The following is a 72,089-nucleotide window of genomic DNA, read 5'->3' on the forward strand; positions in this document are numbered from 1 at the left end:
CCACACACACCCCTCCAGCAATGGAAAAGCCAAAGGAAGGTTTTTTCCTTTGTTGGACAAGAACAAGCACTTTCAGCAAGCATACCTATTTGCACATATGTCAAATTCAGTTTCTCCCACACATCTTTGAAATTCAGTTTCCACCAGCATTCATGTCAGTAAAACTTAAGTGCTCTGAATGCTTGTAAATTAAACCAAAATAAAGATGTGGGAAATGTAAATGACTGAAGTGAAATATGAACAAATATTTGAGAGAGACAAGTGAAATAATATCTTTTATTGGACCGACTTCTATAGGTGAGTGACCAAGTTTCGAGCTACACAGAGCTTTCCCAGACCTGAAGAAGAGCTCTATGTGGCTCAAAATTTTGTCTCTCTCACCAGTAGAAGTTGGTCCAATAAAAGATATAACCTCACCCACCTTGTTTCTCTAATAGCCTGGGACCAACATGGTTAAAAGTACTATGCGTAAAATATTTGTGGACAGTTTTTTTTCATTATTCTTCCAGCAATCTCTTTCATTCACAAAGATCCTGAAGATCTTTACAAGTATTATGTAGTGTCACCTGCTGCTGAAAAGCAGCTATCCCTGGGGTGAAATATGACAACTGTTTGGCAGACATTTCATAATGAATCCATTAAATCCTGATCCAAGTGTGAGAACATTGTCTTTATGAAAAAGCACAACAATGAATATTTGTGATCTCTATTCACTTAATTACACTAGGATCTTTAACTTGTATAAAATATGAATTATGATGAATCTCCTGAGCAACAAAATTGCTACTTTTCCTCCCACCACTACCAGTGTGATGGTCAGCAGAAGGTGGAGTGCAGACCCTGTCCTTTCTCCTGTCTAATAAGCAGGAAACGGAAAGCTCTCTGAGGATCCAACAGAAGAAAGCAGCTTTAGTGCTGGTGATCAGCAGAGAGCCCAGCATGGAAGAAGGTTGATGCTGGCAGGAGCTGTATCACCTATTGAATACAGGCCTGTACAAACTCTCACACACAGATGGAGCCAACTGCTAGCAAAAGACATTGGACAGCCACTCATCTGGGGGCACTCAATGATACAACTAACTGGATCTGAATCCTGGGCAGTGGGACGTTCAGGATAAAAACAAAGGAAGGAGTGGACTAGAAAGAGGACTGTGATCCCCTCTAACGTACTGCCCCCTAGAGACCAAGTTAGCAGGTACAACAAAAGGTAATCACTAATAAAGTAGCTGACTAAGCTGCTGAGCCTAAGATATTTACAAATTTTCTGTCAACTCCAGATAATCTGCCAATAATCATTAGAACATGTGTGAGAACGTTCAACCTCCTCCCTCATCCCGCATAAAACTTTGAAGTTTTTGCAAACATCAAAACCAAAATAATTTGGATAAAAAAACAAAATGTTTTGATTTAGAAATCTTGCTGCAATGCCTCACAGGAGTTGTCGTCCAAGTACCACATACTGCCATTCTCCTCTATGGGATGGGCTCCCTGGTCAGACTACATTTCTCACAATGCCCCATGATTGAGCCACCGCAATGCATCTTGGGAGTTCCACAGCTCTGATGCATCAGGGGAGATGTCGTGTACCCATGTAGCCTGGCCCATAGAGGAGAATGGGAGGATGAGATAGTGAGTTTTTTTATGATAACTTGACAATTTCTGCAGAAAGCAGGCACTTTTCAAGACAAGTTTCATTTAGTCAAAACCCCAATTTTCCATCAAAAACAGTTCCAAAGGAAAACTTTGATCAGCCATAATAAATCTTTTTCTGTGAGTGCTCATTGGAAACTCTATACGGCCTAGAAGGTGAAACACCGTCAATGCTTGCCTCCAAGTCTTGGCACATGAGTTGGTATGCTTCCAAGTATCTGAAAAAGTTTGTGTAATACAGTGCTCCAGCAATTTCATTGGGTTGGGTCAGTTACATATTACAAAATATAATCAACATGTAAGTATGGTAAATATCAGGTTCAAATATTATAAGTACTAAAGTAATAAAAAAATACAAGTATTATATTTAAATCTTATTTATGGTACCTCAACAAGCCTTTTTTGTAAAATGATTTCTGTCTGTATTCTTAACTATTCCTACATCCAGTCAGAAAGATTTCCAGTTAGTTTAGATAAGAGTGTTCTAGAACTTCATCCACAGATGAAAGCTCAGTAACTAATCTGTTCAACTTTTTCATGCCACGTTACCTCTTTGCAGTCAAACAAATAACTCTCATGTGCAGACAAATTTCATAGTAGAACCTTACACGATGAATAGTCTATTAATCTTACATTTGATTTCTTTCCTAAGAAATGTTTACAATTTTTATGCCTACAAAGATGGCTAAATTCTTTGTAATTGGCATTTAAACACCTAGAATAATATGTAGAGCATTAAATCAGTATTTATGACTCTACACACAACTAACTAACAGTACTGCAATTAAGTTCTGTCAGAATTCCACATTTCAAAAAGCCAAAAATGTAGTGTTTATAAAGTTACTAGTAGAGATGGGCCTTTTATCATTCTGTTTTCCCTTGGAGAGCTACAACCTAAGAAAATTATCACAAGCACTTGGTCTGTGCAGAGCCTTTGAAATATTCAGTGATGAGTTACCTCATCACAGTACCAGTGGGAATGTGCCTATTTTAACTTTAGACCTTATTAAGCAAGAAAATAGCAACACTCATCACATTATCTGAAAATACCACACACACACACTCGATGGAAACAACCACGATTAGCTCTGTAACAAACTGGTTAATGTTATAGTTTTATTTTTAGACCAACATGTAAAGATATTTTCACCATTGGAAAATCAAGGGTTTACTATCAGTGCCATGTATGAAATTCCAATTCAGATACCAAAATATCCCACTATGCACACACTCAAAGTTAAGCAGTATTCAAGTCTGTTGTCACACCCATTTCTATTTCATTCCCACCCAAAAAACCAATAGTCTTTCATATACCTTATTTTTCCAAGGTACAGTCTGAAATGTTTCCATATACTAATAGATAAAAGTATTACTAATTAATTAGCACAGATAACCTTAGATAATCATCTTAATTCTATTCCTCCCTCTGCCATTCACTCACTACATGAACTTGTACTAATTCCTTAACTGTTCTGTTTCAGCTTTCCTATCTGCAAAATGATATAAAATAAAATAATAATTGCCTGCTTCACGGAGGTGATGAAAGATTTAGTCAGTCAGTCAGTTTGTGAATTACTTGGAGCTCCTTGGAGGAAACATAGTATTTAAAGGTAAGCCCACATTACTCTCCAAGTCACTGTAGAAACACGGGAATGCACTAAACATCCTGAATCCCACAATTTGAATCCAATTACACTGATTCCCAAGTAACAGTGTACATTGATGGTGTGCAGAGCACAATCTGGTCATGTTCTGCATATACTCCTCAAGTAAAGCACCTCAAAACAAAGAGGAATAAAGGCTGGTGCAATTGGAGGTGTCAGCCATCAACAAGAGACAAGCATATAAAGTAGAAGGGATGATGCAACAAGGAAGCACGGACAGGGGAAGAAGAGGAGGAGAAGGGGACCAGAGTGGAGGGAGTACATGCAGATGGGAGAGTGAAATTAAACAAAGAATGAAGTAAATAATGATTAATAGAGCTAGTCAGAAAAAAATGGAGATATTTTACCCCACAGAAAATGTTGACTTTTCAGCCAAAAACAAAAAATGTTGATTTGGAAATGCAGCCACAGTGCCTCATGGAAGTTACAGTTTGGGTGCCTCATTCTCCCAATACGGTCCTGGCTCCCTGGCTGAACTATATCTCCGTTGATGCACCATAGTCTTGCTGAGCTGCTGCGAAGCATCCTGGAAGACACAGGATAGCTGTGGGGCCTAGCTCAGAGAGAAGAATGGAGGTATAAGGCAATCTAAAATTCTCATGAGTAGGCTTGGCAGAATTTGCTTTTTATTTTTTGATAATTTTGATTAATTATATTGATATTTATTTTTAAGCATTTTTAATTTTTATCAATTTAAATGTTCACAGTTGCAAGAAATCATGGGGGGCTCAGTCAATGGGGGAGTCAGACAATAATTATTTAATGACAGTAGATGTTGAGATTCAAAACGTTAAAGCTTTATAATAGTTAAATTACAAATTGTCAGCATCACATATCAAAATAAACTAAGTGCATATCCTTAAATCAAATGGTAATAAATTTCCCAAGCAGCATTTTTATTACTTTGCCTATCTGTAAATTTCAGTTATTATTGTTTGAAATATTTTTCCGTTGGTTGGTATGTGTATGATGAAATTGATGTTTATCAACATTTACCAATAACAACCTAATCCTTCAAAGCCTACTCATGAGTTATCGTGGTAGAATGTCCTAACTGAATTTTTCAGTTTTCACATGTTCAGGGGTGCTTTTTTAATAAAGAGTCTAAGTTTTCTACAAAAAGCAAAACACTTTTTTGCAAAACATTAATTTAGTCAAAAACCCAATTTTCTTTCAAAGGCTGCCCATTTAACTGTTTTTAAAATGGAGGGGAAAAAACTATACCACTGAGAACAGCAAAAATACCCAAGTATTTTCTTAATATTACTTTTCTATGCAACCAATTTCAAAAGTTGCAGCTACAGGGCTGTTACGAAATTGTGAATGGAAAGGATAGCCCACATAGTTGTGAACCGCAGATATAGGGAGAAGTGGTCCCTATGATCGTGCATGAAGCAGAAGTGGCTTCATAACAGTCTATCTGCATAGCTACGGTACATCCACTAAGGATATTAAGTTATGCAGACACAAGCTGTAGTGTAGTCATTGCCTCTGTCACTCAGTGACATAAATTACGCCAACATAAGCACTTGTGTGCACAGCACTGTTGGCAGGAGAGCTTCTCTCACCAACATAGCTCGTCATTTGCGGAGGAGGTTTTATTATGCTGACGGTAGAGCTCCCTCCCACAGCACAGAGAATCTTCACCAAACTATAGCTGCAGTGCTACACATGTAGACCTAACCCGAGTCACTGACGGGTTTTGTTTGGTTGTTTTTTGTTGTTAAGAAAAGGGGATCAGTAAACTTTTTACCCCATCAAATTCAACAACGAGCCAGGAAAAATCATGGATTTCTTTTTCCTCAGGAATTTCACTCTGTCTCATTGCGTTTATAGCCTTATTTTTCTCACACAAAACAAAGAGCCAGCAAAATGTTTGCATCTATACATCACGCCCAGCAGTTATTTTCTTGAGTTATGTGCTTCAGATACTAGACATGACAACAATAAGCAAAGAGTAAAAACCGCTGCGTTTCTTCAGTGCACAGGATCTTAAATAATGTTCACAAGATAATTTAAGGCACACACAAACTCCCTCCATAGCAATACATATTATTTATAGGTTCGTTTGAGACCATTCTTGATTTGTCAAATCTGTTGGTTTACTCTGATTAAGACATTTCACTAGAGGATGGTTTAAAGCCATGCAATTCTTATCACCCTTTTGAGCTGTCATGAGCTGCATTGTAATACAAACATGTTTCAATAATGGGAATTATCATGAACACTGTTGCTGCTGACTGAGGGATTTGAAAATGCAAAGATTCTCAAACATTTTCATGTAGAATTATCTTAGTTGATATATGTCTCATGGACCACCTTTTTTTCAATTAGCAACCATGCCAACCACTCCTATCCCATTACATACACACAACATCCCTATGGTAACTAGATCTTTTGCTTACATGGTAAAATAACGTTAAGACAATATTTAAGTATTTTATCTGTTTTAATGGAATTCTTTTTAAAAAGAATAATTATTGTCTCTTTTTGCTCCTTCAATTCTACTCTCCTCTTTTCTCCTTCTCAACTGGAAACAAGGAGAACCAGCATCACGTGACTAGCCCGTTCTCTGTAGGCCACTGTTTGGGAACCACTGAGACAGAGTTTCGGATCTTCTGTTTGCTTTTTGTTATGAATCTATAATTTAATATTCTTTCTTTTGAGAAAGATATATTATAGAAACAGATGAGACTTCCCACGCCCCATTATTTAAATTGGAAACCCATCAACACATTTAAACCCCCAGTTTACCTTCCTTAAATGAATCAACTGAAGTTTTAAAATCCTGAATAAAGACTGCAAAAAATGGTCAATTTTTTGGGTTGCTCATGACACAAATAATTGTTATCCTTAAAAAACAAAATTCACTCAAGGGCTTATATATTAATTAATTAGCACTGGAATGTTTATTTATTTTCACATTTTAACAAGCAAAAATGCCATTAATTCATTACCTCTAAGAAACAGAAAAAATTCTAATCTTTAATATTTATTTATATATATATATATATATATATATATATATATATATATATATATATATATATATATATATATATATACACACACACACACACACACACACACACATATATATTTAGTTTCCCACTTCCTGCATCAAATCTCCTGCTCCTTACGTCGGGTCCATTTTAGCTGATGACAAGTATGATATCCAGTCACTGGCTACACTGCACATAGGAACAGCCATACCCAATTAGACCCAAGGTCCATCTAGTCCACTATCCTGTCTGCAACAATGGACAGCATCAAATGCTTCAAAGGAAGATTACTTTCTCTGTGCTTTTGAGATAGTCAGGGCCTTGTTGAGATGAGAGAGGTGAACCTTCATCTTATAGGTCTCTCTAAAATAATAGCAATTTTTTAAAATAAGTTAAAACAAGATTATTGGTGTATTTTTTTTTAAAAAAAAAAAAAAGAGAAAAACTTGAGGATTTCTTTCATTTTTTGGCAGAGATGCTTGAATGCTAATGAGACAAAACCTGCCCCAATCCCAAATCATCATATTCAGGTAATTAATATGTGTTTCAAACATCCAAAACACAGTGTGTATATAGGAAATTTTGGGCTTGTGCAACCTGTTAGAAGCTGGTAATTTTTTCATCTCCATTGGCATATTTTGTCTCCAGTAGATTTGTTCATTGAACAGATAAAGGTCAGTGTTTAAATTAAGAGATAATGTCAGTGAAATTGTAAAGTTGATTCAGGATAATAAGATCACTTTCTGCTTCATAAGGCGAAACAGAGACCTTTATTTTCAAAGCAGGTGTCCTTGATCCTGTGGCACAATTATTTCTAAATGACTGTAGTTCTTTTATACTAAATGAGTAATACACATTTAATCAGTGTGGCTATAGGATCTTCAGAGTGACAGATTACTGATTTACTGCATTCTCACTGGTGTGGAGAAAGATCTATTGTGCATTTCAGCCACGTAGAGAGAATTGGGCCTGAACCTAAAAGCCTTTACTCATACAAGCGCTCAGCTCCCATTGAAGCCATGTAAACTTCTAGGGGTGGGAACCTTTCCGCCTTACATACTGATGCATAGTGCTTTATACCATGATCCTATATAAATAATTATAGCCTTTTTATCTGTATACGTATTCTAAAAAAAAATAAAAATCTTGCTCTCAAATCTACACAAGTTCATTGTCTGCAATGAATGAAAGAATGTCATAAATGAGCACAGGAACTGGCCCATTCTCATTAGTTGCCATGCCTTTCTGTTGCACACAAAAAAAAATCTATTAGAACGGAGACAGCAATGATAATGACTCATATGTATAAAACCCTTTTCATGAGTAATTTAGGGTTTGTGAAATCGGTTACAAATGTAAGCAGACAGTTTGCGTTTTTTTCAAAATCAATAGCATTTCTCATGTGGACAGTAGCTTCCAGGATTGGGTCAAATTTTACTCATGAGTGTTATTTCATACTTTGAATAAGACAGTGTATATTTGTCTGAAATTTTCATTTTAAAAACTTTAATTGTAAAGCGTTGCTCAGCTTTATTGACTGTTACAAACTCCATTAGTATAATCTGAAATATAGACGAATTCATTCACCAATTTGCTGACCATCAGCTAGCTTAAGCAGCAGCTACTAATCAATATTGAATTTCTTGAAATCGTATGAGTTGTAAATTATCTAGTTAAGAACAGAAACAATTATTAAACCACTCTTATCTACTACAGATTCTGTTTATTTTAGACTTGCCTGTGAATCAGAAGTCTACTTCTACATACATCCAATACACCCAGGCCTGATTCATCAGTTAAGAAGCTGCTACATGAAACAGAGAAACAAATACTTCAAAATCATCTAAATGAATCCAACATCTGAGATTTGATTTCTGCTATGCTGATTTACTGCAAGCTCCTAAAATCTGTCTTCTAATAATAGGCTACTAAAGTGGAAGACTGTTGTTGCTGTTCTCTGAAGAATGGAGTTGAATGCAGATTAATGAATGAAAATCACTTATAGGTTAAATTCACTGTGAATTTAACACTAGCAATGATTTAACATAAATTTCCAGTACAGGTCAGATGGTTTATTCAGAGACATAATTGGTGGATGATTATTTTTGCAACATGCCAAGGCTGAAGACACTCTCTCTCTCTCTCTCTCTCTCTCTCACACACACACACAGTGTTTGGGGTTTTTTCTCCCCCTCCACCCCCCCATATATAGAATGAGAAAAAGAAAGCAGAATAAACCTCCTGTATTAGGGTTCCGCTATCCTCAGTGATATATTTGCAATACTACGTTGCTCAAGGCCCCAGTTTCCAGTACAACAGTGATCTTGCATCCAGACTCACAGACACTCTCAGAATACAGAAAGTGACTCATTCTGTTATGCAGAGTAGAGCTTGAGGATATTTCCAACCTACAATTATAGTTGCAGCATTTTTATCCCAACTCCCCCACTGGATTCTAACACTCCCTTTAATAGCATTCTGACCATATTTGAAATGGATATTGCAGCATCTGGCAGAAGGCAAATTCTGGGGCTTGAGGCATAGAACATTTCATAAATCGCCCCTTATCAAACTATAAAAACTAGCCATAAATTCTGCAAACCAGCCTTCCCACACTATCTTTTCAACAAAGCTCATTAAAAATACCATACACAGCTTCTGTAATCACATGTCTTGGTCCCTCAGAAGAGAAGATAATCTTCTAAATGGACACATAATAAGGCCTAGTTCATGATTAATGCAAAACTGAAATTCATTTTGGAGGCTGTGGCCCTGAATTTAAGAAAAATACTTGTCTATTTGCCATGTCAATATGGTTTAATTTTAAAAACCAAAACTAAGTAAAGCTGCTTTTAAAATTCCCTTTGGAGATTAATGTTTTAGAAAGTTTTTGGAGCTGTGGGGATTTTTTTAAACCTAAGTAATCCAGTGCCATATATTTATGCTTTTGCGTTTGAATTTCTAGGAGTAGTGAACTTACTGTGTAGATTATGATCAGAGAAGACCTGTTTGCATGAGCTAAATATATGAATTTAGAAATCAAATCCTCTTTTTTCATTTTATTTGATCTGATCAACATGAGTAATGTTGGATTCTTCCTGGGGGCAACTGGTGAGTTTAACCTGACCAAAATAAATATATACACACAGACACATACTGCTCTAATGTTGTCATAAATAGTCATTACATTCTTCTGTTCCCACTGATTTAAACAGTTCATGAACCTATTTTATTCTTAATAAGATATGTGTACGAGATATACACAGCATTTTCCTTCAATTAGACACAACATATTGCTTTGCTAATTTTCTGAGGTCTTCATAGTTGTGTGTCCCTCACTGCTAAAATAAGATGGGTTGTTTTCTGGGGATTATGGTGATGAAGGAGAAAGGAATGCATGTCTGGGTGAAAAAGCACTCTTCAACCCATCATAAACTTCAAAGAAGTAGAGAGTTAAAACAGCCCTTTGCTATAACCAGTTTGCACTATATCTGACTAAAATCAAATATTAAAATGAAAGAAATCAATTATTGATCTGCATTCTTTATTTTCTGACACATTGTCAATTAAAATTTGGGCTTCAAATGGGCTTCAAGTTTGTTTGGCCTTCTAAAGTATATTTTATCATAGTAACAAATTTCTTTTCCACTTCCCCAGCCCCCCCAGGAAATTTTTCATCTTCCTCTAACTCCTTGAATACCAGAGTACATGGCTCTGCCCAGGGTCCATTATGCAGCGTTACAGTAATATACTGTGAAAATCCTTAACAAGAAGGGGCTTCCTCTAAATGCCTTCTTCATCAGTAAAACACGCCATTTTCCCTAGGTGAAGCACTCTCCTTTCCCCTCCCTTTAGGAACAAAAATCCACTCTCTTCTCCCTGCCATCTAAGGAAAGTCTATTAATTCCATATTCCCCTCTCCCAAATCCATCAGTCCCCTCACGCTACACGTTCCTGTCTGGTATCTGTTGGCCTACCATGCTTCCCCCTCCTCAGTATCTCAGTGAGACCCTCTAGGTGGTGTTTGTACCAAGCAGTTGTTCCTCATATCAGTACTAGTCATGGTGGCAAGTGGTTGTTCTACAGCCTCTACTGGGATCAGTGGTGGCAAGCAAGTCATCCTACAGTCTCAGGTTATAGGTTTCAGAGTAGCAGCCGTGTTAGTCTGTATTCGCAAAAAGAAAAGGAGTACTTGTGGCACCTTAGAGACTAACAAATTTATTAGAGCATAAGCATTCGTGAGCTACAGCTCACTTCATCGGATGCATTTGGTGGAAAAAACAGAGGAGAGATTTATATACACACACACAGAGAACATGAAACAATGGGTTTATCATACACACTGTAAGGAGAGTGATCACTTAAGATAAGCCATCACCAGCAGCAGGGGGGGAAAAGGAGGAAAACCTTTCATGGTGACAAGCAAGGTAGGCTAATTCCAGCAGTTAACAAGAATATCAGAGGAACAGTGGGGGGTGGGGTGGGAGGGAGAAATACCATGGGGAAATAGTTTTACTTTGTGTAATGACTCATCCATTCCCAGTCTCTATTCAAGCCTAAATTAATTGTATCCAGTTTGCAAATTAATTCCAATTCAGCAGTCTCTCGTTGGAGTCTGTTTTTGAAGCTTTTTTGTTGAAGTATAGCCACTCTTAGGTCTGTGATCGAGTGACCAGAGAGATTGAAGTGTTCTCCAACTGGTTTTTGAATGCTATAATTCTATAGTTTTTGAATGTTATAAATCCGCACAGACACACCCCTGGAGCCCCGACCTGGGGTATTCTATCTGCTACCCAAGATCCATAAACCTGGAAATCCTGGACGCCCCATCATCTCAGGCATTGGCACCCTGACAGCAGGATTGTCTGGCTATGTAGACTCCCTCCTCAGGCCCTTCGTTACCAGCACTCCCAGCTATCTTCGAGACACCACTGACTTCCTGAGGAAACTACAGTCCATTGGTGATCTTCCTAAAAACACCATCCTAGCCACTATGGATGTAGAAGCCCTCTACACCAACATTCCACACAAAGATGGACTACAAGCCGTCAGGAACAGTATCCCCGATACTGTCACGGCTAACCTGGTGGCTGAACTTTGTGACTTTGTCCTGACCCATAACTATTTCACATTTGGTGACAATGTATACCTTCAAATCAGTGGCACTGCGATGTGTACCCGCATGGCCCCACAGTATGCCAACATTTTTATGGCTGACTTAGAACAACGCTTCCTGAGCTCTCGTCTCCTAATGCCCCTACTCTACTTGCGCTACATTGATGACATCTTCATCATCTGCACCCATGGAAAAGAAGCCCTTGAGGAATTCCACCAGGATTTCAACAATTTCCATCCCACCATCAACCTCAGCCTGGACCAGTCCACACAAGAGATCCACTTACTGGACACTACGGTGCTAATAAGCGATGGTCACATAAACACCACCCTATATCGGAAACCTACTGACCGCTATTCCTACCTACATGCCTCTAGCTTTCATCCAGATCATACCACTCAATCCATTGTCTACAGCCAAGCGCTACGATATAACCGCATTTGCTCCAACCCCTCAGACAGAGACAAACACCTACAAGATCTCTATCATGCATTCCTACAACTACAAAACCCACCTGCTGAAGTGAAGAAACAGATTGACAGAGCCAGAAGAGTACCAGAAGTCACCTACTACAGGACAGGCCCAACAAAGAAAATAACAGAACGCCACTAGCCATCACCTTCAGCCCCCAACTAAAACCTCTCCAACGCATCATCAAGGATCTACAACCTATCCTGAAGGACGACCCATCACTCTCACAGATCTTGGGAGACAGACCAGTCCTTGCTTACAGACAGCCCCCCAATCTGAAGCAAATACTCACCAGCAACCACACACCACACAACAGAACCACTAACCCAGGAACCTATCCTTGCAACAAAGCCCGTTGCCAACTCTGTCTACATATCTATTCAGGGGATACCATCATAGGGCCTAATCACATCAGCCACACTATCAGAGGCTCGTTCACCTGCGCATCTACCAATGTGATATATGCCATCATGTGCCAGCAATGCCCCTCTGCCATGTACATTGGCCAAACTGGACAGTCTCTACGTAAAAGAATGAATGGACACAAATCAGACGCCAAGAATCATAACATTCAAAAACCAGTTGGAGAACACTTCAATCTCTCTGGTCACTCGATCACAGACCTAAGAGTGGCTATACTTCAACAAAAAAGCTTCAAAAACAGACTCCAACGAGAGACTGCTGAATTGGAATTAATTTGCAAACTGGATACAATTAACTTAGGCTTGAATAGAGACTGGGAATGGATGAGTCATTACACAAAGTAAAACTATTTCCCATGGTATTTCTCCCTCCCACCCCACCCCCCACTGTTCCTCTGATATTCTTGTTAACTGCTGGAATTAGCCTACCTTGCTTGTCACCATGAAAGGTTTTCCTCCTTCCCCCCCCCCCCCCCGCTGCTGGTGATGGCTTATCTTAAGTGATCACTCTCCTTACAGTGTGTATGATAAACCCATTGTTTCATGTTCTCTGTGTGTGTGTATATAAATCTCTCCTCTGTTTTTTCCACCAAATGCATCCGATGAAGTGAGCTGTAGCTCACGAAAGCTTATGCTCTAATAAATTTGTTAGTCTCTAAGGTGCCACAAGGACTCCTTTTCTCAGGTTATAGTGTCTGGTGAGGTGGGGAGCAGGTCCACCTTCTGGTGGTCATTTGGGAAGTAGGCAGGTATTCCTCACTGCTGGAGGCCTATAGAGCTGATCTAGGAGAAGAGATGAGCTGGTCTCCCCCACAAAAAGGCTTTTCCCCTAGCTGAAGACTATCAGTATCAGATCTTTGGACATCAGTTGCAGATACTGCAGAGAAATAGGTGACCTATAATGATTACAGGACTCCTGCTCAGTGCAGCAGTAGTTTAGACCTGTTTCCTTATCTGCTGCTGGAGCTGTGGTGGGTGTTTACACACTTAGAGGCATTGATGGGAGCTACAGAAAGTGAGTTCCAATTGCAGAAGCTGCTGCAGTCACAGCAACAGTGGGTGCACTCAGAGAGGGTTGACAAATCATAAGGTAACAAGGAAAATACAATCAGCATTCAACAGGGTAGTCTGTCTCCTACACAAAACAAACTGAGGAGGGAGTATTACACCAGTGCTCCACAAAGGACATTCACTCACCATTCACTACCACATCCTATTCCAGGAAAGAACTGCTTCTAGTATCAATCTGCAAAGCCCTTAACAGGTGCCTACTGACACTTCCAGGATGATCTTTCCTTCCAGGACCTGCCACAGCTGATCTGATAATCAGCTGTGCTCTAACTAACAAGAATAAATGTAAGAACAATCTCCTCAGTAGCATGCACAAAGCTCTGAAGATCAGAAAGACTCATCCTCTTCAGGTCATAATGATTTACCAAAGAGCCCTAACAAGAAAACCCAACAATGTGCTCAAAGATAATGTGCTCAATTAACTCAAAGAAAATTAGTAGTCCCCACCACACACAGTTATTATTGTCTATAATCCATTTACAGCACTTACAATACCAGGGATATGCACTTCAGTATGTGATGTTACAATTGGAGCTGGCTGAAAAAGGAATCCTTTTCCATGAAAAATTTTGCCTTTTTAAAAAAATATATATATTAGGACAAAATGCCAAAGTCATGAAAAATTTTGGAGAGTTTAAAGAAAAATTGCATTTCAGGAGACTTAAAATGTAATTTTTCAGCTTCCTGTCTACCTGGGAAGTTGTGAACTTGACAAGACCCTTCCAGCCCAGCTTCTGGAGAAGCCAAGAACCTGGCACACTCTGCCTCCCCATCCCCAGGAGCTAGCAAGGAGGCTGAAAGGTCTGTTTCCCTCTCCGTGAAGCTAGCCCTCCAGGAAAACTCTTGTCAATTTCACTGCCAGCTAGGAAAACATTTCTGTTTTCATTCTGGAAATTTTCAGTTTTCAAAAGGGGTATATTTTGTTGGGGGGAAAAATCGTTCTGGCAAAAAATGTTCAACAAGCTCTCATTACAGTAGATGTATTTCTTGACTGAACTAATTGCATAAGCTGCTGCACAAAGGGGAAGTTCAACAAAATAAAATGTGCACAGGTGCACTTTTATCTAGGTACTTATATGGCCTTCATTCCTGTAGCATCTTCATATCTCGCAGATATACCTCTGTGAGGTAAGGAAACATCATCCACGTTACAGCTGGAGAACTAAGGCCAGGAACGGAACCTGTCTAAGATCACCCTTCCTACTCCTGTAAGCATGTCAACAAAATTTTCAAAAAAATTAAGGTGCTTTCTTATACTCTGAAAATAGGATCATTTTTATACTTCAAAATTGCCATGGAGTTAAGGTTCAGTAGGGAAAAGTGCACTTGGTATGACTGAAGAAATTTGAATTTACTAATGAAAATGTCATAAGTGATTTAAAAGGACACAAATGAAATATTGTGCTTGAACACAGCATCATATTTGATTACTTAGAACTTTTGCATTTGTGAATCAGATTTCTTCAAACAAGTCAAAGCCACAAACACATCTCTGTTTTAAAGGTTCCTCTCAAGACTAACCAGGGAACTGACCATCAGAATAACTTTAATCTTTGTAATTTATATCAACTCTACTGCTAGGTGGTGTTCTTTTTTTACATCCTCTTCTGATCCCTGTCTAACTTGAGCTGTGATCCAGGAAAAGTATCTGCCCTGTTTTTTGATTTATTTTACTTATGGCCTGCAAACCAGACTCTGAAGCTGTATTGCATTTGATGCAGTACAGGATCATGGGTGCAACTGCAACCATAGAGAAACCTTGGAATAGCAATTCCTGACCCCTGGGACTGGGCTCAGCTCCCTGCTCTGGTAGTTGCAACCTGGTGCATGGGTTGTATCCCCACTCAAATTTGGCCTGGCCCCCACTCCATCACGCCCGAAGGACAGCTGGGGCAAACCTGAGTAGCACTGCGATCCAATATGCTAGGTCACACTGTGCAGAGCAGGGAGCTGGGTCCAGCCCCGTGGGACAAAAGCTGCTGCAGGGTGAGTGAAGGAGACCTCAGCCTCCACTCTGCACTGGGCTGGGATAGAGTTGTGGTGCTGGTGCAGGTGCAAAAGGCGCTGCTGTGCATGGTAGGGAGCGAGGAGAAGGGTGTGATGCTGAAGGAGGAGTGCACCCACTGAAATGGAAGACTACATCTGGCACTGACTATGGGTCTGAAGAGCTACAAAATCTCAGAGGATAATGTATTCTCCTTTGACATCACAAAAGCAGGGGACATATGGAATAAGAAGCTGAGTGTGAGCAAGAGACTCTCAGATCAGTGGCAAACTGTTTTCACAACTATATTTGCAGCAGTTTTATCTTGTTTGTTAATGAACAAGCACTTTTAAGTGCTATTTGGTGGCTCTTATCCTGATACAGATTCTACCATAGCTTGCTCCGCCATGTAACAATTACAATAAGGAGTGGCAAGTTAAAGGCAGACAAGTTGTCAGGAGGAAATTGTTAATAGAATCAGCAGTTACTCAACACACACTAAGGAAGAGTGTCAGGAGAAGGCACTAGTAAGGCAATGTAATGAACAGAAATTCAAGAACATTCTACACAGAATTTCACTTAGACCTTTTTGCAGCCTTTTATATATGCTTTGCAGCAGTGTTCACGTTGGTGAAATTTTGTTTGTATTAATGTTCATGGAAAGTGAGTTGTGGGCTTGCGACAGAAATTCATTTGAAATATTTGTTTTGGGTAGGAATGGATGTAATCACCCAGCCAAGGAACAAAAATAATATCTTGTGACTTTGACCAATCATACAGTATAGAGAGAGACTGAATCATTATTTAATGCTTGAAGGATCACACAGTATGAGAGCAAGCAGGACACAGGCTGACATTGGTTTGCATAGCACACTCCAAAATTTCAAATAATGAAAAATTTGTTAAAAATCATAGTCCATTCATGGAAAATTCACAAACAGAAACTCATTGAATACTCTTTTTGCTATAAGCTGTTCACTCAGCTCTAAGGAGAGAGACAGACAGACAACTTTTGGGAACTGTACATTTCATACTCATTTTATTGTTTGTTAACAGATATCTCAGTATGGAATTTCCAGCTAGTAGCCAGATAATTCAATAAAGAATTGCCAGTTAGCTGCCATCTGCACTCTGTCTCCCAAGCTAAAAGATCTCTCAATACTGCAATACAGTTCAGGGCCACATTCATATTCTATTCCATTTTACATAGGTTCTAATACCTCACTCATCATTGTAGTGTCTGAGCATTTTCCAGTAGTGCATTAAAGGTATGTCTTCACTACCCACCAGATCGGTGGGCAGAGATCGATCCAGCGGGGATTGATATATCGTGTCTAGTCAGACACGATAAATCAACCGCCAAGTGCTCTCCCATCAACTCCTGTACTCCGGCGCCGCGAGAGGCGCAGGCAGAGTCGACGGGGGAGCAGCAACAGTTGACTAACTGCAGTGAAGACACCACGGTAAGTCGATCTAAGTACACCAACTTCAGCTATGTTATTCACGTAGCTGAAGTTGTGTAACTTAGATTGATTCCCCCCACCACCAGTGTAAACCAGGGCTAAGAAACATCACTAATACCAGTCACACATAAGTCATTCCCTCTCATCCTCATTTAAGCAATAAAATGATCGGAATAAAGAAGTACAGGGCTATCGTTAATGTGAACATTTCGATTGTTAACTTTTCAGAGCAGTAACTGTCTTTTATTATGTGTACAGTAGTCAGACTTATTCCAATTTCAGATATAATAAAGTGATATTACCAATATCTAAAATGGGGAACATTGTTAGAAACTGTAATACCTCTAAAACTGGAACTAACTTCTTTACTGTGGCCACTATGTACCATGCCTAGTTAGAGCAGGGTAAAAAATTTTAGCCAAAGACATTTTCAATGAAAAAAATGCAGATTTTGAGACAATTAAAAAAAGTGTTGCAAATCTTTGTTGATTCTGAGGTGGTGGAATTGGAGGTTTTTAAGAACAGGTTAAACAAACACCTCTCAAGAATAGTCTAGTTATTACTTAGTCTTGCCTTGTGTGCAGGGGACTGGACTAGATGACCTACTGAGGTCCCTTCCAGTCCTATACTTCTATGAAATTTTTGAGTAGCAGCCGTGTTAGTCTGTATTTGCAAAAAGAAAAGGAGTACTTGTGGCACCTTAGAGACTAAAATTTGTCTCAAAGTCTCTACGGTGCCACAAGTACTCCTTTTCTTTCTATGAAATTGCTTGTATAAAAAAGTCAGAATCAAAAGTTCTGATTTTTTTTTATCTGACACTCCTTTGTTTTGAAGTTTCCTTTAATTATACTGAATTTTTTTGAAATTTTTCAGCAAATCAGAGTAAAAAAAATTGAGGGTTTTTTGTTTTACTCTGATTTGCTGAAAAATTTCAAAAAGTTGTTTTGGGGTCAACCCAAGAAAAAATTATACACAAGTTTTCTGAATTGCAAGTGAACCAAAAATATCAGTTTTGCATAACTCTATGCCTTGTAGGATGAGTCACTAGGCAGTAGTGTAATACGAACACCACAATGGTATATTCAGTCTCCAGATATGTGACTATGGAAACATTAGGTTTCAGAATAGCAGCCGTGTTAGTCTGTATTCGCAAAAAGAAAAGGAGGACTTGTGGCACCTTAGAGACTAACAAATGTATTTGAGCATAAGCTTTCGATAATGCATCCGATGAAGTGAGCTGTAGCTCACGAAAGCTTATGCTCTAATAAATTTGTTAGTCTCTAAGGTGCCACAAGTACTCCTTTTCTTTTTATGGTAACATTAGTATATGTAGATCAGCACATTGTGCATGATCTTCAGTTTGCTCAGGTTTACCCATTTTCTAGTGTTCAAAAACAACCATTTTCTCCACAGTCTAGTTTCTGACAGATCATTCCTGATCCCTTCAATCAATGCAACAACACTCAATTCCTTCACTGCACTTTGGATTTTAGTGTCTTTCGTATATTGACAATAACTGGCCATGAAATGATTATGACATTTCTGTATAAATGATGCTATGCAGAGATGAATTTCAGTAAATTACTATATATTCTTGTGCTATATGCTTCCAAGAGCATATTCCTGAGGCAGCATTTCAAGACTGGTGATTTATAAAAACATCAACTCCTTCTCAAATCTATCATTGTGAGAGTCAGACACATGCTTGAGACATGCAGACAGCAATAATTCAATGGCCAAGAAAGTTAGAGAATCTAGCTTCTGTCTGAAGATTTAAACATATGAACAATCTATTCTTCTGCTTGAAATTTCCCTCCCTGCCATCTGGTTAACATCTCATAGGAAGACATACACTCCCCTAAGGCACTATTCCCTCTCCAGAAATAATTTTTGAAAAGCTGGACCATGGTGAAAAAAAAACCAACCCTATTCGTGCTTATCTTTTCTTAAATATGATGTCCACTGCTATTGTAGGCTCTGTTTAATTGCATCAATTTAAACGCTCTTATACCAAGATTACAAAAAGTCCACCAACTTGTATTTGCTTTGTCCCTTCTGCGAAATTCTCCAATTACTTCTCAACTCCGGAAACACAAAATAAATGAAGGTTTTAATTTAGCTTCCTAGCTACAGTAATCAATTTAGCAATCAAACCAATTTTGAAAGATGTTTCTGCTCATAGCAAGCCAGGAAAGCTCACAAGAAAAAACACCTCTTTGAGCCTATTAAGCTTACAAGTTTATTTTACTCTCCTCTAGTCTAATGATGTTTGCATGCAACCCCGTTCAGCCTCATGTGAATTTACCAATATCGGGATAGCTCTGCCTCCCCAGCATCAATATTGTTATTTATTACAGAGGCACAGAGATGAAGTGACTTGCCCAAGGTTGTGCAATGAGGCACAGGTACAGCTAATAAGAACATCTGGATCTCCTAATTCCCAGTTCCATAGCCCTATCCACTAAACATGATGCTCCTCAACAGCAGCAGCAATAGTTATTCAGAAGGTGTATGTGAAAGGCATTAAGTGTATTTGGGAAGAGGAATAGAATGAAGACATAATATATACAAACATGGAAAATAGCAAAGGAACAGCATATATAAGCTAGCAAAAGCAGATAGCACAAAAATGGGGGGGGAAGAGGGACACAAACAATTCCACTATATAACTCCATTTCAAGAAAGCATCCCTGCTCAGGAAAGCACTTAAAGTGTTTGCTCATCCTGCAGTGCACTTCAGTCCCATTGATGTGTATAGAACATAAACACATGTTTAAATGCTTTCCTGAATATGAATGAACTTAGCAGGTGCTTAAGTACTTTTCCTAAATTGGGATCTATAAAAACAAGACCCAAGATCTAAGCAGAAAGTCATTGCCATGGAAATAACAGCAGATTTAAGAAGCATCATTACATTATCCATTACTATACAAAGAAAGTAAGTAAAAAAATATCCCAAGAATTCTATTATTCTGCTTAATGCTGTAATTCCTGTCAAAGTTACAACTGGAAATGAGATTTACACACTGTATAACATGCCCATATATAAACCTTTGTTATGTCAAACGATGAGGTATTGGAGAAAATCCCCAGCAGTCATAATATTTCTGATATTATTAAATTATATTAGTCCTATGGAATCTTGCCTCATTTCATGCTTACTGTCAAACATCATATAGAATGATACAAGGTCCATTCAGCAGTCAGATATTTCTACACATTAAAAATGAAACTCCACCAAACTTTCTTATTCATCTGTGTGCATATCCAAGAAAATGAGAAATCATATAGATCAAGAATGTTATTCAGTTTACATATACACATGTGCAGAAGCAGTCTTACATGGAGAGAATTATAATAAAAAACTTCTAGCGCAAACACTTGTACATCTAAATGTATGGTGTGTTGGGGTATAGCAAAAACAAATTGATTTAAAAATTTACATGAATATTTACAAAAAATGTTTTCAGTATTTGACCATTCCCAGCATATACATGCACATATGAATGAAAAGAGGTATACATATAGCTCTAGATAAGTCTCTCTCTTGTAAACTACATCAGGGATTAATTTGGATGGAACACCAATGGAGTTGTGCCACATTGCACCAATGATGAAAGAGTCTGCGTGTGCCTGTGTAGATAAAGAAAAACCTGGAGCAGAAAACTGCAAGAAGAATTTTTTTTAAAAAAATAATGTACATTTGGGTAAAACTGCAGTTTCTCCTGCATCTTTAAAATCAGTTTCTCCTGAATGAAACTATTGACATGATAATTCAGTTGAAATTAGCCCACCCAGATTAATCATAGAATAATAGGACTGGAAGGGACCTCAAGAGGATACCTAGTCCAGTCCCTTTCACTCATGGCAGGACTAAGTATTATCTAGACCATCTCTGACAGGTGTTTGTTTAATTTGCTGTTGAAGATCTCCAATGGAGGAGTTTCCACAGCCTCCCAAGGCAATTTATTCCAGTGTTTAACTACCCTGACAGTTAGAAAGATTTTCCTAACATCCAACCTAATTTGCCCTTGCTGCAATTTAAGTCCATTGCTTCTTTTCTTATCCTCAGAGGTAATTGAGAACAATTTTTCTCCTTCCTCCTTGTAACAACCTTTTATGTACTTGAAAACAGCTATCAGGTCCCCTCTCAGTCTTCTCTTCTCTAGACTAAACAAATCCAAATTTTTCAATCTTCCCTCAGAGGTCATGTTTTCTAGACCTTTCATCATTTTTGTTGCTCTTTTGTAGACTTCCTCCAATTTGTCCACATCTTTCCTGAAATGTAGTGCCCAGAAATTGACACAATACTCCAGTTGAGGGCTAATCAGCACAGAGTAGAGCGGAAAAATTACTTCTTGTGTCTTGTTTACAGCACTCTTGCTAATACATCCCAGAACGATATTTGCTTTTTTTTTCATGGGGGGGGCCACAATGTTACACTGTTGACTCATATTTAGGTTGTGAGCCACTATGACCCCCAGATCCCTTCCTGCAGTACTTCTTCCTAGGAAGTCAATTCCCATTTTGTATGTGTACAATTGATTGTTTCTTTCTAAGTGGAGTACTTTGCATTTGTCCTCATTGAATTTCATCCTGTTTACTTCAGACCATTTCTCCAGATCATTTAGAATTCTAGCCTCCAAAGCACTTTCAATCCCTTCAAGCTTGGTATCGTCCGAAAACTTTATAAGCACACTCTCTATGCCATAATCTAAATCACTGATGAAAATATTGAACAAAACCAGGCCCAGATCTGATCCCTGTGGGACTCCACTCCATATGCCCTTCCAGCTTGACTGTGAACTACTCTCTGGGAATGGTTTTCCAACAAGTTATGCACCCACCTTATAGTAGCTTCATCTAGGTTGTATTTCCCTTGTTTGTTTATGAGGTCATGCAAAACAATATCAAAAGCCTTACTAAAGTCAAGATATACTACATCTACTGCTTCCTGGTTAAGGCAGGGTGGTCTCTTGCCATACCTCCTTGCTTTCTTATGCAATAGGATAGTTTGCTCTTGTGCCCTTAATAATGTCTCTTTGAAAAAAATGCCAACTCTCCTGAACTGTTTTTCCCCTTATCCCATGGGAAGCAAGTCTCTTATTTCATGATCACTTTCATCTAAGCTGCCTTCCACTTTTAAATTCTCAATGAGTTCCTCCCTATTTGTCATAATCAAATCTAGAAAAGCCTCTCCCCAGTAGCTTTCTCCACCTTCAGAAATAAAAAATGGTCTCCAATACATTTCAAGAACTTGTTAGATAATCTGTGTCCTGCTGTATTATTTTCCCAACAGATGTCGGGGTAGTTGAAGTCTCCCATCACCACCAAGTCCTGTGCTTTGGATGATTTTGTTAGCTGTTTTTAAAAAAAAAAAAAAAAGTCTCATTCACCTCTTCTTCTTGGTTAGGTGGTCTGTAGTAGACCCCTATCATGATATCACCCTTGTTTTCTTACCCCTTTAGTCTTACCAGAGTCTTTCAACAAGTCTGTCTCCAGAAGTAACCAGCAGCCAGTGTCCTCCCTGTGACTGACCCATATCCTCCTCCCCAGTGGCATGACAGCAGTCCTCTCTAGCTGGATAGCTTCCTCAGCCTTGGACATCTCCATATGAATACTCTCAATGAATTCTTCGTGGAATCACAAGGTTGATTGAGGCTGATCAGGATAATCAGAAGATAATCAAGGAGGATCTGGGGAACAAATGCTCAATCAGTCCCCAAACACACAATTTCAACTGATCCTGTTATTTTAAATAATCTGAAAGAGAAATAAACACACACAACCAATCAAACTCATTCACCCCAAGATTAGTATTCACACCTTGTTTGTCCAGCAGGGGGATCTCCTCTCTCTCAAACTCCCCTGTTTGCAGTCCTCTGTTCGCTAGCTCCTCCTGGTTGCTTAGCCTCTGGCTTTTAATCAAACAGTATTTCTCTTTCTTGCAGGTAACATAGCACCATTGTCAACATTTCAATATTAAAAATATAGCCTCTTACAAAACAGGTTCTTGTAACCAGTGAAATTAAATGCGTGTTCACACTAGCTAAATATATGTATTGCTGCTATTGTGTTATGTCAGCGATCATTGCACTGCAGTTATATGCAAATGCATAGTCCAATTCCCATAGATTCATAACATTTGCATTACATACAAACATACTTATAGACACACAGATGCACAATAATTACTTGTGCTTATGAATTTCAGACTTATTGGTAAAAAGAAAAGGAGTACTTGTGGCACCTTAGCGACTAACAAATTTATTAGAGCATAAGCTTTCGTGAGCTACAGAAAGCTTATGCTCTAATAAATTTGTTAGTCTCTAAGGTGCCACAAGTACTCCTTTTCTTTTTGTGAATACAGACTAACACGGCTGCTACTATGAGACTTATTGGTGAAACTGCTAATTGTAAACTAACATGGAAGATGAAAAACCAGACGAGAATTACAAAAGAAAAAAGATTTCAGAGTAGCAGCCGTGTTAGTCTGTATCTGCAAAAAGAAAAGGAGTACTTGTGGCACCTTAGAGACTAACAAATATGGGTTTTTTTCTCTCCTGCTGGTAATAGCGCACCTTACCTGATCACTCTCGTTACAGCGTGTATGGTAACACTCATTGTTTCATGTTCTCTGTGTATATAAAATCTCCCCACTGTATTTTCCACTGCATGCATCCAAGGAAGTGAGCTGTACCCTCACGAAAGCTTATGCTCAAATAAATTGGTTAGTCTCTAAAGTGCCACAAGTACTCCTGTTCTTTTTAAAAGAAAAAAGCATGCTGCAAATACCCCCATGAAACATATTACAAACTTGTTACTAGTTGACAGTGCACAGATTAGGATGTCTGTGTGGGATGCATTGGAAATAATCTTCCATTAAATTTCAAATAACTTTACTGTTATTTACTTTACTGTTAAGGATGAGTGGCATGAAGTTCAACTTCATACTGTTCTTGATTTTTGCCAAGTGAAAATTATTCAGAATGTAGTTGTATAGAAAAGGCATATTAAAATGCATAAGACATGTGGACGTATGATGTACGTGACAAACATTGCAGAATGCAGACATCGTAAATTACTGCAATCCCATCCCACTTACAAACTATAGACTAGACAGTGAACAACAAACAAACATTAAAATATTAACAGTGGTGCTAGAACAATCTCTGTAGTGGGGATACTGAGAGCCACTGAACCAAACAGCAAACCCTTTATAGGATGGAGGCTACTTCAAGCCAGGGGGTGCAGCAGAACCTCCAGCAGCCCTAGTCCAGCACCTATGAACACGAATACAAATCAATTAAAACTAACAAAGTACAATTCGATAGCATCAGAACTGTTGCCAGGAAGCTGGCTCGGCACAGTTACACAAGGACTGGGGGAGTACCAAGGTGCACTGTGCACTGCCTTGAGCCTCCACCCCCAAAGAGTGCTAAGCGCAGTTCAGCCAGACACAGGATCTGGACCCATATCTATAACATGATCAGGAGAATGAGAATCATATTCTTCTGCAGACAGAACTCTGATGTGCTAGAAAAGTTGCATGAGTATTGAAAATGTATGCAGCTGTGCACAACTATGCAGACTGCTTTTCACAAAGCATGAGTCAGGCTGTGCATTGATACTTTGCTGGCTCAAAATGCATTAAAATGCAACAGAGAGAAGTACATCCGCTACAGATATATCTTTTGCTGTCTGATCAATTTTTCTTCAAAAGGGATGTGAAACCGTTGCTTAAAGAGCCACTTAAATGTCACTTTTGACACAGATACACAAAGGGTAAATTATGTAGCATTTTAAAAATGTTATCAATGAAAACGAGTCCGGGTCCAGGGCAAGAGACACGATCAGTAGATACATCCTTAACTATGAAGGATAGGCACAGCATTAGGGATCAGGATTGGATATACCAGGAATACAATATAATCCTGCTCTTTGTAGAGAATGTTCTATATATAGTCCATTACTGGTTGAAGGATGAGACAGTTTAAAGGACATGTCACCTTTTAATACTTCACTAGTGTGTTCATTATGAGTACTTATGAATACCTTATAACTACTGTGTAAATACACTGGCTGTTGACAGAGTTAGTGCAGTTCCACATGCTTTTAGTTGTTCCTTAGCTTTCATAAGTATCTTCCTCTAAGGACCTATTTTCTATCATTTCCTCTTGCTATGCTTTCTCGGACTCACGTATAAATAATGAAAGTGTACTTCTGTCTCCTTGGTACCTTATTTGGACAATCAGTTGCAGGAGAACCAGAGCAGCCAGTGGTTGATGTGAATACAGGAGAAAGCACACTAAATTCAAGTGCCAAAGATTTAGAGTCAGTAAGTTTCAAAGCTATTCCCAAGGCATCCTTTTGGAGAGGCTGGAGACTAACAATAGCGGCTATTTGAGATGGTTTCTCCCAAGCAATGCACCCCTTCACAGAGTTATCCCTACATCAAACCGCAATTATTGTTTAGACCTATAAAACATCAGTTCATAGAATATAACACAGAAATTATACTGATTTTGACAAACGTGCCACTTTGTGCTCAGATTCTTGCATGTCCCTATGTTTGATTTCTGAACAAGCCCAGAGTGGCTGTCAGAACCTTTCACACAGTCAAGAATGTAAAATGTTGTGCAATTTTTGTCCCTATGATGGAGTAGCCACTGAGTGGAAGGGTCAGGTCTATCCCCAGAAACCCTGATTGATCAGGGAGTGGGCAGAAAGAGGAGGTGGCCCTAGAGGACTGGGAAGAAATCCCACCTTGACTTCTTTCTGTCTGCCAGCCTCTCCTGTTGGAGTGAAGGAATGTCATTCCAGAGCCGGTACAGGGAATTAGCTACAAGACAGGTGGCTGGCTATGGACAGGGCTAAAAAGACACACACACACTCCTACCTGAGTATATGTTGCAGTCTCACTTGTGCAAGATCAAGGCCAAGCGTAGCCTGAGCCCACCTAGGAAGAAGACCAGGAGCACAACAGCAGCCAGGCTGCTGGAGCAGCCTAACCCAGAAGAGAAGTCTTGATCAGCAGCACAGTGACCACAGAGAGGACACCAGACAACACAGTAAAGGACTCTGTACTCCAAGCTTGCACTGTGCCCAAGTACCAGTGACCAAATGTCCTTTCACCAAACGCATTGGAATGTAAGTATCAATCCGTTGCTGTAACACTTCTGATGCCCTAATTAATCTGACTAAAGGACTAACTTTTCTGGGTTGTGAGAATGGTTTAAATCTTGATCCTTTTCGTCTTCTTTTGGATCAGTTACTCCATGTAGCTAGAGGGGTATTTTCTTCAGAATAGAAATCTTCCAATACCATCCTACACAATAAATGGTTTGTTAAATCCTGAGATATTTTATCTATGGAGAAGCTTTGGTGTAGGTAAAAGGGTAAACATGCCAGGTATACTGAAACATGGTAACCCTTCATTAAACATATGGAAGATATCTCTAAATTACACAAACCAACAGATCTGGTTATTTATATGATTCTCTGTTGACAGTGGTTAAGTTACTTCTATATTTCTTAGAAGTAAGAATCCTCTGTATTTTGATAATGGAACTTTGAGTTTTCACTGAAAGCTTGTACTTCAGTAACAATCATTTTAAATAAAAACCATCCATTTTGGGCCTGATTCTCCAGTACCTTGCCCCTTGTCATTGAAACCTGTGTAAGGTACACATAAAACATGATCAGTCTGAACTGGAAGCATTTTATACCATATTCACATAAGTGTAAATGACACTGAGGATGATGCAATAATCAGGCCCCGGGGCTTTATTTTCACCCCAAAAGTTTAGCCCAGGCAATGACCTTGTAAAACAATTTTCAGCCCAGTGGGCATTTTTAGCCTGGAGTCCCTGAAGGCATGTTTATAATGGTAAGATACCCAGGCCCTCAACTAAGCAGTACTGTGATGATGAAAGTATAGCTGAGCATCAACTACTAATACAGAATTAATGATTATTCTAACCTTTTGGGCCAAATCCTGAAATCCCCATAAAGCCCAGGTAAACAGGCTTTGTATTAGGGCCCCTTTGGGGGTGGGGGCTGGCAGAGAATGGGGAACTCCTCAAGGCACAGAGCTTCAATGAATAAATAAAAATGTGTTTTGGTATATTTAAGAACTAATGATACTAGTAATGCCAAAATAAGTTTTTCACATTTCCTGACTGGAGGGAGAAATACATTAAACATGCTATAAAACTTTTATAGCAGTTAGGTTTTCCAAAGTGAAATCACTGCTAGAAATAAATTTAATGGCATAATAAATTTTCCATTGTGAGAAATGATTATCTGGAATTTTAAGTTTTGACAATTTCTTGTAATTCTAATCAGATAGCCAGCCAGCAATGAATAATGTTAAACTGTCTCATGTCTTTCTACAGGATCATCATGGTGCATTAAAGGACATACCTTAAAAACTTCAGATCTACCTTATAGACCAATTTATGTTTGCTGGGCATACTCTAAAAGTAAGTTTCAGAGTAGCAGCCGTGTTAGTCTGTATTCGCAAAAAGAAAAGGAGTACCCGTGGCACCTTAGAGACTAACAAATTTATTAGAGCATAAGCTTTCGTGAGCTACAGCTCACTTCACGAAAGCTTATGCTCTAATAAATTTGTTAGTCTCTAAGGTGCCACGGGTACTCCTTTTCTTTTTGCTAAAAGTAAGTGTTTCCCAACTGTCAGCTTCACCTCTTTAGGAAAGACGCAAAAGATGTTGAGTTTCACTGGCATGGTTGAAGAAGCTCTCTTTTCCAATTAGACTGTGCCTGACCAATCTTTTGTGTTTTAACTCTAAGGAAGAAATAGGTAATTTGAGTCTGACATCTTGAATCACTCAAAAAATATCAAACTTACTGTGTTTTCATCTGTTATGCTTTTGATCCATGAAGGAACTCAGATCTATGCTTGAACCAAATTATTTTCCACTAGTGTGGATGATGTTATAATTATCAGTCACAGGCTAAATTCAGAAAGAATACAGAGTGAACCAAAAATGACAAGGCTAGGGAACTATAGAAAACTTCTTACTTCAAAACCAAGGAGATACAGTAAACTCCAGGTTATAGTCAATGAGTTAGTAGTTGTACAAAGAGGCATGAAAAAGCAATCCCAGATCAAACATGAAATTAGACGCCCAGATCTACTATAAACACTAGGTGGAGTTTGTCCTAAAATGACCTTAGCATGGGCTTAGAAGTTTTAAATGATGCAATGACTACCAGTGGGAGCTGCCCAAAGCAGGCCCATCAATAGGTGGGGGCGATGGGGGCAATTGCCCAGGAGGCCCTGGCCACCGCTGTGGTAGCAGCAGCAGCCAGGAGCCCCAGGCCCTTTTAAAATCACCTGGGCAAGCTACAGGTCTTCTAGACACTACACTGGCCCTCCATACACTTTTGGAACCCTAGTGTGGCCCTCAGGACAAAAAGTTCACCCACCCCTGGTCTAGCCGCTGCTCACAGCAGCTTGGCAGTGCACAGCCTGGTGGGGGGACCTCGGCCCACCCACTACTCTGAGTCCCTACCCACGGACTCTGTAAACAGCTCCCCTCCTTTCTTTCTCTACCAGCCTGTCTCACTTCCCTCAGCCACTTCCGCCTCTGGCTCCTTCACCCTCTTCTCAAGGCTGCAAGTCCTAGCAGCCCTGTTCACAGTGCTAGTCCCTGCAGCCCTCTAAGAGCTGGTCCCCTCCCTTAGGCTTCCTGCAGCGGACTTCTTTGCTTGAGCCTGCAGCTTCCTTTTATGTGGGCCGGCTAGGCCCTGATTGGCTGGTCCAGCCACCATCCTAATTGGCTGCAGCCACTGCCCTAATTAGCTGTTTCCTTGCAGCCCTCCAGGCTGGGTTTTAACCCTATCAGGGCCAGTGCAGGGCAGACGCCCTATCACAGGGTGAACAAAATATTTTGTTAGACCCAAAAATTAAACATTTCCCATCTTTTTAAACCTTTTTTTAAAAAAATAAAATTGAAGTAAATGTCATAAAGTCATTTCAAAACAAAAACTTTTGTTTAGAAAATGCTGAAATTAAACATGTTTATGTTTATTTTTATGTTTTTTTCAAACAAAACTATTCAACAAAATCAACACAAATTTGCAAACTATTTTAGTTGACACAAGTTGGCATTTTTTAATTTTTTTTTGTGAAGAATATTTCAAACAAAAATATGTGCACAGCTGTAGTAGCTTGGTGAAAAAAGGCAACTGAATGCTGCCCTTGGAGAACGGTGTAGGGTTGCCAACTTTCTAATCGTACAAAACCAAACACCCTTGCTCCAACCCCTGCCCTACGCCTGCCCCAAGGCCCCACCCCTACCCTGCCCCTTCTCCAAGGCCCCAGCCCCCCCTCCCTCTGTTGCTTGCTCTCCCCCTCCGTCATTCACTCACTTATTTTCACTGGGCTGGGACAGGGGGTTAGGGTGTGGGGAGGGAGTGGAGGCTCTGGCTGGGGCTGCGGGCGGTGCCAGAAATGAGGGGTTCAGGGTACAGGAGGGGCTCCAGACTGAGACAGGAGGTTGGGGTGCAGGGCTCCAGTTAGGGATGAGGGCTCCGGGGTGGCGGCAAGGATAAGGGATTTGGGGTGCAGGGAGGGCTCCAAGCTGGGGCCAAGAGTTTCAGAGTGTGGGAGGGAGCTCTGGGCTGAGGCAGGGGGGTTGAGGTGTGAGAGGGGCTACAGGTTCTGGTGTGGGGCCAGAAATGAGGGGTTCAGGGTGCTAGACAGGGCTCTTGGCTGGGGCAGGATGTTGGGATGCAGGCTCTGGGGTGGGGCCAGGGATGAGGGGTTCGGAGTACAGGAGGGGGCTCCAGGCTGGGGCCAAGGGTTCAGAGTGCATGAGGGGTTTCCGAGCTGGGAAAGGGGGCTAGCGTGCAGGCTCCAGGAGGGAGTTTGGCTGTGGGAGGGGGCTCAGGGCTGGGGCAGGGGAGAGGGGTACAGGCTCCAGACAGCACTTACCTTGGGTGGCTCTCTGGAAGCAGTGACATGTCCCTTGGCTCCTAGGCGCAGGCACTGCAAGATGTCTCTGTGCACCGCCTCTGCCCACTGGTGCTGCCCCTGTAGCTCCCATTGGCCACAGCTCCCAGCCAATGGGAGTTGCAGAGCCAGCGCTCAGGGCGGGGCAGTGCGCAGAGCCCTCCTGGCCGTCCCTCCACCCAGGAGCCAAAGGACATGTCGCCGCTTCCAGGGAGCCTCACGGAGCCAGGTAGGGAGCCTGCCAACCCCTCGCCAACCAGACTTTGAATGGCCTGGTTAGCGGTGCTGACTGGAGCTGCAAGGGTCCCTTTTCGAACAGCTGTTCTGGTCAAGAACCGGACATCTGGCAACTATAAAACCGTGTCTTCCACAGAGTTCCTGTGTGACGCTAAGCAACTCACTAACTGTGTGTTCCTCATCTTCTGGGTGCCTGACTGAAGCCCCTGGGGCTTGGTTTGCACTCCAATCTTCAAGTGAAGTTAATGGGAGTGGTGCTTGAATATGACGTTCTATATAATGCTAATTACTTGATTTTCAAAGTCCCAGGCATCTAAATTTGTGCACCGAAATTTAATGGGAACTATTGACCTTATTTTCTTTGTACCTTATCTTGCCCTCTGTAAAATGGGGAAAGTACCACCCCCTTCCTTCAGAGAGTTTTGTGAAGATACATTGATAATTGAGAAACACTCTGATATCATACTGCTGGGTGCCATAGAAGAGCTCTTCAGGAAATTAATAATTCTGTAATCAGTTCAGGGTTTGAATAGTGTGCAATCAGTAAATAAGGCTTGGGTCCACACATTGAAAAATGAAGATAAAAGAACATATTGAATAGATGCTCACTAATTGATCACAGTCCATCCCATGCATATAGAGCTGGGCATGTAATGGGTTTTTCAATTTGCTGGCAGTTTTGTAAAAAAAAAATTCCTTCAGGCCAAACTGAAAATGACATTTAAAAAAAATGTGGTGAATCAAAAAGTAAAAAAAAAAAGATCAAACCAAAATTATTTGCAACATTTTAACATCACCAAAACAAAAAGTTTCATAATGCAGTTGCACAGGAGATCTTAATTCTGGCATTTCCTAATTTTTGGAGTACTTGACATTACAACCTTAATAATATTCTTTTAATGTATTTTTAGTATAATTTTATGTGTATTATGTGTGCACATCTATTTTAAAACATTTTTTAAATAAGTAGTTGTCCAAAGCTCTGAGGAAGAGAACTCATCACTGCTGTTAGTCCTATAACTTTTAATGGTACAGTTCTATAGCTATTTAGATCAGGAGAAATGTTTATAAATAAAATTAACAATAGCCAAATTCAAATAAGCATCTCCACAACATTCATAGCAAGAGTATTTCAAATAGAACTACCAGATACAAGATAGATACTCTAGGCAAATTTTAATTCTCTTGTTTCCAGTGAATTTAATGTAGTTATGCCCACTTATACCTGCTAAATTTGGCTCAGTGCATATAACAAATTAAATTATTAATCTTCCTCATGTTCAACTTATAAATCTTGCATGTCCCCCTCTTTCCCCCCCCCCCCGCCCCGCATACAATCCAGCTGGTCCATTCCACCAATTTTTCTGTGAAGATCATTGTTTCTTTCTGACCAAGATTTTATTAGATGTATTTAAAATATAAATAATATAGAACTTATCCACAAGAGGGCAAGCAAATGAGATCAACAGCACTGGAACTACTGAATGTCCAACAATATAGTGAGAGAATGGGAACCGAGGCCTTCTCCGTCAAGAGTCAGCAGCTGTGCAACTCCTCCACCCAAGACATACCCAGAAAAATGTCAGCCATCATTGAGGGATACGCTCATGGCATTTTAGTTTCCTTTTTAAAGATGTTTGACCACATTTCACCCTTTTGTATTGCTTTGGTTCTCAGACTTTTCAAACATTGTGGAGTATCATATTGAGTTTTCTGACTTTGTTTCTACTCTGGGGTGTAATAACTTATTTTTACCAATTTAGGGCAATTGAGAATTTTATTGAGGCATGGGTATCTATAAAACTTCCCCTCCCATTAATCTGTAGATATTTGCAATAAGAACTTAAGAGTGGCCATACTGGGTCAGACCAAAGGTCCATCTAGCTCAGTATCTTGTCTTCTGACAGTGGCCAATGCTAGGTGACGCAGAGGGAATGAACAGAACGGATAATCATCAAGTGATCCATCCCCTGTCGCCCATTCCCAGCTTCTGGCAAACAAAGGCTAGGGACACCATCCCTCCCCATCCTGGCTAATAGCCATTCATGGACCTATCCTCTACGAACTTATCTAGTTCTTTTTTGAACCCTGTTATAGTCTTGGCCTTCACAACATCCTCTGGCAAAGAGTTCCACAGACCGACTGTGTGTAAAAATACTTCCTTTTGTTTGTTTTAAACCTGCTGCCTATTAATTTCATTTGGTGACTCCTAGTTCTTGTGCTATGAGAAGGAGTAAATAACACTTCCTGATTTACTTTCTCCAAACCAGTCATGATTTTATAGATCTCTATCATATCCCCCCTTATTCGTCTCTCTTTGAAGCTGAAGAGTTTTATTAATCACTCCTCATATGGAAGCCGTTCCATACCCCTAATCATTTTTGTTGTCCTTTTCTGAACCTTTTCCAATTCCAATATATCTTTTTTGAGATGGGGCAACCACATCTCCATGCAGTATTCAAGATGTGGGCGTAGCATTGATTCATATAGAGGCAACATGATATTTTCTGTCCTATTATCTATTCCTTTCTTAATGATTCTCAACATTTTCTTTGCTTTTTTGACTGACGCTGCACAGAGTGGATGTTTTCAAAGAACTATCCACAATGACTCCAAGATCTCTTTCTTGTGTGGTCACAGCTAATTTAGACCCCATCATTTTATATGTGTAGTTGGGATTATGTTTTCCAATGTGCATTACTTTGCATTTATCAACACTGAATTTCATCTGTAATTTTGTTGCCAATCACCTAGTTTTGTGGGATCCTTTTGTGACTCGTCACAGTCTGCCTGAGATTTACAAAACTACTCAAGATAGTTATCATCTGCAAATTTTGCCATCTCACTGTTTACCCCTTTTTCCAGATCATTTATTAATATGAATAGGACTGGTCCCACTAGAGACCCCTGGGGACATCACTACTTACTTCTCTCCCTTCTGAAAACTGACTATTTATTCCTACCCTTTGCTTCCTATCTTCTAACCACTTACCAATCCATGAGAGGACCTTCCCTCTTATCCCATGACAGCTTACTTTGTTTAAGAGCCTTTGATGAGGGACCTTGTCAAAGGCTTTCTGAAATTCTAAGTACACTATATTCACTGGATCCCCCTTGTCCACCTGCTTGTTGACCCCCTCAAAGTATTCTAGTAGATTGGTGAGGCATGATTTCCCTTTACAAAAAACATGTTGACTCTTCCCCAACAAATTATGTTCATCTATGTGTCTACAATTTTGTCCTTTACTATAGTTTCAACCAGTTTGCCCGGTATTGAAGTCAGGCTTACCAGCCTGTAATTGCCAGGATCACCTCTGGAGTCCTTTTTAAAAATTGGTGCCACATTAACTATCCTCCAGTCATTTGGTACAGAAGCTGATTTAAATGGTAGGTTACAGACTACAGTTAGTAGTTCTGCAATTTCACATTTGAGTTCCTTCAGAACTCTTGAGTGAACACCATTTGGTCCTGGTGACTTATTACTGTTTAGTTTATCAATTTGTTCCAAAATCTCCTCTAATGACGCCTCAATCTAGCACAGTTCCTCAGATTTGTCACCTAAAAGAATGGCTCAGGTTTTGGAATCTCCCTCACATTCTCAGCCATGAAGACTGATGCAAAGAATTCATTTAGTTTCTCCGCAATGGCCTTATCATCCTTGAGTGCTCCTTTAGCATCTTGGTCATCCACTGGTCCCCACTGCTTGTTTAGCAGGCTTCCTGCTTCTGATGTACTTAAAAAAAAATTTGCTATTACTTTTTGAGTCTTTGGCTAGCTGTTCTTCAAATTCTTTTTTGGCCTTCCTAATTATATTTTTACACTTCATTTGCCAGAGTTTATGCTCCTTTCTATTTTCGTCACTAGGATTTAACTTCCACTTTTTAAAGGATGCACTTTTTTGGTTCTCTTACTATGTTTTTTAATTTGCAGTATACATTTAAGTTGAGCCTCTATTGTGGTATCTTTAAAAAGTTTCCATGCAGCTTGCAGGGATTTCACTTTTTGCACTGTACCTTTTAATTTCTGTTTAACTAACTTTCTCATTTTTGTGTAGTCCCCCTTTCTGAAATTAATGCTACAGTGTTGGGCTGTTGTGGTGTTTTCCCCACCACAAGGATGTTAAATGTAATTATATTATGGTCGCTATTACCCAGCAGTCCAGCTATATTCACCTCTTGGACCAGATCCTGTGCTCCACTTAGGACTAAATCAAAAATTGCCTCTTCTCTTGTGGATTCCAGGACTAGCTGCTCCAAGAAGCAGTCATTTAAGGTGTCAAGAAACTTTATCTCTGCATCCCCATCCTGAGGTGACATGTACCCAGTCAATATGGGGATAGTTTAAATCCCCCATTATTATTGAGTTTTTTATTTTAATAGCCACTCTAATCTCCCTGAGCATTTTGCAGTCACTATTATCATCCTGCTCAGGTGGTCAGTAATATAGCTCTACTGCTATATTCTTATTATTAGAGCATGGAATTACTATCCATAGAGATTCTATGGTACAGTTTGGTTCATTTAAGATTTTTACTTCATTTGATTCTATGCTTTCTTTCATATATAGTGCCACTGCCCCACCAGCACGACCTGTTCTGTCCTTGCGATATATTTTGTACCCTGGTATTACTGTGTCCCACTGATTATCCTCATTCCACATGTTTCTGTGATGCCTATTATGTCAATATCCTCATTTAATATGAGGCACTCTAGTTCACCCATCTTATTTTTTAGACTTCTAGCATTTGTATATAAAAACTTTAAAAACTTAACACTTTTTAGCTATCTACCATTACATGATGTAATTGAATGGGATTTTTTTTCATTTGACTGTTTCTTATCAGATCCTACTTGTATTTTATCTTCCATCCTCTCCTTCTTACTAGGACATAGAGAATCTCCATTAAGAGATCCCCCCGTAAGGGATGTCTCTGTCCAAACCACGTGCTCCTCCAGCCCTTAGTTTAAAAATTGCTCTACGACCTTTTTAATTTTAAGTGCCAGCAATCTGGTTCCATTTTGGAAACCATCCTTCCTGTATAGACTCCCCTTTTCCCAAAAGTTTCCCCAGTTCCTAATAAATCTAAACCCCTCCTCCCAACACCATCATCTCATCCACGCATTGAGAGCCTACAATTCTGCCTGTCTAACTGGCCCTGCATGTGGAACTGGAAGCATTTCAGAGAATGCTACCATTGAGGTCCTGGACTTCAGTCTCTTACCTAGCAGCCTAAATTTGGCCTCCAGGACCTCTCTCCTATCCTTCTCTATTCCATTGGTACCTCCCCAGCACTACAAATGCTTGTTGTTGTATAGTTAATAAATTCTAATTCAAATTACACTCAAACCACAAAATGAAATGTGACAGTTCCTGTATAGTGCGACTCCATCACCCAGCCCAACAGACTGGCTCTTCTATACAGAAAAAACAGGCATGCCATCTAGGCAGCAAAATAGTAAGGACAGATATATTCAGATAGACCTTCAGTAATGGGACTCCCTGGTTCCAGATCCATACAGTCCCTAATCTGCTTTTTCCCCATTTTTTAAAAATTCAACTTTTAAAGCCATATTATGAGGAGAAATTGGACAATAAAAAGAGTAAAGTTACTATGCAGAACTCAGGATCCCTGTTTTATAAAAAATGTTAGAAAGCTTTTAAACAATTAGTGCTGCCAGTGAAAGTTCTTTTCACTGGTAATGACATGATAAAATATTAAACAGCAGGTGCGAGTTCCATTACAAAATACCCAGGAGGAAGTCAGATGAAGGATTTTTTAACTTGTTTACAACTGACCATTATTATAATTGAGTAGATTTTTTTTTAAAAAAAGTGAAACAAAAAGATGACTAGGCTGTGTTTTCATTACCTTAATTGCTTCACATAACTTCACACATCATGTTATTGTTGTTCATATCTTAAGTGTCACTTGATATCCCTAACAATCATAACATCTATCACTTTTGATAATTGACATCATTAATTTAAATATTTTCAAGGCCTTTCTGAATTAACTAACCATATAGGATGTAAAATCAATGATCTGAACTAGGTCATTAATAATAAGTTAAGAAAAAAATTATACATTTTGTAGATGAATTAATTCATCTGGTCAAACAGAGAAACAGACACCCCTGACATTCACAAATATCCAATTCTTCCATGCAGCAGTAGTTTAATGGATGTTCCTCTTTTTTTTAATGTATTGACATTATTTTGCATATTGCACATAGAATATTAGTTCCAGGTAATTGAAAAGCTTTTTCAGTGGAAACCCTTCGGGCCAATTTCTCCTCTTGTGTAGTTACTGTTTAAATAAAACCTTTGAATGCTGCAGAAATCCCTATGGTCTGCTAGGGAATATAGCGAAGCTCTTCCTGTAGTGTCCACAGGCTATGTGGTATACTGGGGATGTTCATAATCCCTCCTCTGCCACAAGTACTCCTTTTCTTTTTATGGAATTTTACAGGTCTCTATACAATAAAGGTTGTTCTCTGTGGATGCCATCAATTTCAGTTAAAGAAACACAGATGGAAAGTCACATTTCTTCTATATTGAATTCATTTTGACTATTTTAATATCCTCTTTCTCATAAAGCTATTCCCAATACATGGGTAGACCTTGGCAGTAATCCATATGTTTACTATCATATTCTCTGGAAAAGGATGAGCTTGCTGCTTCCCAGGCACACAGCTCATGCAGACAGGAAGTTTAAGTGACGTTATTAATGACGGAGGAAGCGCCATACACTGGTGGCATAAAATAAAATGAAGCCCCTCCCCAAAGGGGAAGTTGCAGACAACATTCATGACATTCCAAGTTATCTCATAAAACTGGTGGCCACAATAGATAAAAGTAAAGGTTAGGGTTAGAACTGTGTGGGGGAGAGATCAAAAAATGTTCCTGGTCCTTAATCAGGAAAAAAAGTCAAAATCTAGACATTGTTAGTGAACCTATAATCAAAAAAAATATCAGTTAGGGTCACTCAAAATGTTTCATATTGATAATTTTGACTTATTAAAATCTTTTTAGTTAAATTTACTAAAATTTCAGAAATGTCATTTTGACTAAAAATACCCTAAACTTTTCATGATATTTGGACAATTCTGAAACTTTTTCCCCAGTAACCTTTTGAATCAAGAGATTCATCTAAACCAACCTGTTCTGTGAACAGTTTTGATTTTGCCAAATCAGCATTTTTCTCATCCAGTTCTTGATTGGGAGGCTATCCGAGCCACATAAAGCTACCCCCAAACCACATAAAGCTTCACAGTTGTTCATTTTTCCTTTGGACTTAGAGCCTGAGTCTATTAGGTCTGTCTGGTCCAAATCACAGTGACATTTAGATTCAAACGTGCAAGGAAAGTTTCTCATCAAAACAAGCCTGGGCACAGGCAACATTATAAGGATGGTCAGAGCTTCTCAGTATTAATAGCTCCTGTCTCTGCAAGAACCACAATGTGCTGAGCATTTAGATCCTGATCCTGGAAGTGCTGAGCAATTGTTCAAGTCTATAAAAATGGGAGACTATCACCTCTGAGGAGTAAGGAGAGCCAGGATGGGTATTATCCCTTAAAGAGGAGGGGAAAGATAGGGGGGTCTTGCAGCTGGGACATCTCTTCCTCCCCCATCAGGTGCTGCAGACCCCCATTGGGGGCTTCAAAATCCTCCGTCAGGCACTAGCTTCTGATGCTTGTAATTCAGAAGCCTGCTCCGGCAAGTCCTCACATCATCAGCTGGGAAGTGGAGGCAGGAGGTGTTAGACCAGCAGCACTCCATCAAGTCTTGGATAAGGAGAGGATTCATAGATACTAAGTCAGAAGGGACCATTCTGATCATCTAGTCCGACCTCCTGCACAGCACAGGCCACAGAATCTCATCCACCCACTCCTATGAAAAACCTCACCTATGTCTGAGCTATTGAAGTCCTTAAATCATGGTTTAAAGACTTCAAGGAGCAGAGAAGCCTCCCTCAAGTCAACCATGCCCCATGCTACAGAGGAAGGCGAAAAACCTCCAGGGCCTCTCCAATCTGCCCTGGAGGAAAATTCCTTCCCGACCCCAAATATGGCAATCAGTTAAATCCTGAGCATATGGGCAAGATTCACCAGCCAGATACTACAGAAAATTCTTTCCTGGGTAACTCAGATCCCATCCATCTAATAGCCCATCTCAGGGGATTAGTCCTATTTACCCTGAATATTTAAAGATCAATTACTTACCAAAATCCCATTATCCCATCATATCATCTCCTCCATAAACTTATCAAGTAGAATCTTAAAACCAGATAGATCTTTTGCCCCCACTGCTTCCCTTGGAAGGCTATTCCAAAACTTCACTCCTCTGTAGGTTAAAAACCTTCATCTGATTTCAAGTCTAAACTTCCTGGTGGCCAGTTTATACCCATTTGTTCTTGTGTCCACATTGGTGCTGAGCTGAAATAATTCCTCTCCCTCTCCTGTATTTATCCCTCTGATACATTTATAGAGAGCAATCAAAGCTCCCCTCAACCTTCTTTTAGTTAGGCTAAACAAGCCAAGCTCCTTAAGTCTCCTTTCATAAGACAAGTTTTCCATTCCTCAGATCATCCTAGTAGCCCTTCTCTGTACCTGCTCCAGTTTGAATTCATCCTTTTTAAACATGGGAGACCAGAACTGCACACAGTATTCTAGGTGAGGTCTCACCAGTGCCTTGTATAATGGTACTAAAACCTCCTTATCCCTACTGGAAATGCCTCTCCTGATGCATCCCAAAACCGCATTAGCTTTTTTCACAGCCATATCACATTGGCAGCTCATAGTCATCCTATGATCAACCAATACTCCAAGGTCCTTCTCCTCTTCTGTTACTTCTAATTGATGCGTCCCCAATTTATAACTAAAATTCTTGTTATTAATCCCTAAATGCATAACCTTACACTTCTCACTACTAAATTTCATCCTATTACTATTATTCTAGTTTACAAGGTCATCCAGATCCTCCTGTATAATATCCCGATCCTTCTCCGAATTGGCAATACCTCCCAGCTTTGTATCATCTGCAAACTGTATTAGCACACTCCCACTTTTTGTGCCAAGGTCAGTAATAAAAAGATTAAATAAGATTGGTCCCAAAACCGATCCCTGAGGAACTCCACTGGTAACCTCCCTCCAACCTGACAGTTTTCCTTTCAGTAGGACCCGTTGCTATCTCCCCTTTAACCAATTCCTTATCCACCTTTTGATGTTCATATTGATCCCCATCTTCTCCAATTTAACTAATAATTCCCCATGTGGCACGGTATCAAATGCCTTACTGAAATCTAGGTAAATTAGATCCACTGCATTTCCTTTATCTAAAAAATCTGTTACTTTTTCAAAAAAGGGGATTAGGTTGGTTTGGCACGATCTACCTTTTGTAAAACCATGTTGTATTTTGTCCCATTTACCATTGACTTCAATGTCCGTAACTAATTTCTCCTTCATAATTTTTTCCAGGACCTTGCATACTACAGATGTCAAACTAACTGGCCTGTAGTTACCTGGATCACTTTTTTTTCCTTTCTTAAAAATAGGAACTATATTAGCAATTCTCCAATCATTCGGTACAACTCCTGAGTTTACAGATTTATTAAAAATTCTTGCTAATGGGCTTGCAATTTCAGGTGCCAATTCCTTTAATATTCTTGGATGAAGATTATCTGGGCCCCCCGATTTAGTCCCATTAAGCTGTTTGAGTTTCGCTTCTACCTCAGATATGGTAATATCTACCTCCATATCCTCATTCCCATTTGTCATGCTACCATTATCCCTAAGAGCCTCTTTAGCCTTATTAAAGACTGAGGCAAAGTATTTGTTTAGATATTGGGCCATGCCTAGATTATCTTTAACCTCCACTCCATCCTCAGTGTTAAGTGGCCCCACTTCTTCTTTCTTAGTTTTCTTCTTATTTATATGGCTATAGAACCTTTTACTATTGGTTTTAATTCCCTTTGCAAGGTCCAACTCTACTCGACTTTTAGCCTGTCTCACTTTATCCCTACATGTTCTGACCTCAATTAGGTAGCTTTCCTTGCTGATCCCTCCCATCTTCCACTCCCTGTATACTTTCTGCTTCTTCTTAATCACCTCTCTAAGATGCTTGCTCATCCAGCTTGGTCTACAACTCCTTCCTATGAATTTTTTCCCCTTTCTTGGGATACAGGCTTCCGATAGCTTCTGCAGCTTTGATTTAAAGTAATCCCAGGCCTCCTCTACCTTTAGATCCATAAGTTCTTCAGTCCAATCCACTTCCCTAACTAATTTCCTTAATTTTTGAAAGTCAGCCCTTTTGAAATCAAAAACCCTAGTTGCAGATTTATTTTTGTTAATCCTTCCATTTAGTTTGAACTGAATTAGCTCATGATCACTTGAGCCAAGATTGTCCCCTACAATCATTTCTTCTATGAGGTCCTCGCTACTCACCAAAATTAAATCTAAAATGGCATCCCCTCTAGTCGGTTCAGCAACTACTTGATGAAGGAATCCATCAGCTATCGGATCTAGGAAAATCTGAGCCCTATTATTATTACTAGCACTGGTCCTCCAGTCTATATCTGAGAAGTTAAAGTCTCCCATGATCACGCAGTTTCCATTTGTATTTACTTTATTAAAGACATTAAAAAGGACTCTATCCATATCCAAATTAGATCCCGGAGGCCTATAGCACACCCCAAGCACTATCGTAGGAGAGGCTTTACTAGTTTTCTTCCCCAATGTAATTTTTGCCCAGATGGACTCTGTCTTATCCATTGCATCGCTTCTTATTTCTTTACATTCTACCTCATCATTAAGAAGAAAAGGAGTACTTGTGGCACCTTAGAGACTAACAAATTTATTAGAGCATAAGCTTTCGTGAGCTACAGCTCACTTCATCGGATGCATTACCGAATGCATCCGATGAAGTGAGCTGTAGCTCACGAAAGCTTATGCTCTAATAAATTTGTTAGTCTCTAAGGTGCCACAAGTACTCCTTTTCTTTTTGCGAATACAGACTAACACGGCTGCTACTCTGATACCTCATCATTGATATACAATGCTACTCCACCACTTTTACCTTTGTTTCTGTCTTTCCTAAACAGCACATACCCTTCAATAACTCTAGTCCAATCATGACTACTATTCCACCATGTTTCTGTTATCCCTATAATATGTGGTTTCACTTCCTGCACCAGTAGCTCTAGTTCCTCCATTTTGTTACCTAGGCTCCTCGCATTGGTATACAAACATCTTAATTTTTGCTGTTTGGCCTCGCTCACATTTTGTACCCTATTAGGCACAGTCATTCTACATCCAGTATAACCTATTAGACTAGTATCCACACCGCCCTCGCTCCTTATATACATTCTCCTACCCACAGCTGTATCCTTTCTTACTTCGTCATCTTCCCTCTCAATGCTAAAATCTGGCGTGGAGATTTCCTGGACATCTCCCAACCATCTCCCCCTAATTCCTAGTTTAAAGCTCTCTTTATCAGTTGTGCCAGCCTCGATCCTAGAAGTCTATTTCCTTCCCTACTCAGATGAAGTCCATCCCGAGAGAACAGTCCTCTGTCCATGAATGCCTCCCAGTGGCCATACATCCCAAAGCCCTCTTTATAGCACCACTGCCTAAGCCATCTGTTGACAGTCATAATCTTGTCACACCTTTGTTGCCCTTCTCTAGGAACAGGAAGGATCCCGCTAAATATCACCTGAGCCTCAATTTCCTTAAGCGTCTTCCCCAGCCTAGCATAGTCTCCCTTAATACTTTCCAGCGAGAATCTAGCCATATCATTTGTTCCCACATGAAGGATAATTAGGGGATTCTTTCCCGCTCCCTTTAGGATCCTTTTCAACCTCAGGTCTACATCCCGTATCTTAGCACCCGGAAGACAGCACACCCTTCTATTCTCTGGATCAGCTCTAGTTACAGGCCTGTCTATTCTTCTCAATAAAGAGTCCCCGGTCACATAGACCTGCCTATTCCTGGTGACGGTGCTATTCTCCAGTCTCTCCCCTGTTCCCTCTGGCTGCAAGTTCTTTCCATTCCTATTTTCCCTTATAATCCTTTTCAACCCATCCTGTATCCTCCTGGGGCTCATATTTGGTGTAGTCTCCCTTGACTCTTCCGCTTTTCCTATAGGACTAGCCTCTCTTCTCTTCTTCCTTACCCTTCCACCTTCAACAAGTACCTGCTGAGCCCCTTCTTCATTTTCCAACTCTGCAAACCTATTCCTAAGCTCTATTTCTCCTTCACTAGCCCGTCTTTTCCTCTGCCTGGTTCTTTTAGTCACATGCTTCCACTGACCACTTTCCTCACCCAGTCTCCCCTCAAAATTCCCCAGCCCTGCTTCCATCTGTGAGTCTGAGCTTTTCCCTTCAGATACCTCATATCTTTGCTCCATCATCTGCTCAAATCCCTTCCTAAACTCAACCAGACTTTCCACCTGCATCTCCAAACCTCGGATCTTTTCCTCCATCAGCTCTATCAGACGGCATTTCATGCAGAAAAAACTCTTACCGGTTCCCCCCTCCAGGATCATGTACATACCACAGCTTCCACATCCAGTCATCCTCAATGTGTCTTCCACTACAGGAGTCACTCCCACAGCTGCCTCTGTATCTGTCATCGCCTTCCCACCTAAATCCTGTTAATCTGGGAAACACAAGCCACACCAAAAAGACCCCCCCCCAGCAAAAGCAAACCTCAAACAAGCACCACAATACAAACTCCCCTGTCGAACTCCCACTCAAACGCCCCTGTTTAGAGCTCTCTTTGCTAGCTCCTGTGCCGCTGCAGCTGTCTGTGATCTGTGCTTCCCCCTCACTTTAACCCTAGGAATTAAACTGCCCCAATTCCTCTTGGATTATATTCCAGTCTTGTCTGGTGTCATCTACAGAACCCCATTTCCAATTACAAGTGTATAACACCCTCTCCCCCTTTTGGCTACTTCTGTGAAACCCCACCACAAAAACAATAGGGTCAGATGTGTGCAACTGACAGCAGAATACGGCTCATAGGATCTTCATTAATGGGGATGCTATCTGGAAAGAATGTTGCCTGACTTCTAGATTCCAGGGTGCTTTAGAAGAGATAGCAGTAAGAAAAACTTATTTACATGTAAACTGATCACATTTGCTATGAAATAACTGAAAGGCAATAAGCCTGAAGCTCTACAATGTCATTTGAACAGGAGTTACTTTACAGAGTAGCACTGCACTTTAAATAACAAAATGTGTCCTGGATAGTTACTATTGGAAAAAATATCGGTGTGGGTACCGAAGGTTGATTAGCTGCCCTATGTTCACAAAAAGCATCAGTTAAGTTAATAGGATTGGGGTTTTTTAGCAGAAAAAGCTGTTCCACTACCCATATGTTCATTGAATCATTATGAATGTAGATTTACATGTGCAATTTACCACTACCCAATTGAGTAAAAAATACAAAATGTGTTAAAGGTGATTTTTCCAAGTACTTTTAAAGCAAATTAAGTAATTATAGATTCACATGCTAAATGCTTCAGGTCACAAAGCACATCAGTGGGCCATCCTTATTCAGCCTAACCCAGCCAGAATTTGGTTTTAGATTTTGTTGATTGAGAATGGGGAGGTCGCTGCATTACAAGGGTCTGATTTTCCTTCCTTTATTTCTTTCAATGCTCTGCAGGGTCTCTTTTTTGATCAGCCATTCCCCGCTTTTATTTTGCGTTACATTGTGTTTCATTGCTGCTGGATCACTTTCCCCTGAAATAATCTCTTGTGGTGTAAAGTACACCACAATGAGTTACCATCCTGTGTTTAATCATCCATTCTTTACAAACATAACAAGACAATAGCACTGCAGTGACAGCAGCATCTTTTTTACAAAGATCTTTTGGATGCATGTCAGTCAGGTTGGTTTTTCTTTTATTGTCATCCCTTAGTCCTGGAAAGGCATCCTCAAGAGCCTAAACTGATGTTTGGTCAACTGTCAAATTTCTCTGCCTTATTTCCTTACAGTCTCCCTAGATTAATTCTACTACTTGACACATAGGTCTCATATTTGACTCAGCAGTTGGTTTTAGATCTCATATTGACAATATTGCCAGATCCGTCTCAAAAAAGTATTTGTTCTCATACTTGGTTACCGACTAGATTTGATTATTATAATTTCAAGCCATAAAAATTCACTTTCACTACAGAGTTGCATAAAATGCATAAGTTCTTCCCCTCCAGCCCTTTTCCAATCACTAACTCACTCATATCACAGAAAATACATTAAATTGATTTCCATCCAGAGGATATCCATCAAAAGAAAGGGAAAAAATTGATTTCCTTCCATAGGAAGGAAAACAAGTGCTGTGAATCCAACTACTGTATTCAATTATCACATACAGTACGAAAAACAGTGCCATAAAAATGAAGTTAAATGCAGAATGTTACACGGTACTGATTACTCATGTTATCTACCATTTTATCATGACACAATATAAAATACTATGCCTACTGTAACAGTTTGGGGTAACTGCACCTGTATTTCTTCTCCCGGGTACTGATTACTCATGTTATCTACCATTTTATCATGACACAATATAAAATACTATGCCTACTGTAACAGTTTGGGGTAACTGCACCTGTATTTCTTCTCCCGGGTCCCTCAAAGGCAACCACCTAAGGTTTCCAGCTTCCAGCCAACATCTCTCTTGGATGTCTCTCTCTAACTCCTGACCAGGGTTTTCAGGCTGCACAACTCCTGACCTTACACTGCAATATCTGCAGCAAGCCAGTCGGCCAGTGCCTGTCCTTTGCTCTCTCTCTCTCTCCGGGGGCTATGAACAGTGAACTGCTAGCAGTTACAAGTTACCACAGAGTTTGTTCTAAACAAACATCTTTAGTTTTAAGGCAAAAGCAACAGAGAGAAAAGCCCACTGTTCTTTGGATGATATTTTCTATATCCTTAAATGAAATATAAGCAAAAAGTCAACCCTTTTTCTGCCTTTGAAATTTACAGAGAAAAGTTTATTCATTTGATCATTAGAGTTACAAATTACTGAAGGAAAGACTGATTTTCTTTGTGTGTAAGTTGGCAGAAGGTGCTGAGAAGAAACTTTTCTACGCTTAATACCAATATATGTTATTTATACCTCCAGTAATGCAGAACTATGAATGATTTTCTTTCCTCTAAGAGAAAATACACTTGTAGTTCAAGATATGGGAAGGTTCTAGGAGCATATGCTGGGCATTAGGGAGTCACATAGCATTCTTCAGCATCCTCTAGCAAAGAACCTTTTCTGTCTAAAAGAAAATCAGTTTTCAGCTCAATAAATTTGAAATTCTAGCGAAGTCACACACAGTACATTAAATTGACACTGAAAATGAAATGCTCCTTTCAGTGTCTTGTTTTTAGTCTTCAGCAAAGATAAATTACCATAACTTTTCTAATCTCCCTAAGCTATCAATTTACCTCCAACAAAAAAACATCTCTCAACATTTTGTTCTGAATCTGATTTCATTTCTGAAATCTGAATCTGGTTTAATGTCTGATCCCCTCTGTAGTGAAGCAGGTTGGCCGCCCACAGACTCAGAAGGGTAGGGGTCCCTCACTGAACCCTCGTGGACGGAGCCAAGCCACGCTCAACTCTCTCGCCAGAAGTCAGTGGGCGGGACAGGAAGTACAAAGTACAAAAGGCAGGGCTAGAGAATTTAGTGTGGGCCCAGCTGCCGGAGGAGCCAGATGCCTCCAGGGAGCTCCTGAGCTGGGAGGCTGCTGCAGACCCCAAGGAAGTTGAGGACTGGCCAGGACCGCCAGGGCCATTTACAGACGCGAACACGGAGGAGCTGCAAGCCCTGACGGAGGTGTTCTTCCCCGACAACCAGGATGAATCTACAGAGCCAGGTACACCCTGAGGAGGAGTTAGGAAGTGGCCTAGGGGTAGCTGACCCCTGTCTGGCTGCACCATTGCCAGCAAGTGAGCCAGCGTGTTGTGGCTGGATCCCCGCTGACCCAGTGGCAGACCGCTCTGCCTTTGCTAAGGCCCTGGGCCAGGATGCAGTGGAGTGGGTGGGCCTGTGTCCCCCCTGCCACCCCAATCTGTGGGTGGCAGTCTCCCCCTCTCTTAGGCAAGAAGACTGCGATTGTTGGCCCTCCGCCAGAGCTAGGAGGCCCGACTGTTTGTTGCTCAGCCTGGGTGCAGGCCTAAGCCCTCAGAGTCTTTGCTGCCTTGCCCCAACCAGGGGCTGGGCTCTGTAACCGTGTTTGTCGTTCGGCCCTGATCACAGACCCATGCTCACGTCTCCCCGCTGACTTCCCACACCAGGTGACCTCCCAGAGATGTAATGGGGCGGAATGGCTTCCCACAGACCCAGAGGGGGGAGGGGACACTCCCCCCCCCCCCCAATGGGCTACAAGCTTCCTTTAAATATCAATGAGAGCTGTGTGCATGAAACGTGGTAAAAATAGCGATGACAAAACAGGCAAAAATCCTCAGCTGTGCTTTCTATAAACATGTCTAATTTCTAAGAACACAGATAACACACAAAAAGAGCAGAAGCAGAAAATGTGGCACGCACCCTGAGAAAGGACTCAAAAATGTCCACTAGTCTTTTACAGTATGTGAGTCCTAGTCCTACAGTTGTAGGCACAAGAGTGCATGTGCAGTGTAACACATCACCTTCAACAAAGCGTGCCTGGCATTGGGATCTTTACAATGGGTTCTCTCAGCTAGATAACCCTGAAAATGGGCACATGCCTAAGCCCTCATTCCAGCATAGCTTGAATGCTGGGGGAAGGGAATCAAAAGGCCTGTTAAGGAGAATTTATAATTCCTATGTTGCTTGAACTCTGAGGGGAAAGAATTTCTAAGCATAAGCAATGAGTCCCCAGTTGTTTTGCCTGGGTTAGACCTAAAGGATATACAGAGTCTGCTTACTATAGATGTCTCTATTACCTTTTGAAACCTGACTGTAGCTCATTTGTGTGTGCATGCTTGCCTGCTTTAATCTTGTCAATAAACTAATTTATTTTTCCTAGCTCTTTCCCCCAGACTCCGACCTGTACCTCATCATGGTGGAGGGGTGTAACATCTGAAGTAGGAGACTGCTTGTTGGAGCTATGCCATCAGTAATGAAGGCCAGTCCGAAATATCGCCTTGGGGGCATTATGCGAGGTAAGCAGGTCCAATGAGAACCCTGAAAATGATGACTAAAACAGGCGGCAAAGATGCAGGGTAGCAACTGCACCTAGCTACCCAAGGTGAAGGAAGTCATGAAGAAAGACTCAATGGCTCCAGTTGCACAGCATGACGCCAGTATTGGCAGACCAGGAGCTGCGACTCTATCTCATCCCAGTGGGATGGGGTATTCTTTGGGACAATCGGTCACTTTTGCTTTTAATCAACACAAATAGCTTAATGCTTAGCACCAGGGTTAAAGCTCCTGCCCTACTCTCACCTGCAGATGCTCTGCCAGCGCAGTCGTCCCCCAGCGCAAACATGACAGGCTCGTGCCAAAGCCCCCCTGGGGACACGCATCCTCTGGAAAATGTATTCAATCATATCTGGGATCCAGCGGCGTATTAACGCCTAGGCCAACAAGGCCTACGCCTAGGGTGGCAAATTTATAATAGCAGCCAGAGGCTGCTTCCCCCAGCACCGGTTCACGCCCTCCACCCCCAACCTTGCCCCAACTCCATCCCTTCCCTGCCCCCAATCACCACCCCCTCCCTGCCCCTATTGGTCCCCTTCCCCAAATCCCCACCCCAGCTCTGGCTCCTCTCCTGAGCATGCCATGTTCCCCCCCCCTTCCCTCCTCCTTCAAGAAGCTGTTTCACGCACAAACACTGGCAGGGAGTGGGAAGAAGCAGGACCTGGCAGTGCGCTCAGGGGAGGAGGTGGAGGCAAGCTGCGGCGGGGAGGGGGGCTGGGAGCTGCTGGGGGCAGGGGGGGCAATTATTTCAGGGCCTAGGGGTGGCAAAACCATTAATCTGCTACTGCTGGGATCTCTGCTGGGAATATTATAACCAAGTGGCTGATGGAGTGGAACTCGGCTTAGCAAGGGGAGACTTACAGCCAGCATTCCATGTGATCCACAACCTCAGTGGTCAAGAGGTAGTTGCTATGAATGGCATCCTTCTTAGCATATGCACAACGTGCCTCAGGTGGCATGTGACCAAGATTCAACACTGAATTTGGTCAACTGGTTGGATCATTAGCTTCCTCTGCCAAGGGCAGGTACTGGGGAGCACAATGTGAACACTGATTCATGCCCCCGAACAGCATCCTGAATGACAGCCAAGGCCATCCATGTAAATCTGATGATGACATCCTCTCGTGCTGGGTGGAACATTATGATAGTACCCTGAACCACCCTCCAGCCACCACTTGCTCAGAGCTGGATGATGTGGCAGCCACAGTGGTTTTGGACCCAGATTCTTGTACTGACACACCAATGTTGGATGAAATGCAGCACTCCATCTGTGAACTGAAAAACAGACATGCAGCTGGTTCTGATGGCATCCCTCTGGAGCTGCTAAAATGCGCTATTGACCCTATAATGGAATCAACCCTGGCTAGCTTTCGCCCGGTGTGGAAAACTTGAACCTGGCCAGCCATGGCAAGGATGGTATTGTGATCTCACTTTATAAGGGAAGGGACCACACAGCAAATGTAAGAGCTATAGGCCGATCACCTTGTTGTCCATGCCAGCGAAGGTGCCAAGGTGCACATGTTCTGCTGGCATGTTTGGAGCCCCTGCTACATCAGAAGTGTCGCCCTCAACAGTCAGTCTTTACAAGGAACAGGTCCACATTAGACCCCATTTGGGCCCTCTATTTATTGTCGGAGGTACACTGCAAGTTTAAGAAGCCCCTGTACATAGCACATGTCAATCTTAAGGCTGCAGTTGATTCAGTTGACCAAGTTGTGTGATGGAAGGCCTTAAAGTGTTCCAACCATTCTGCTGGACTTGATTAGAAAGCTGCATAATGGAACCACTGTCTCTATACATCTCAGGAATAGGATAATGGCACCTTTTAAATCAGTATCTGGTGTCATAGGACTGTGTCTTGGCCCCTGCACTCTCTTGTCAAGCAGTGGATTTCATAATGCAGCATTCCGTCAGGTCCACAGGCATTAAGATCAGTGATCTCTCACTCTCAGACCTCAACTATCCTGATGACGTTACTCTTCTAGTTCAGAGCCTTGACAGGTTTCGTGAGACACTCTAGCAAATGAAGGAGGAGTTGGCCAAGGTTGGTCGCCATGTTTTGCGCTCAAAGACAAAATTGAAAAACCTAGGATCAGGTTTACCCATGATTCCAATGTCTTTGAATAATGAAACTGCCAAAGAAGTCTCCAGCTTTTGCAATTTGGGTTCTAGACTCACTAATTATTCCAACTCTCATCAGGAAGTTCTTCACCGGATTGGCATTGCAGCATCTGCTATGGGTCATTTACGACAAAGATGGAATCAACATCATCTTGGCATGACAACCAAGTTCAGGATCTATTTGAGCTGTATCCTCTCCATACTGCTATATAGTTGTGAAACATGGACACTATGACACTCAAACTGGGCAAAGCTGGAGGCTTTCCGTACAAAATGCCAACATCGTTTATTGGCACTGCATAGATGAAGATGATAGTTCCTTCCTCAGAGAGCTCATAGTGAAGGATTATGACAAGATGCAACAGGTGAATAAACTGGCAAAAAAGAGTGGGATGTTGGATAACATGACAATATAGCTAGCAGTTTTCAAACTTCTTGAGCTGAGCATCCCCCCCTTTAACTTAAATCTGAAATGGTGCCCCTGGCAGTGCCTGGCACAATAGAACCATGATCCCAGATTGGGGTCTCTAGGTGCTACCACAATATAAATAAACACAAAGTCTAATAATTTAAAAGCAAGAAAGAGTTGGTTTGTCCATTCTTCTCCAGCTCCTCTCCATCCCCTCCCCCCCCATGACTTCTCCAGCTCCCCAAACCCCATGTTCATTTTTAAGAAATAACATGCCTGCTTTGCAGCTTGGAACAAGTTGTGTATTCACCAGTTCTGAACTAGTTACACTCGCAGTTACCATTTGCCATTGCCAACCACCTATGGATTTCCTATAAACAGGTCTCATTCATTGTGCAAATTAGATAATTGAAACAATCCATTTGCTCCAGGGCTGTGGTCTCAGCTGTGATACTTCTCTGTTGCCATGACAAGTAATTTTCTGAGTTAGATGCTAGCTGCTGTAACTCATTTCCACAATATTCTATTGCCCATTCTCTTTATTGGCAATGAGAACATTTTATTAGGTACTAGAGAGTATTAGTCAACCTTCTGCCAATTGTTATTCTGCCCAGATAGCTCCTCTTTCCCTATTACCATTGCTATCTCAGCAGAGATATTAAAAAGATATGATAAGAGAATGCAACCCTGTCAAATGTGGCAATTCGAAATCACTCTGTCATCCTTTCCATGATTCCGACTACTAACTATTGATTATTATGCAGGTTCTGAAGTAATTACATTGGAGCAAGTGGGAAATCCATATCAAACATCACCTAACAAATTTACATGTGACAAAGTTTGCATTGAAGAATGATATACCTATAGAGGGGTTAATTAAATTTCTTTACCTTTCTCATCAAAATCCTTAGGATAAAAATGGGTACAGACTTTGAGCAGACCTAATTTCAAATGAGACTCTACAGGGAGTGGGGGTAGATGGAAACGGAGTCTGCTAGCAAGCTTGGTATCGAAGGTTTAACTCTGTTTTTTCACATATGCCATTTTAAAGGAGCTGGATTGGCCTTCGAGTGAGTTATAGCCCCATCTGTAATTCCAGGTCCAAGCGGAAAAGCTCAAATTGAAAGCTTCCCTCCAACAAAATTGCTTTTCATAATTTTCTCAGTATCTTCTCTGGCCATTACTATAAGAGAGCACATAGTACAAGCTATACCCTGCAGTTCTTGCTCAGGCTAAACTCACAGTAATGATGAACTGCTGGAAAGATGACTTCAGCTATTTAACACTGAGAAATAAGAAATAGTGTCTATGGGATGGACCAACTCAGTCTAGCTACTGTTATTTATTTGCAATACAATCATGAGCATCAGAATTTGATCCCCCCTCTGTGAAAATTACTCAAAAACATATATTGCTGGAGGGCTTGATAAAACATTCCTAATTCCCTGCCCTCTCTATTACCTGTCTCTCAGTAGTTGAGAGCTATTTGGTGGCCTATATTCAATAAGTTTGTGGTCTGACAGGCCACTGGTCTAATCCATTAGGGCAATTTTGAGATTCCTGTGCTAGCATGACTGTACATCCCGTTTTGGCCAGGACAGTCCTTTTTTCAAGCCCTGTCCCAGCCATCCCAACTTTTTTGATAAAAGTGGGAATTTGTCCCATTTGTTCTTGCCCACTTTTATCAAAAAAGAGAAGTGCGGAGAAACATGGGGGGGTGAATGGAGATGCCAGCTCCGTGCAGGAGGGAGGTTGGGCTGAAGGGGATTGGTGGGGAAGGAAGAGTTCCAGTGTTGGGGTGTGGGCAGGCAGGGTTCCAGTGATCAGCAACAGCCCCAAGTGAGGGGCAGGCAGGGTTCAAGTGACATCCTTGAGTGGGGGAGCCAGCAGGGTTCGAGTGACCAGTGACAGTCTCTGGGGGAATGCCTTAGGGGAGCCCCATGCAGTATCCCATTTTCCCTTTGGGAAATATGGTCACCCTACCGATGTGCAGTTCATTCACCACAACTTATGCTTTTAGCATCAAGTCAATTGTTCATGAGCTCACAATATGGAGAAGTGGAATATTATTTTTAAATGTTTATAACTAACTTGAGCATACAGAGTTATGTATAAAGCTGACTCAATGTCAGAGGGATTTCTCACTGAACGCTAATACAGAAATGGAACATGATAAAACAGCTTTATTTTAGCTTTTCTTGTTTTAGTTTTCTTAGCTACAGAAATATTATTTATGTAAATTTGCCACAAAAGTGTAAACACATTGGGCAAACTTCTGAGGGCCTCGCTCAGTCCCCAACTGGGTTTGCCGGAATAAGAATTGAATAAAAACTGTGTAAGAAGTTTAGTATTTTGCCTACTTCTTAATCGCTATGCCTGCAATTTTAATATCTTGTGCTGGAGTAGCAAATTTGATACCTTTTGCTGGACTGTGATTTGTTTTGTGTGATGGACTGCAATCCTGCAGGCAAAACAGGATCACACCTGATTAATGCTTGGATGCAGACTTCAGGATGCTTCCAGATGCTACAAGCAGTGGTTGGTTATATAATAGAATACCCTTAGAATAAACATTGAGCTGACCTGCATATTAATCAATATATTATTATTGTTGTTGTTGTTATTGTTATTTATTATTATTATTATTAATTAACACAAGAAACTGTGTAGATGCAGGTTGTATTTCCTGAAGGAGCTGTAAACCTGAGGTCCTGACCACTTCTGGTTATTAAGGATTACTTATAACTTAATATAAGTTTCAATTGGAGAAGTTATCCTTTGCTTCCACTCCTTAAAAACTTTTTATATAGTGCTGCTTGTATGAATGGCTGTTGTATTCCATCCCAGTGGCAGCCTTTCTTTGTGTGATTTCCACGTTGAGTGTCCTAGGAGGTATTTTGGGATCTACAATATGAAAGGTGCTACATAATCACAGGTAATGAAACAAAGAGTTGTTTGGAGTCTGAAACTATCACCTCGATTCTAACCTGCCATTGATCTACATGCAGAAGCAATTTCACTAGTAAAAGCTTTGCAGAAACAAATGTGGAAGGATGTGTTTCCACAATATGTGTAAAATACAAGCAAAACATGCTGGAAAAAGAATTGGGAAATCAAAATGAAATAGGAAGAATCATTTGAAGCATGGATAGAAAACTCACACGGATTAATGACCACTATGATTTCATTTCACAGTTAAATAGAATGGAGTGCCATTTATCACAAGTCCATTTATTATCAAATCCACTAAGCAGATAAACAATTCCACAAACACTGAAATATAACAGCAGATAGAGAGTGCAACAGGTTTAACCCTGTGACTAGCATCTCTCACATTTCCTCTCATCTTCCTCATCATCAGCACCACCACCACCAGTGGGTGTTATCCTGGCGTCTCCAAGGCATGCAGGCTGGGACACAGCTTTTATAGTGTGTTGCACTGATACCCACTGGGGTTCATACATATTTATGAAGCTTTCAAGCCCTTTTAATATTTGAACTGCTACACCCCACTACTTTTGGGTTACCCTATTTTTCATTGTTGGTTCCCCTTATTGATTAACACTTATGTTACTCAGTCACCATAACACGTTGCTGATACCTTATGTCTGTAAAAATCCAAATAATACTCTAACTGGCTTTAACTGGTACGTTGCAGTATATGTTTCCTAAATAGCAGCAGTTTAACACACTTACTTAATGCAACATTTTATCTTATGCATCTTATGATATAAGGTCATTGCTATCTTGTGACAACTTTTAACCTAGGGTCACTTACTGGTTAATTACTTATGTCAAGTTTTCCTTTAGTCTCAGGGCCTGTTTGGCTAAGTTAAATATCTTACAGGCCTGAGGCCTATAGGCCTTGGGTTACAACATTAATTAATAACAGGTTTCAGAGCAGCAGCTGTGTTAGTCTATATTCGCAAAAAGAAAAGGAGTACTTGTGGCACCTTAGAGACTAACAAATTTATTTGAGCATAAGCCTCATCCGATGAAGTGAGCTGTAGCTCACGATAGCTTATGCTCAAATAAATTTGTTAGTCTCTAAGGTGCCACAAGTACTCCTTTTCTGTTAACATTAATTAATACTTTCATTTCACCTCTATACCTTAAACATAACTGATATCTTTTATCCTTGCCTACATTGCCCTATTCAGAATAGGGTTGCCAACTTTCTAGTTGCAGAAAACCAAACACCCTTGCCCCGTCTCCTGCCCCGCCCCTTCTCCAAGGCCCCATCCCCCACTCACTCGATCCTCCCTCCCTATCCCCCACCCTTGCTCATTTTCACCAAGCTGGGGCAAGGAGTTGGGGTGCAGGAGGGGACTCTGGGCTGGTGCCAAGGGGTTCAGAGTGTGGGAGGCGGTACAGGCTCTAGGCTGGGGGTGCAAGCTCTGGGGCAGAGCTGGGGATGAGGGGGTTGGAGTGCAGGAGGGGGCTCTGGGCTGGGGGGGTTCATAGTGCAGGAGGGGGCTCAGGGCTGGGGCAGGAAGTTGGAGGAGGTATGGGCTCTGGGCTGGGGATGCGGGCTCTGGAGTAGGGCCAGAAATGAGGGGTTCAGGGTGCAGAAGGGGGCTTCAGGCTGGGGCAGGGGATTGGGTGTGAGAGGTGGTACAGGCTCTGGGATAGGGAAGGGGCTTGGGAAGGGTTGGGGGTGTGGCCTCTGGGTGGCACTTACCTCAGGTGGTTCCCAGGAAGCTGCAAGCATCTCCCTCTGTCTCCTAGGTGGCAAGGCCAGGCAGCTCCGTGCGCTGCCCCTTCTTTCAGGGGCCGCCCCCGCAGCTCCCATTGGCTGTGGTTCCCGGCCAATGGGAGCTGCAGAGCCGGAACTGGGGGTGGGGAGGAGCAGCACGCATGGCTACCCCTAAGCCTAGGAGCCAGAGGGAGATGCTGGCAGTTTTCTGGGAGCTGCGCAAAGCCCCAGGTAGGCATCCTGCCTGCCTCACTGTGGGCAACCAACCAGACTTTTAACAACTGGTCAGCGGTGCTGACTGGAGCCACCAGGGTCTCTTTTCAACCGGGTATTCCGGTCAAAAACCGGAAGCCTGGCAAACCTAATTTAGAAGTCTCAGCAGTAATTATTAAGGGACCAATCCTATGAGGTTCTAAGTGCCTCTGGCAGGGTTGATTTCTAGAGCTGGTTGGAAAACTTCTAACAAAGTTTTTCTGTAGAAAAATGAAGCTTCATCAAAAGCTAAATGTTTCACAAACATCAACTTTGACAAAATTTCATTTCAGTAAGTTCAATAATGTTTTATTTTATATTATACATTTAACTTTTTTGTACGTCAAAAACTGAACAAAACGTGTTGATCAACCCAAAACTAATTTTTTGTTCTCAATTTTTATTTTGTGGGAATTTTTATTTGCACTCCTTTTTGGAAAAGAAAAGAAACTTGAAATCAGAGAATTTCTGCAAAACTGAAAATCCAGTCCCTGCCCATCTTTACCAATTTCAATGGGAGTACCTCACAGGATTAGGCATTGAACTAATCACATTTTACTTTTGTTTGTCACAAGCATCTTCTAAAGAACTAAATGAAAAAAATGCAGTTGTTCACATCTAACAAAATGACTTTTTTGCTTGAACTTTAGTATGTTAACCTGACATTATCTTGTAGTCAACCCATGTAGTCAACACAAACATTGCTCAAGTTACCACCTCAGGCCTAGCTTCCCATTGATCACAGACAGAACTGGTATCCTTCAAGGGACTTTATTCAATATCTTTTACAGGAACAAGTGTGAAAAGATGCATAACTACAACATACAGTAGCCTTAGCAGGAAGCTCTGTTATTACTCAGCCCTGTTCAAGGACAATGCTTTTTTTGTCGGTGGGATCAGTGCTTTGCTGGGTGAACACATGATGCAAGCAGGTTTTGTGTTTCATGTGCAATAATTAAGCAGACTGAACTACACAGAATTCTACTTCAAAGGACATATTCAGGACAGTTTTTGTAATTAGTGTTAAACCCAATCCTTCAGTCCCAATTGTTAGAATGGAAACTGTTAATGGTTGCTATCAAGTGGGTCTTTCATCTATTGACAATTACAGATCTGGTTAAATATGATGGATATGCTAAGTACCCTTCTTTCAAGTTGACTGGAAGGAGCAATTAAATGTCGATTTATGTAGTTACAGCTGGAAACAACAGAAAGCCACCATCCAATGCAATAGGCCACATAGCAAGGCCAATGAGAAACTAAGTGGGATAGGCGGGGGAGGGGAAGAGGTTCCCTGGGACTGACTGCAAATGCATAGGCGAGGGGATTGATTTCAGTTGTGTGCTTGTCTGTGTGCACAAAAGGCAGAAGGAGACAGTAGTAGTCATGAACTTGCCCTGAGAGGAAGCAGAGGAACAGAGATCCTGTGGGCACAGGAATTGCTGGAAAGGCAAGGTTGGAAACTTCCTGCTGTTGTTTGCTCCTATTGTGTTCAGGGAAACATGACTTTGTGTTCATTATTTATAAATACGCACAATATGAGCCTAAGAACATATCTGACTCAAATAATTCATTTCTCCTCCTAATGGAAATAACCAAGCAAAGTCCTCAATATTGGGCCAAAGTGGCAAAATTTCCCAGATAAAACTCCCATTGGCTTCAATCGGAGTTTTGCCTGAGTAATTCAGCAGTATCGAACCCAGTGTTTTTAAAATAAATTTGTACCTCACATATAATTTCAAGCCGTGTGCTCTGTTCTGCATGTTCTGATCACATTTTTACTTTTATTAACAATAGTTTAAATTATAGCATACCTGCAAGGGAAATACATTATTTTTCTGCAACAGAAAACTTCAAATGCTGAAATTAGCATGCCCTTCATTTTTTTACCCTAATATAATAAATAAATCAATAGATTCATTACACTTTTTGTAACAGAAACGTGATACAAAAATTATTTTGATTTAATTTACTGAGACATATTCAGTCGGTGGTTTGTCTCAAGTCACTTGTGTGTGCAGTTTTCAATAATCAGCCTTCTACATGAGGATAACCCCGAGTTGAAACAATACAGAACAAATGGTCAGACAAGAGCTGTAATTCAGATCAGTTATTTATACTGCATAATGAACATTCAAACACAAAAGTCTTGAAAAAAACTTATCTGGAAAATTTATGAAACTGGAATAGTGTAGATTTATTGGAAACATTTTTACATTAGCAGTTTTAAAATATATTTGTAAAATCCATGACAGACCTAAAATTCTAACAGTAGCCACTTTAGAAAATTCACAAGAGTATTTAATAAGATGTATATTTCTGCTTAATTAAAAATTTATTATTATAAATTGCAGCCAAAAGATTAAACTCATTTTCAAGCGTTTTTAAAGGAAGAACATACTTCTAGTTCCAAAATATGTTTTTTTCTTCTGAGCAACTGGTGAAATAAGGACCTAAAATGTAAAATATTTATTCCACTAGTTTTAGGTAATTGAAATGCACAGTGCTGAGCACTTAATCTGTGCAAGCAGGGAAAGCTTCTTGCTGTCAGATTTTATTAAGTCTTTTTGCTGCTCTTTGAGTAGTCAATAACAAGCGTCTAAACTCAGGAAATGATGTAGAGATAGCGTTCAAAGGTAAGGATATGATAAGGTGGAGTTTGCATTCAGGATAATATGTAAAAGTCCAACATGTACCCAGGAAGAGTTTTCTCCATGTCAACTAATTAGCATGTTTATTGGAAGCATTAATTATTCTGACAAGCTTAGGAGTCTGCTTGGAAGAAATCACTATACATGCTGAAATTAACAAATAGCATAGAGCAAAATAAAACTGTCCATACCAGGGTTGGGTTTTGTTACAGAGTCAAAATACAAGTCAGATATATGAATCTTCCATGCAAACCTGGTTTCATTTTTAAAAGGAACCAGGGACAAATTAGGATTTTGACAAAAATCGGCTAATATTTGACAGCTTTAACTGAGTTTTGCTTTGTGTTTTGGAACCCGAAACCCAAAGGGAAACACAGAATGTAGGATCTCATGCAGCTGAAAAACAAAGCAGTTTACATGAACCTCTGCCAATCAGAACAGCAAAGTTTCACACAGAGCTATCTTCATGTCCATATTGGATATTGTTCAGGATACTGGCAGCGTATTATCACTCAAGGGGCCAAATGTGCCTCTGATGCAAATTAAGTTACTTTACAAAATACATTGGTAATCATGGATTAATGACTGTACTGAATATGGCCCAAGGATTTGAAGACCATTTTTTCAATTCAATATTGCTTATCACTATGGTAGCCTCAGAGTGGTGGACTAACAACTGCCAAAGTTAAGCTATGAATCTTTGTGATGAATCGCTATCAGTAAAGAGGGAGATGAACAGGGTGACCCTTGGAGGTACAGAGTAGCAAATGAGAGAAACCGTCCCAAGATGAAGACTTGAAGGATTTAAAAAAAAAATCAAGTTTAGTAACTTAATTCATTTTGTTCTAGTTCTTTTTCTGTATATATGGACATCAGCAGCTGTTGTTTTGTTTTCACTTTTCTTGGTTCTGACCTTGGATAGCATTATCCCATACTCTCACAATGAACAACCTGCACTTCTACATATTATGGGTGGGGTTCTCAAAAGCGACTAACAGACAAGTCCCACTAAAAAAACGATGGCACTTTTGCAAATTCCATCCTATAGACACCATTGAACGAGGGTTCTTTTAATTTGAGTTCTGAAGCCACTTTAAATACTGACGCTATACTTCAGAATGATCCCAGTAGAAAAAAAGAATTAGAACCTCTTACTATGTTATCACCCCCCACATAGCCACCTCTTTTATTTGCTTCCATAGGCCAAATAATGCTTTTATGTACGGTTGTGCATGGCACCCAGAGGCGCCATTCAGAAGAGTGTTTTCTAATCTCAGCCATAGTAATCCTTTCTCCTAGTAGTGGCAAAGTAGATTTGCGTTTTATTTTTCTTTTATAATGTATAAGTTTATGGCTCCTTTGACAGCACCACTATAAAAATATATTCTTTTTCTCTTTACTCGCCTTTTATTCCCAATTTCTTCTCTCCCCTTTCCCTCTAGCATTTTTCACCTGATCTCTCTCTCTCTCATCATCTTTAACCTTTCTGTTCCCTCCTCTTTTGCATCCCATTCCATATATACTTGGTTGTCCTTTCCTTCCTCCTACTTCTTTCTTCTCTTTCCTTCTCCAACATTTCTGCTTGTCTCTCTCAACTCCATCTCTCTGTTCCCGTATCTTTAACTTCAGCCCCAAACTCTAAAGATTTTCAACATCCATTACACACAAACACACACACACACGTTAGTGGCATGAAACATATGTGAAACATTGCAGAATGTACTTTGTTTTTACTAGTTGGATGAGGTTGCTGAAACCTGAAGTGGCTATTAGAGGGTTTCAGTAACCCACTGAATTTGTGGGTTCTCTGACAGTTTCCTGTTGTTGCCCTGGCAACCTGGGTTGTACATGAATGACTGAGATCTGGCCCTGTGTCCTTTGTGAGATGCTTCAGATCTATTGCCATGGAGTTTCTTTTCAGATCAAGTACTTACAAAAACCTCACCCAATTTCCCATGCCTGCAATGAACCAAAGTAACCAACAGAGCAGAAGCACATCTGAGTTTCAACATCCTAGGCCAAAAGTAGCAAAGGAGATTAGCAGGATACTAAATTCATTGCATGGAGTTTGTTACATTTACAATACAATAAAGCTCCCCACCCTTTAACATTTTTCATTAAAGATTTATCCCAAAGAATTTTACAAAGTTAAATAGTACAATTACAAGGTTAAATAATTCATAATATAAAATTCATATAATTCATAGTATAAAAAGGAAAGAGAATGCAGAAGCACAGACAAAAGAGAAGTGATTTGTTTTCAGATGAAATTTGAAGAGCACAGGAACATCAAAGAGCTGCAGAGATACAGCATGACAGAAGTTGCATGGTGAACCTGAACTTTGGACAGTCTGTGTGAGGCAGGGGATTATCCTAAGTCAAGGGAAAAGTAGAGACACATAAGGGTCCTTGAAACAGCTGGATATATACCAAGAAAAAGAATCATCCAGATTTTAAATTTTAGGTAGAATAACCTAAAAGTTTAGGTTGACACCTTAGTCTATTAGAAATATCTGTAACTACGATGATTACATATACAAATATACATCACTATGAAAGATCAAGAAATGTAAGGGGCCGGAATCATCTCTCACTTATATCAATTAAATACTGCTCTAACTCCACTGACTTCAGTGAAGTGACTCATGATTGTGAGATCAAAATGAGGCCCAAGGTGAGTGAAAGTCTGTAAAAATAATTCCCAAAAATGTTGACATCCAAAGGCAGGTAGAAAGCCCTAACAACACACCAAAGATTTTTTTAAAAAAATTAAGGACCACTGTGTTCAGGAACATTATGATGCAGAGGCTCCTTTCTAAAGGTGTGTGCAAACACTGGTACGATTTAATGCAAGATCTAGTTAATTTAAAGATTCAAAACCCGAGGCCTACTTTTGCAGTTGATAAATTTCAAGGAGCAGATGAAAAGGTGATTTTTACCCTTTAAATTATCTGTGATCATAGTTACTGGAAAGGACAAAACCACTGTAAATGATAAAACAAAAGAAAGGAGAAGTTTGGCTTGAGTGTTCACTTCTTCTCTACAAGATAATAAATCTGGCAAACAACTGGACTGCTCCTTTTGCTATGCAGAGACAAAAGCAGGGCAGAGTGGTCAGTCAAAGAACACAGGAGCCCTTATCTTCTGCCTGCACATCCACATTATTCCAAGGGCCAGAACCTCAGCCAGTTCCTCCATTGTATGTCAATTTATTTGACAAATATAGACACCAAATGCCAGATTTTTAAATGTATTTAGGTTCCTAAAGCTGCAGAAAGGCAAGCTTTTGAAAATTCCACTAGGCACCTATCTGCATCTTTAGACACCTAAATATCTTTAAAAATCTGTCTGTAAGTCATAAATTTCTGAAAACCACTTATGGTTGTCTCAGATTTACTAACAGTTATTCACAAATAATTTCTATGAATCATCTCTGTAGAGCAAGAGGAGCAACCCAATCTGTGAGAACTGAAACACTTACTCTCAGAAGAGAAAAAGGCTTGAGAACACTGCCCCATCTCCCCAAAACACTTTCTACATCACTGAACATCTTAAAGTTTTATCACATTATGCAACTTTTGCTAAATGAGGCCTAGAGTTTAATATGCACAGACACTAAAATATCTTCTTCTTCTCAGTCCCTTCTTACCATACTTTCCTGGGAAGAAACATGCACTACACAATTGAATTTTGCATTCTTTAAATTGAGAAGCCTCCTATAGTCTTAGTGTAAATAATTTCCATTAGTTTGTTGAGGTACAAGAGTCAAGGAAATTGTTTCACTGCACCATTGGAAGAAGGCGGTGTTCTACATTACTCACTAAATGTGCTAAATGTTGCATTAAAAATTTCCCCAAGGATCCTCAATCCATGTTCCTGAGCTGTTGGGGAAGAGATTTAAAGGAGGGTGACTAAGAAAGGACCACACATTGAGATAAAGAGATGGAGAAATGGAAACAGACAGAGCCAGAATGTTAACCATGGAACAAAGGATCCAAATTCTGCTACTAGACTCCCTATATTCTGGGACAATGTTCATTTATTCTTTTCCCCTGTAATAGAGGAGATGTGGTAGAGCAGTTGACTAGAAGCTGCCTCCTTCAAAGACGCCCCTTGTATGGAAAAGGGATCTGACCCAAGATGCCTGGAAAATATGCTGAAAATATTCATTGTTGAAAATACTAATTTGCAAGAAAGTAAGAATTCTATGGGCTTGTCTTCACTACCAGGGTAAGTCAACCTAAGTTATGCTACTTCAGCTATGTGAATAACGTAGCTGGGGTCAACTTAGCTTAGGTCGACTTACCCCAGTGTCTTTACTGTGCTGCGTCTATGGGAGACGCTCTCCGGTCGATTTACCTTTCTGTTCTCAGGGAGCTGGAGGACCGGGGTCAACTAGAGAGCGCTCTGCCATCGATTTAGCAGTCTTTAGTAGACCTGTTAAATCGACACCTGCTGCATTGATTACAGCAGTGTTGATCTCCCTGGTAGTGAAGACAAGCCCTAAGACATCAGAAGACATCAGAAAGTGAAAAACTTGTTGGCTTGATTTTCAGAATTGCTGAGCACCCACAAGTCCCATTGTAGTTACTGGGAGCAGAAGGTGCCAAAACCTTTGTATAAGTGGAATGCATTGTAGCTAGCTAGACCTAAAGAACAGATCGCAGAAAGCTAATGGTGTTAGATCCTATTTGGCTGTTACAAATACAAGTTAAATTTTAAAAGCAAGCTCTCAAGGCTCAGGATGCAGACATTTACCAATTTATTTTTGTAAGAGCAGTTTAGTGCCCACATAATTCTTTGTATAGTTTTCTAAGCAACAAACTGCTTCAATGTTCTTTAAGAAAAAAAAGTGACAGCAGCCACACACTCATAAGCAACCTTACAATAAAAAAAATCATATGTGATAAACAATTTTGGGGAAGGATATAGATTCTAAAATCCTAAAAAATACATAGATAGATTTCTTTTCAGGCTTGTAAAGGGCTCCAAACCCTTATTCTCAATTAATACCATAAACATTCACAACTAGAATAATTTGCAGTTGTTCTGTTCCTTTCAAGTCTGGAATGCTTCAGTTACAGTCTCCATAAAGCAGTTCTTAAAACTTAAGTGTTAATTATTGTATTTATTATAAAGGGACATACTTACAATTAACTTTGGGAGCTAGTAGAAAAAAAATACTGTTATGTAAGCAACTGCTCTTGTCTTTATAACTAAAACAGACAAGCAATCCCTGTTTACGTGTTTAGCTGGCAACAGCTATTTTAAAGAGTGTCTTGGGTTATCTTTGGAATGTAAGTATTACAAATGATAAGCCTTGGTTTTAGCCTCAGGATATATAGTATGATATTTGTTTGAGTCCAATAATCTTTTCAAAGTTTCTGAGTAGAAGTCTTCTTATTTTTATTATAATTTGTCTGTGGACTCTCCCCCTCTTTAGTATTTAAAATACAGTACTCAGTGTTCTGTTTCCTCCTCTTTCTTCCCTTTGCTAGAAGTCTCTAAATTGATGGACTGTTTGGAGTCTGTTTGGAGTCTCAGCTCTTGGATCAGAGGAAGGTTTCTGAACCTCAAACAGCCAATCTTGCATTGGTCAAATCAGTATGGGACTTAATGAGCTCGTTTCACTAGTGGCATTGCTGCTATCTTACCTTTTGGTCACCCTTAGTCTCTGAGCACTGACAATACTGAAGAGACTGTCAAGTAATTGCTAATCATTTTAAAGAATTAATATTCCCAAACTATTTAATATTTTCAGTGATGTATCAGTGATGTGCTCCCAAATAGTTAAACAAGGGACTCCCTCAAATCTCCCTCCCTGGGCTTGCTGCAGAACCATGAAGTAGGAGGGTATGTACCTGCAGGGAGGAAGAGTATAGGACTTCACATTTATTTCCGAGTTTCTTTTTAAAAAGGGATATGGAAAGAGCACTTGAGATCCTGTATTTACACAGTCATGGAAATGATCCTAAACTCTGGTCTGTGTAAGAGACTGGAACAAAGAAGAGTAAATGAACTACTAGTCCTTTCCAACATTTTTGTCCTTATTGCTAACATTTCCTCTAAAAACTGTCTGATGTTGAGCAAATCCTTGGCTGCAATTGGAAATTGTGGACAAAAATATGACCTTTGTGCTGCCCTGTTCCAGAGCTACTCTACATCAGGCTGGTCTTCCTGATATAGATCAGAGCAAGCTGTACTCCAAAAGGCCTCTTACAAAAGCGAGAGATTGCAGGATTGTAAAGGAACCTCAAATATAGTCCCTAAACTAGCAATGGTGAGTAGTGTAGAACCTGTTATGAGGGTTTTTTACCAATCCAAGGTCCTCCTACAGTGGAAGTGTCCTCTGGAAACTAGCTCAGTTTGGTGTGCGGCCACTTTGCACTGGTGGAGCAGCACAAAGTTCCAGAGCATAGACTTGCATCAGAGCCATAATGTTCTCAGGCTAACAGAAACTGGTGAAAATCTGTGTAGGTTATTTTGGAAGGATGCTGACAGAGGGTTGGATTATTTGGGGATAACAAGAGCTTTCTCCTGTTTTTTGTTTTGGAAGCACTATTAAAGGTAGAAGATAAGAACTGCAATCACATTTTATGAAATACCCTGAAAAGGTTTAAGAAAATTCAGTGACAGGGAGACAATTTACTACTTGTAAATTCTTCTAGTCCTAGAGCTAGCACAAAATAATATGGGGACAAAAAAATTCATTAAGCCTGTAAAAACCAAGAGAAGTGAATATTTTCAGTTCATTTCATCTGCACGCTGAGGTACTATCAAAAAATTAGAACAGGTCCTGGTAAAGCAAAAAGTTCCTGGTAAAGGGTATTGTAAATTATCATATTTGTAGTAAAAGAAAAAAATTGTTGTTCCCTGCAGTAATTTGTCATAGTCACTGAAAAGTGTTACGTTCGCACATGACTTGACATGGTCTGAAGAGAGATTTTTAAGCCACCTACTAAGAGGGGACAATTTCTCTCTCACAAAGAAAAGGAGTACTTGTGGCACCTTAGAGACTAACAAATTTATTAGAGCATAAGCTTTCGTGAGCTACAGCTGACTTCATCGGATGCATTTGCTCACGAAAGCTTATGCTCTAATAAATTTGTTAGTCTCTAAGGTGCCACAAGTACTCCTTTTCTTTTTGCGAATACAGACTAACACGGCTGCTACTATGAAATCTCTCACAAAGAAAAGCCACCTAGGGCAGTGTGCCTCTACCACCCACACACAAGGAGTTTGCACCTTTGCTGCACCGTTCCCCAGACGCTGTCCCACACACAGGATCCCCTATGGGTCTAGGAGGAAAACATATTATCACGCCTGCCACCAGCGGTCAATGTGCTGAAAGATTAACAAAGCCTATGCTAACTTTTGTGTGAAGCCCACTTGACCACAGTGGGGAAGATACCTTTGTTGGGGGCACTTCACATATCTCTGGTGGGGCCTGTCAGTCACTTCCAGAGCTGATGCAAATAGCCCCATTATTGCAGTAGATCCTTTAAAGAACTGGGTAAATAGAGACTGAATTCAACCAGAGGGAAATTTCCATCTCTCCCCGCAATAGAAACAAGTGCTGATACTCAGGGATTGTCTACGTGGAGCAATAATTCAGACTGTGGAATGTGATTTCTAAAGTGCACTAACATGTTGCTGTTTCATATAGCAGTACATTAAAGCATATTAGGGAACTTTTAGTTTGCATTAGCAAGGTGCTTTAGAAATCACATCCTGATAGCCCACATTACTGATCCACATAGACGAGCCCTCAGCAAGGGACTTGAGTTGGCAACAGTTTTACTGACCACAGGCAAGTGTTCTTGAACAAAGCGTAAATTAGTCTCTTGTTTGAATGGTCAAAAATGAACACTTTGAAAGACCATATAGGCTGGTTTTTGTGCTTATAAAAGTTACACATCATTAATAAATATGTAAAAATCAAAAAGAGTAAAATTCATCAGGGAATTTACAAAAAATAAAAAAATCAACCACCATTACTAAGGATTAAGTATCTGGACAAGATGTGAAAATATTTGAAAAACAGATGAAAGAGAACGATCAGAGAAGAGATTTCATGTAAACACTAGATAGGAGGAATCACAGGCCACACACACACACATTATGATTAAAGTTTGTAAATTTAAAAATGCAAGGACTGGGCATGTGTGACCAAGACCCAAGGCCAAGATCCAGTACAAGAAAATGAATAAGACCCTAGACCCCCCAGTTGCTTTTCCCAGCTATCTTTAAGAATTCCAAACTTTCAAGGGAAGCGTCCCTTAAATGTCATTTTATTGAGTCCCGATTTAGATTCAGGACATCATACTAACAGAGCTAACTTGCTCTCAGGTTTGAGAAGTTTCAGATTTTACTGTAATACTTCTTAAGGTGTTGGGCCAGTTAATCTCTGGCACTGCAGTATAAATCCAAAGTATCTCTACTCATGGCAGTGGAGATACTCTGGGGCTAAGCTACACTAACACATCACAATCTGAGACCCGTCTTCTGTAAATACAAGTGCATTAGACAGTTTACATTTTTCCAGAATATCTAAATACTTTACATCCTAAATTTTCAGGGACAAGCTACAAGAATTCAGTACACTGAAGTTTCTGGGAGAGACTGATTCATAGTGTAGTAGCGCTAAAAACACTCAGCTTTCTTCCTATAATTCCCACAAAGCCTCCTCACTTGGCAGTTACATACATGGTTTACAGGGCTTTGGTATCATGAGCCCAATTAAAAGGTAAGAATTCCACTAAGATCCTTCATATACTAACAACCACGTTTTCCTGGTAAAATACATAACTGTTCTTTTCTTTTGTACTAACAAATCCCACCTCATGGCTTCAGAATGTGTTTTCACCTCAGTCAAAACCAACAGGGTATACAAGCATTGTGTATTCAAATATGTTTATCATCAGCATTGGAGGGGGGGCTCTCAGATACAATTTTATACATATTAAAGCTAGATATAAATCTTTACAGGTTTTTAAGATTAAGAATTTGTTGTGTTCTCTCAGGATATGTCTACACTGCACACCACTGATGAGGTTGTGGAGGATATGTGTAGCAAGAGACTGCAGTGAAAAGCAGGCTGCATCCACACTGTGGTAGCTACATGCAGGAGTGAAAAGTTCTGGCAAGGGGCAGACAGCGGGGAAAGGCTCCGGCAGTGGGGAGCTGCCAGAGTCTTTCCTCCACTGCCTCCACTCCTGCCACAGTTTTTCACTGCAGCAGGAAAAGGGTCCAGCAGTGGGACACTACACTGCTAAAAATAGCTGTCTAGATAGGGGAGGCACTTTTACTTCTGGGGGAATTTTGCACCAAAAAATTAAAAATTCTGCGCATAATATTTTAAAATTCTTCAAAATTCTGCATATTTTATTTGTCAACATAACACAATATAATCACACTGGTTTCAATTGTATTTGGTCATTTATTTCAAAATACCTGTCTGTAACAATATAGACAACAATAAAGATTCAGAAAATGTTTTTTGACAAATAGATTCCTTACTAGGCATATTAACACAGAACTGAGTAATAATTCATTTAAACTACAATACAGAACCGTATTTCCTGCATCCTTCAGAAGCAGGCCAAAGGCTTGGGGGAGTCAGGGGTAATGGAGGAGCTGAGAGAGAGGGAAGTAAATTGCTGGGAAGGATCCTAGGTGTGAACTTGGAGGGTTGATGGGTGTGGGTGGGAAAAGTATGGAACATGTTTTTTGGGGGAGGCTGGAGGGATTGTTAGGGAGCTTCCCCCATGCAGACCCTGGCTGACCCCTAGCCTCTCCCATCCAGTCAGGCACATCTGCCTCTGTCCCCATGTGTACTTGTATCCCCAGTCCACATATGTCCCTCCACCCCCACTCAGACATTCACTCCCTCCCATCCCCATGTAGCCCTGCACCCCTCCCCTTGCATCCCATCCCCATGTGTCTCTGTGCCCCCACTCAGCCACTCTCCTGTCCCTATATAGCTCTGCACCCCATCACCATGTGGCCCTGCACCTCCCTCCCTTCCCCCTGTAGCCCTGTGCCTCCACTCCCATTCAGCCCCTGCCCCAGTCTGTCCTCCTCCACTAGGCCTTATGAGCCCCTGTCTGACCCCCCGCAGCAGCCCTACACTGTCTGTCTCTGGACCTGGCCAAACAGGTGCTATAAAGAAGGCATGCTTTTTCTCTTCCCTTGCTGCCTGGGAGCTGCTGCTGTGTTCTATGGCCACAGTGACCTCTGGTGGGCAAAACGCAGAACTGCAGAAGTTAGTGTCTGCTGGAAGCTGCGGCTGTTCTTGTGTCACAGTGACTTCTGATGGGCAAAGGAGGAAATGCAGCAACATTTCAGCAGAAGCTTTTTTCTATGCAAAAAATTAAAAATGTGTGTGGCTCATTAATTATGCACACACACAGTAGCATAGAATTCTCCCAGGAGTAGGGCATTTAGACAGCCATGTAGGTTCTGGCATATCTTTACTCAGCTTGCCTAAGCAGTGCCTCACCATATACACGGCTATTTATACCCATGTTGGTCTATATGCCACCATAAGAAATGTGCAGTGTAGAGACACACTCAGAGACTCTTTTCTATTGTATGGGCCCCCAGGATTTGTGTTTTTGAGAGCTGAAGAGCATGGATTAAAGACAGCCAGTGGGACCTGACTGCTTCAGAACAACTATAAACATATTTATTTGTAACACAGCTAGCAGCTGAATACGATCATATCTTGGATCAAGTGAGCAATATTCATGTCTCACTCAGCGGGGCTTCCTAAGGAGCACTATTACCTCTAGGCAACTTTACCAGTGCAAATGGACTATGAGAAACCATTTTAACTTTTTTTTCCCTGAGGCAAAGGGAAGACCTTTGCATTCCTGATGAAGTATATATGATATGATACGATACAATATAATTTGCATTCCTGGTGAAATATATATATATATATATATATATATATATATATATATGATATGATACGATACAATATAATTTCTTCACTAATTTCCCCAATTATTTTTTTCTTCCCCCTTCAATACATCTCGCTCTGTGGTTACCATCCTATCAGCCACGGAGGACTGGATGTAACACCTTTCACTGATTTTCACCCCTATTCCCAGGAGGAAGAAGGGGTCAGTAGCCAGAGGAAAGATAGTCAGGCAATGGGACTGGGGCTCAGGAGCTCTGTGTTCAATTCCCAACTGTGCCACAGACCTCTTGTCCCTTAATTTACTGGTGCCTCAGTTTTCCCCTCTGTAAAATGGGATTGTTAATAAGAATACTGCCTTTATCCTGTGTCTTTCTTGTCTATTTAGACAAACACTCATAGAATCAAAGATTTTAAAATCAGAGGGGACCATTATAATTATGTAGTCTGACCTCCTGCATAATACACACTGTAGAATTTCACCAAATGATTTCTGCATCAAACGCATAACTTCTATGAGCTAAAGTATCTCATTTTAAAATATTAAAGGAATTGGCACCTGAAATTGCAAGCCCATTAGCAAGAACTTTTAATGCATCTGTAAACTCAGGAATAGTACCGAATGATTGGAGAATTGCTAATATAGTTCCTATTTTTAAGAAAGGAATAAAAAGTGATCCGGGTAACTACAGGCCAGTTAGTTTGACATCTGTAGTATGCAAGGTCCTGGAAAAAATTTTGAAGGAGAAATTAGTTAAGGACTAATTAACAATTAATCTAACTAATTAAGAGGAGAAGGACCTTGGAGTATTGGTTGATCATAGGATGACTATGAGCTGCCAATGTGATATGGCTGTGAAAAAAGCTAATGCGGTTTTGGGATGCATCAGGAGAGGCATTTCCAGTAGGGATAAGGAGGTTTTAGTACCGTTATACAAGGCACTGGTGAAACCTCACCTAGAATACTGTGTGCAGTTCTGGTCTCCCATGTTTAAAAAGGATGAATTCAAACTGGTTCAGGTACAGAGAAGGGCTACTAGGATGATCCGAGGAATGGAAAACTTGTCTTATGAAAGGAGACTTAAGGAGCTTGGCTTGTTTAGTCTAACTAAAAGAAGGTTAAGGGGAGATATGATTGCTCTCTATAAATATATCAGAGGGATAAATATAGGAGAGGGAAAGGAATTATTTAAGCTCAGCACCAATGTGGACACAAGAACAAATGGGTATAAACTGGCCACCAGGAAGTTTAGACTTGAAATCAGACGAAGGTTTTTAACCATCAGAGGAGTGAAGTTTTGGAATAACCTTCCAAGGGAAGCAGTGGGGGCAAAAGATCTATCTGGTTTTAAGATTCTACTCGATAAGTTTATGGAGGAGATGGTATGATGGGATAATGGGATTTTGGTAAGTAATTGATCTTTAAATATTCAGGGTAAATAGGCCAAATCCCCTGAGATGGGATATTAGATGGATGGGATCTGATTTACTATAGAAAATTCTTTCCTGGGTATCTGGCTGCTGAATCTTGCCCATGTGCTCAGGGTTTAGCTGATTGCCATATTTGGGGTCGGGAAGGAATTTTCCTCCAGGGCAGATTGGAGAGGCCCTGGAGGTTTTTTTGCCTTCCTCTTTAGCATGGGGCATGGTTGACTGGAGGGAGGCTTCTCTGCTCCTTGAAGTTTTGAACCATGATTTAAGGACTTCAATAGCTCAGACATGGGTGAGGTTTTTCATAGGAGTGGGTGGGTGACGTTCTGTGGCCTGCGCTGTGCAGGAGGTCGGACTAGATGATCAGAATGGTCCCTTCTGACCTTAGTATCTATGAATCTATGAATCTAAAAGACATGCAGTGTCTTTATTCCTGGTGGAATTCTGCACCACTGCACACACACAGAATTCATATCCCTCTGCAGATTTTTTTCCTTCCCCGCAGAAAGTGACAGGGAAGAAAGGGAAAGCCATAAGAGCGGTCATGCACCCCTCCAGCAGTGCAGGTGCCTCGGTTTTGGAGCCTGAAGCAGCCAGGGGAGAGATATATTAGTGCAGACGGTGGGGTAGGGAAAGCTTATGAGCATAGTTGTGGGGACATTGCCCCCCCAATCAGAGGCAAGGCTGGGGGGGTGGGGATGTGAAGTCATGTGCCACTGCCCTCCCACACACACAGACACACACACACCATTTCTACAAGTGCAGAGCTGCCTGGCAGCTCTAGTTTGCTGACTCTGCAGCTGGACACCACCTCCTAGGTTTTAGTGCTGGTCATCTTTTCCGTTTGTGTGTGCTGGGTGCCTTGTTTTCTGTACCACAGTGAGTGCCCACAGTGGGGCAAGGGGAAGGGAGATAAGGTAGGGGGAAGAGGTGGGGGGAAGGAAGAAGGATGTGATAGGGCAGGGAGAGGGGGATTTTGGCATAAGGGGAGGGAGATAGGGGCAGGGAACAGAGGGAAGAGGAAGGGGGAAAGTATGGGGAAGAGAAGGGGATAGGGGAATTGGTGGGGGAGCAGGAGCCCATCATCCATCATCCTCTTGGCAGCAGCTCCCCTGTTAAGTAGGTTCATCAAACCCCACCTCGATGAGCCCCACCTCCCCTGCACCCAGACCCCCACTCCACTGAGCCACAACCAGCTGCACCTGGACCCCCAACCTACCAAGCCCCACATTCCCAGCACAAGACAACCCCCAGGCCATTTCCCCACACTCAGCCCCCCACCGAGCCCCATCCCCCGCACCGAGCCCCCCTCCAGCCCCAAACATCTTCATCTGGACCCCCTGCAGAGTCCCATTGGCCCTGTAACTGGAACCCCAACAAGCCCCTGCGCATCCAGATCCTACCCACACCCAGACTGCCGCACATAGAACCCTCTCACCCCGCATCTGGATCCCCCCACACTAAGCCCCTCTACACTGGATCGTGCTGGGCTGAACCTGACTGCCCACACCACGTGCACCTGGAGTGGAGAGGCAGGGCCCCAGGGTGTTTCTGGGGCAGGCCAGGCCATTGCGCTGTGTCAAGGTTGGGCGAAGCCTCACTCACCAAGTCCCTGTCCTGGTGGGGTTTGGGGATGCAGGTTGATCTATGCTTCCCACTTCCATTCTGGAAACTCCATATTTATCTATTGACAAATAAAATTGGCAGAATTTTAAAATATTGTACATAAAATTTTTGTTTTCTGGCACAGAATTTTTAATTTTTTTGATGCAGAGTTCCCTCATAAGTAAATCTTAAAGAAAAATATCTGATCATCTTTAGGAAAGGAACTGCCTCTAACCACGCTTATATACAGTGCCTCGCACAATGGGGCCTTGGATGCTATTGTAATAGAAGTTATAAATAGTAACAGCCTCACACATCAAGATTCTCTCTCTGGCATACTTTGGGGACTTTTCCCAGTGATGTAACAATTTACCTTTTCAGTCCAAGAAGCAACACTTTGCTTTGATTTTTTGACTTAAATCTTTCACTCCAAGATTGTACAAAAGAATCGTCTTATCATGGAGAGCGTGTATGTAACATATACTTGCTCAAATGTATGTGAAGAAGCCAACTACAAGAATTCATTATTTTGCATTTACTTCACTATTAGTCAGCTCTTCATTTGCAAATCCAAATGTATGTATAACTAGGTATCGAGAAGCATTTTCTTGCAACATTTTTGTGATTTGTTTATATTATGTAGAGAGCTTCACTTGCTTTATTTACACATGAATTTTCCACTACCAATGTATACTATAAATAAGCTGCCAAGCTCTAACAGAGTGTAATAAGTTTTTCAAGCATTTGATATGGAAACAAGAA

This window comes from Dermochelys coriacea, chromosome 11 (assembly GCF_009764565.3).
Source record: "Dermochelys coriacea isolate rDerCor1 chromosome 11, rDerCor1.pri.v4, whole genome shotgun sequence".
Taxonomy (NCBI): Eukaryota; Metazoa; Chordata; order Testudines; family Dermochelyidae; genus Dermochelys; species Dermochelys coriacea.